At 41.6% G+C, this 72089-nt stretch overlaps 3 protein-coding genes and 1 pseudogene across 4 annotated transcripts in view; 1 reads left to right on the top strand and 3 right to left on the bottom strand.

Moving 5' to 3' along the window:
* The window catches only part of PRDM4 (PR domain containing 4), a 26428-nt gene extending 19550 nt beyond the window's left edge, over positions 1-6878 (top strand). Inside the window, exons 10-11 of the mRNA XM_008586595.1 lie at positions 514-682; positions 5173-6878. Coding sequence (XP_008584817.1) covers positions 514-682; positions 5173-5485 — 482 coding nt within the window. The 3' untranslated portion in view covers positions 5486-6878. The remainder of the gene's footprint in view (positions 1-513; positions 683-5172) is intronic.
* A 17040-nt stretch (positions 6879-23918) lies between these two features.
* On the bottom strand, positions 23919-43138 carry PWP1 (PWP1 homolog (S. cerevisiae)). The gene is made up of 15 exons (XM_008586594.1): positions 42955-43138; positions 40665-40723; positions 40351-40535; positions 36875-36960; positions 36684-36780; positions 35481-35591; positions 34335-34465; positions 33341-33402; positions 31091-31187; positions 30070-30131; positions 28772-28883; positions 26959-27049; positions 26738-26859; positions 25192-25297; positions 23919-24134 (listed from the first exon to the last, which is right to left on the bottom strand). Exons 1-15 carry the CDS (start codon positions 43024-43026, stop codon positions 24025-24027), a joined length of 1503 nt encoding a protein of 500 aa, XP_008584816.1. The 5' UTR covers positions 43027-43138; the 3' UTR covers positions 23919-24024.
* Positions 43139-48683: 5545 nt separating this feature from the next.
* LOC103602175 lies at positions 48684-49756 on the bottom strand (annotated as a pseudogene).
* A 12103-nt stretch (positions 49757-61859) lies between these two features.
* Positions 61860-72089, bottom strand: part of BTBD11 (BTB (POZ) domain containing 11) — a 44035-nt gene continuing 33805 nt past the window's right edge. For both annotated transcript variants that reach the window (XM_008586592.1, XM_008586593.1), the window contains 3 exons: positions 71033-71101; positions 68805-68918; positions 61860-64013 (listed from right to left, as the gene is read on the bottom strand). In XM_008586592.1, coding sequence (XP_008584814.1) covers positions 63804-64013; positions 68805-68918; positions 71033-71101 — 393 coding nt within the window. In that variant the 3' untranslated portion in view covers positions 61860-63803. The remainder of the gene's footprint in view (positions 64014-68804; positions 68919-71032; positions 71102-72089) is intronic.

Here is a 72089-nt window from a genome sequence, read left to right as displayed (position 1 = left end):
GACCCTTGAACAACATAGGCTTGAAGTGTGTGGATCCACTTATATGCAGATTTTTTTCAATAAGTACAGCTGGCTCTCTGTACACATGGGTTCCACATCCCTGCATGTCCACATTCAACCAACTGTGGATCAGAATACTTGGGATATGGAACCTGTGTTTAAGGAGGGCCAACTTTTCATGTAGGCAGGTTCTGCAGGGCCAACTTTGGGACTTGAGCATCCGTGGATTTTGATATCCATGGAGAGTCTTGGAACCAATTCCCTGCATATTCTGAGGAACAACTGTATTTAGGTAGGAGGTCCTAAAGGAACTTTACTATCTTTAGTTGCAGAATATAAATTCAGTAGCTCTGAGTGGTTCTAGGTAGATAGCCCTAGAAAGTAAAGTTCCACTTACCAGTCAGCTCTGCTTTATTCCTGCTTCTGCTGCATACCCACTCATGCCTGTTTGTCTTGAGAATGAATGCCAGCAGTTGTTTTCTTCACAGTGTGATAATTTGGGTTAATTTGCAGGTCAGAAGAACTACAGATGTACTTTGTGTGACAAGTCTTTCACCCAGAAAGCTCACCTAGAGTCCCACATGGTTATCCACACAGGCGAGAAGAATCTTAAGTGTGATTACTGTGACAAGTTGTTTATGCGGAGACAGGACCTTAAGCAGCATGTGCTCATCCACACACAGTAAGTTACCCTTCAGCCATGCTGTTGTCGTTTGGATGGTGAGCCATTGTGTGGGCTTGCGAGTGCTGGCTCATCATCTGTTTCCTGCCTTGGTACCCTGGTAGATACCTCCTGTGTTCCATATAGCCCCAAACACTTAAGTTTTGGGTTTTATCCTGGAAGATTCCATTTGTTTGCTTTCTTTTTCTTTTCACATCTACTCTCTGTATTTACTTCTATTCATGTTTTCAAAACATAATCTCGTATATTTATTGATTTAACACTTTTTGTTAAGTACCTCTTTGTTCTCCAGCATTGTGCTAGGTGATAGAAATATAGAGAGAACAGACACTGTCCCTACCTTTAAAGAGCTCAAAGTCCAGTAGGAGAAACAGACAAGTAAATATTTATCATACTGTGTTGCAGTTGTTAGTAAGCTTTGGATACTGAAAGACCATAGAAAAAGGCACCTAACCCAGCCTAGGAGAGTCTGGGAGAGCTTCCTGGTAGTTTGACCTAAGTCTTAAAGAAGATAAATGAGAATTATTCAGGGAGGTAAAAAAGGGTAAGGAATGAGAATGGTATTCTAGACAGAACCCAACCATGCTGGTACCCTGATCTCCAACTTCCTGCCTCCAGAACTGTGGGAAAATAAATTTCTATTGTTTAAGCCACCCAGTTGGCAAGGGGAGCGGGGAGAGAGAATGAGAGCTCTGGTCTCTTCCTCTTCTTAAAGGACACTGATCCTGTCATGGAGTCCCACTCTCATGACCTCATCTTAAACCTAATTACCTGCCAAAGCGCCATCTTACATTGAGGGTTAGGCCTCAACATATGAGTTTGGGGAGGTGGGAGAGATATAATCACCTGGGCAATGTGAAAAACAGCAATTAGTGCCAGTACCCCACCCTTGGGGATTCTAATTTAATTGGTCAGGGCTAAAGCCGTGGCCTTGGTATTTGAAAGAGCTCCCCAAGTGACTCTGATGTCCAGCCAGGATTGAGAATAGGTTTATCCAAATGAAAGACTTTCTTCCACAATATCTGTGCCAAGTGGATATATTGTTTCTTCTTAAATACCATACAATTGATGTAGTTTTGAAGAAACGTTTTACTTGAATCAAATTGATATCGGCCTCTATCTTTCATTCTATATCTGCCCTTTGGAATGATACACATAAGTTAAATATTCCTCTAAATTGATAGCCTTTCATACAATTTATGGTCACTATTAAGTTCTCATTAAGCTCTCCTTTCATTGAGCCAAATGTCCCTAGGTTTTGCAACTTTTCCTCATTTCACCTAGTTTCAAATTTGATACCCAAAAATGAGCACAGTATTCCAGATACGTTCTGTTTAGTATATAAAATGGAGTTATTATCTTCTTTGACCTTAACTGTTTCCTCAAGTAATGCCTAAATTTGCACTTGCTCTTTTTGTAGCCACCTCACAGCATAATGCAATACAAATTATTTTGAGATTCGTTGTGTGGCTCTTTCCAGTTGGGTTGAGAATAGACCCTATCAGGTACTGACCAGTGAAAACACTTTCTTATCAAATGTGAATTTGGACTCTTTGTTAGGATGAGGAAATATCATAATCTTCTTTGCCAAACTTCAGTAGCACAGAAATTTTTGGACTGTCAGAACTAAGCTGGTATAAGTCATTCATATAAGAAACACTATTCACTCAAAATATATTTGGATGAGACTTTAGGCTTTCTGTAGAGATCATTAGTAAAATTCTCAGATGTTTGTATTTTTACTTTTGGGCATTTCACATGGATATAGGTAGGATATTGGCATTCTTTATTTATCCGCTTAAAAAGAAAACAGCCGCAGCCCTAAAACCAAATGCAAGAGGAGTTCCTCTCTTACAGTGTTCCCCTGAGAGTGGAAGGGCTGTGGCAGAAACTGGCTTTGCTCTTCCTCTAAGAGAGGAAGAGCAGTGATGCCTATTCTCAGGTCATCTCCTTAGTCTCTTGGCTTCATATATCATCGTTATGATTTATATCTCCAGCCTCATACATCTAACCATCACTCAGCAGCTCTGATGGTTTGGATGTCTACTAGGCAACTCAAACCAAACATGTCCAAAACTCAGCTCTTATTAATACCCTACAAACCTGATTTCCCCAGTGTTCAACAACTGGTAACTGGCATCTCCAGTTGCTCAAACCAAATACCTTGGAGTGATCTTTAACTCAGTCTTTCATTCCTTCCTTGACTCAACTGTCACCTTGTCCACACCACCCGCTTCTCTTGTGTGGACCAGTTCAGTAGTCTCTCAGTTGACCTCCCTGCTGCTGCTCTTTATCTCTCTTCATGTGTTCCCCAACACACAACTGCACATAGAAATAGTATATTCTATCCATGTTGCAGAGAAATCTATTTCACATACAAATGAAATAGTGCCCATCTCCACTCATAAGTCACCAGTGGTTTCCCATCATGTTTGTGTTAAAAGGTCTTTACCACAGCCTCGAAATCCCTTTATGATGTGGTAGTGGTACTTGGCTACCTCTCCCACTTCATCTTTTATTACGTTTTTCCTCATATTCCACTTTAGCCACACTGGCCCTTCTCTTGCTACTACTTGAATATGCGGAACATACTCCAGTCCCAAGGCCTTTGCTCTGTACTGCCTCTACCTAGAAACTTCTCCCCCCATATATCTGCATGTCTTCCTCCCTCGTTCCATTCAGTTTTCTGCTCAAATGTCATCTCCTTAGAATGGCCTTCCTTGACTGTCTTATCTAAAACAGGACCCCATCACTCTTACCTGGCTTCATTTACTTTCATAGTATTTCTTTCTTTCTGATATCATGTTCTATATTTTTTATTTGTGTATGGTGTAATATCTCCACTAGAATATAAGCTCCATGAAGATGGAGACCTAGTTTAACCACATCCTGCAGCCCTAGCATCTCAAATGCCTGGCATATATTAGACACATAGTAAATATGTGTTGAATGCACATGTAAAAATACCACTGTACTAGAGGATGAGAGGTTAGACTTCTAATTTGGGTTGTGTTATGGCCTTGGGCAAAGTTACTTAATTTTCATGCACATAATTTTTGCCCTCCACAGAATTAAAAGATTGGATCAGATTGTTGGTTTTATTATTTTTTTTAATTTTTATTTTTTTAAAAGATGACTGGTAAGGGGATCTTAACCCTTGACTTGGTGTTGTCAGCACCACGCTCTCCCAAGTGAGCTAACCAGCCATCTCTATATAGGGATCCAAACCTATGGCCTTGGTGTTATCAGCACCGCACTCTCCTGAGTGAGTCATGGGTCAGCCCAGATTGTTGGTTTTAAAACGGCTCTAGGGAATTCCACAGGTTCCACATAACTGTTCATTGCCTGCCATCTCTTGCAAGCAGAGGATGATAGAAATGCTAAGGACACCAGGCTTCAGAACTCCCCACTGCACCCTACCACTCTTTCAAGTATTTTAACTATTTCCTATCGGGGTTTCATTAAGACATCGGGTTCAGCTGCTCCAAAAGAGTTGAAAAATTCCTGGTCTGTATGTTCTTTAAGGTTCTTTTTAACTCTAAAATGGCCAGGGTTACTGAAACCTTGATGCTATTGACATTTTGAGCCAGTTAAGTTTTGTTGTGGGGCTTCCCTATGCATTTTAGTGTAATCTAGAAGTATCTTTGGCCTTTACCCACCAGATGCCAGTAGCACCGTCCTCCCCCCCCCCCAGTTATAACAATTAGAAATGCCTTCAGACATTGCCCAGTGCCTCCACAGAGGCTGTCACCCCTAGCTGAAAACCACCAGTTTAAGAGAAGGACAGAAAAGTGGCAATTTCATGAAAATAGAGTTCAGGGAAATACTGATTAACACCATAGTGAGATACTATTATGTACCGTCCAGTTGGCAAACATATTTCAAAATTGAGTCTCCCAATTGTTGGTGAGACTCTGGGGCAACAGGAACTCTCAAGTGGCTATTGATGGATGTGTATATTGATAGCGGAAAACAGTTCAGCATTATCTAGTAAAGTTGAAGTGTACATATCCTTTGAACCAACTGTGTTGCTCTGGGTTATATACCCTAGAGAAACTCATATATTTTGTAGAACAACATATTCAAGTGTAGAAATGTTTGTAGCAGTCTTGCCTGTGATAATAAAAAACATCCATTAGCAATAGACGAATCCAGTAGCATAAGTAGATAAGTTGTGGTATATTCATAAATAGTATATACAGCGAGGAAGGGAACAAACTACTGTTACTTGGCAGCAACTTGAATGAATTTCACAAGCGTCATATTGAGTGAAAGAATCAAAACACAAAATAATGGTCCCTTGGACATAGAATTCTAAAATAGAATCAGCCCATGATGTTAAAACTATACAAATATTTTATGACTTTTTTGTATGATTCTAGAAGGGCAGAGCTTCTCTGACAAAAATCTGAGGTTGTGAAGAATAAATGTGGGCCTTAGTTGTCATTTGTAACTCCAAATCAAATGTTTTTTTCTTGTGTTCCTCTTAGAGAACGCCAGATCAAGTGTCCCAAGTGTGATAAGCTGTTCCTTAGAACAAATCACTTAAAGAAGCATCTCAATTCTCATGAAGGAAAACGGGATTATGTCTGTGAAAAATGTTCAAAGGCTTATCTAACCAAATATCATCTCACCCGCCACCTGAAAACCTGCAAAGGGCCCACCTCCAGTTCACCTGCACAGGAGGAGGAAGAAGAGGATGACTCAGAGGAGGAAGATCTAGCAGACTCTGTAGGGACAGAAGACTGTAGGATTAACAGTGCTGTGTATTCAGCAGATGAGTCTCTCTCTGCACATAAATAAAAGAAAAAGAAGCGAACTATTTTGGATGGAAAATACAAAGGGGAAAACACACATAACCAGTTATTTAGTACAATGGTTTTTATATAGTGGTTTCTGATTTCTTTCCAACCAATAGTCAGACTGAGTGGGAATGGATAAAGCACTTCAAGAAGAGTAACCTAATGAAAACACTTTATAACATATTGGGAAAAGAGAGCATGTGCCCTATTTTTAAGTGATGGATGAGAAGGAAAGTGACAGCTTTTGAGGTCTGTTCTTTATTTACATGATAATCTGGGAGATGCATTTATGTCTGAATCAAAACTGCCTTCTGCCCAAACAAATCAGATTTATTTAAAATTCTTCCATTATTCCATTTTCGTCTCAGCCTTGTGACTTGGTAACACTTTAAACTTGGTCCCTGCCCCACAGTCATCCTGATTACTGATTGTGTTTTATGCAAACTGTTATGACTTAGACTCATCCCAAAATGGATTGGAACACAGTAGTGTGTTACTTAGACTGCAGCTAACAAGTTTAAAGCAGCACCTGCCTTAACCTCTCCTGGCTCCTTGGGAGTTTAGGGTAGATCTTGCTTCCCAAATTTTCAGCAGATGCTTAGAGCGCAAATAAAAAAGGAGCAATCAGTCAGTAGGCAGTGATGGAGAGAAGAAAAGAAGGAAAGATGCCTGGCTACTGTCGAAGAAACTGGATTTGATGAGAGCTAGGATGAGTCACGTGGTTATTGTTACATAGAGATCTTTGTAGGTTTAGACATGTCTTTCTCTGTCTCCAGTAAAGCCTCCAGCCATTCAGACAAAAAGGACCTGGAGGCGTGGAGAGCCCAAATAATGCCTGCTGGATTATTTCCTGACAATAAATACATGTGGATTCACCTGAAAAGTGGTACATCAGCCCATGAAAGGGAAGGCAGGGAATCTTTTTTGTTTGGTTTACCCTATGGAAAGTATCAAGACACCATTAAGATGTTGCCAACCCAAAGCAACAAGTGACTCCAAAGGCATTGGTGCATTTGCGAGGTTAGACCTTTCCAGTTGTCTCTGAACTGAAGGACCTCACTGGGTAAGCATGGAGAATGCCAAAGGATTCAGAAGGCAAAGGAGGCTTAATGGTTACCATGTGGCCTTTTTTCAGGGTCCCAGCTTGCGTTGTCCATCCACCCAGTCTTTGTGTCTCACTTGCATATCCAGCTTTTAGCAAGGAGCAGGCACATGCTTAAGTCAACAGGGTTGGTGGAACATGCTCTCTTCCTCAGAGGTACAACCTCTGGGCTGGAGTACAGGACCCTGGTGGGAAGGTTTTGCTGCTAATGTATTTATGGAATGAATATGTTTCATTCAAATCTGTATTCCTCTAGGAAGGATTAAAATAAAAACTTTTTTAAAATATGGGATTCCTCTTCTAATCTCGTTCTGTGGGGGAAGATGAATGAGTCTTTTAGGGGATAATCAAATATAACTTGAGTTTTTCTAAGGTTAGAAGGGTAAAAAGCGTTTTTTAAGTATTATGGCTTTGAGATCGTATTGTAATTGTTTCTGCTTAATAGTGCTTAGACAAACTATGCTTCCGGTGTTTCCAGCCCTCCTCTTCTGCCCTCTTCCTCCCTAAGGTATTGCCCTTACCCTGCTGCCTCCTTGGAGAGTTGTGGCAGGTCTATAGTTGAGAGCAGAGGTGATACATTGTGGGTAGTTAGGGGTGGCTGCTGACACTGGGTCACGAGGTGTCCTTCAGGGCAGCTCTGGTGCCTGGGCAGCTCCAAGCTCAGCCTGTTGCTAAAGGCATCCTAGTCGCAGGCTTCCCCTTTTCCCAGAAAACCACTGGCGATGGAACTACAAGTTCCCTTTCTTACTTTATCCCAGTAGCACATGCTGGGTTCAGTTCTTTCATTTTCCATCACTGAAATGCTGCCCGAGATAGTTAAGCCTAATGTCAAAAAAAGCAGAGGAAGTCTGGAAAACAGTTTAAGTGAGAATGTAGCTGTTATCGCTTATTATTTACAACCATCTCTTCCATTTCTTACCTCTTAGGTTTGAACGGCACATTTAAAGTCATTTCTACAAGATGAATAAATTAGTAACCGCCCTTTTGACAGGATTTTACTTTGAGCCTTCACTGCCCGTTGCAGGTTGCATCATCTACTGCTGCTGTGGGTAAACGGTTACATTGAGGGGCAGGATATGAGTGGTGTGAGCTCTGGAGCCCTGCTGAGTGTTCTCTGATGTGGGCTTTGCTGCATGATGGTGGTTTGTAACTTTGGCCAAATAATGTAAGCTCTGCCTCTTTACCTAACTGTAAATAGGGTAATGAGTTCCTGTTTCTTAATACTGTTTGGGTGTTAAGTTAGTTAATGTTAGTTAATACGTGTCAACAGCTGTCACAATGCTTGACATACGGTAAGCAACAGTAGCTAACATTCTTCAGTTTCATATCAGCCTCGATTTGCATGGATTTCTGTCCTAAAAAATGGCTGTAGATGAGACAAGAAGCCCTAGATTTTAGTAATGCAAGTAAAACTGGAATAATTCGAGTATTCAAGGCTAAAGTCTAGAAACTAGTTTGTAGTATTCTTGTAGATCAGTGTATGCTTGGTGTTTCTTTCCTTAATAGGCAAATTGCTCATATCCTTGCATATGTGTTGAGCTGAGGTTCTCAGCCACCTCAGAGGGCAGAAAGGTGACAGGAACTAGAGTCTCCACCAGCCTCTTCAGACCATTGGCCTATATGCACTCTTCCTAGTAAACACTCCTTTACGTGTGTCCTGAGAAGCATAAACATGGCAGAAACTGTCAGCCCCTCATCGAGTATTATCCAATCACTGTACCGAGTCTTGGAGGCAAACACTGAAGAACGACGTATCTTCATGTGCACAAGTGATTGCTGTCTTAGGGACTGAACAGTCTCCACCACGCCCCCCCCCCAAAAAAAATAATTCATATGTTGAAGTCCGAACCTCCAGTTATCTCAGACTGTGACCATATTTGGATATGGTCTTTGAAGAAATAAGTTAAAATGAGGTCCTTAAATTGGGCTTTAATCCAAGATGACTGGTGTCCTAAGAAGAGGAAGTTTGGACATGGACTCATACAGAGGGAAGACAATGTGAAGACACAGGGAAACAATGGCCAGCTGCAAGCCGAGGAGAGAGGCCTGGAATGGATGTTTGCCTCACATCCCTTGGAACGCTCTGGCTGATACGCTGATCTTGGATTTCCAGACTCTAGAACTGTGAGACAATAAATTTCCTTGTTGAGACCACTCAATTGTAATTTTGTGGCAGCCCTGGCAAACTAAACACTGCCTAGCCAAATATACCCTCCTTATAATGACTGCTTAAAGAGGAGCAGCTACCGAGGGCTGGCCGGCTAGCTCAGCTGGTTAGAGTGTAGCCTTGTAATACCAAGGTCAAGGTTTGGTTCCCCTTACCGGCTAGCTGCCAATAAAAAATAAATAAATAAAAATAAAGAGGAACATCTTCCAGAATAGTGATTACAATTTAACCTCAGTTTTACAGATTGTCATGAGCAGCATAAAAGACAGTAACAATTTGTAGTGGTATATATTACACCAGCAGATTTCTCTGCTAGCTACCAAGAGGGATGGAATCACTTCTCAACTATTTTTTCGTTCCTTAGTTTTTCTTTCATATACACACTTGAGGGGCATCAGGCCCTTAGGCCTGTGTAGTACTCAGACAACGACAGCGTTCTTCTCAAAAACCATTTATTGAGTGCCAGCACAATTGACGGCATTGTAGGGGGAACTGAAAAGTGACTAGGACTCTGCTGTTACCTGTGGATACTAAAAATCTTACGGTAGCTCCAAGACCTGGCCTAACATCGGATTACCCAAGGCAATGAAAATGTCAGGTGTCCAGGTCAGCTCCAGTGCTACTGATGAGATTCCCGGGCTCTGCAGGTGATTCTGAAGCAGTCCACAGGAGCTTTATGTTGGGAACCATGTAAGATATAGATGTAGACATCAATATCTAATGCATGTCAAACTATGGCTAGCATCATAATATAGGAATAAAGTATTAAAATCTAGAAGCAGGAGTGAAAAAGTCACTGTTAAAAAGAGAAGTCTAAGAGAAGAATAGTAAAGAAAAGTGAGCAAGACAAATCTGGCTGTGTTAATGAAAGAAGGCTGGGCTTTTCGAAAAGAATAAGAGATCGTGTCTAGAAAACCAGGTCATTTGAGATACAGGAGTGAAAATGTTAGAATGCCTAGTTTAGCAAATCAGTAACAGTTTTTTATTTTAATTACAAGGTAGTGTTTATTTGTGATAGGCATTGTTCTAATTCTTTATAAATAACATATTTAATCTGCACAGAAGACCAGCAGTCATCCCTAGTTTACTGAGGTGCAGAGAGATTACGTAATTGTCCCAAATTTACACAGCTAATTAGAGGTAGAACCAAGATTTAAATAGTCTGTGCCTAACCACTGAGCTTTGTTGATTCTTCAATAGTGGCCTGATTAAAATTGGGATCTCACCATGGCATATATCCAGGCTACAAGTCTTTTAAAGAAAGAAACACAAAATCTAAACTATTCTGTATAGACAAAGCATATTTATATCCATGAATTAGGGAGCTCGTAGAAAGCATGCTTTGTTCTTTGTATTTTCTGCTTCCCTGCAGTTTCCCTCCACATCCCCCAGCACAACTTTTATACTGCTACATACTTGCTGAAGCTCAGGCTGGACATGGGCTCTGGAGTAGGACAAACATCAGGATCAGTTCATGGCCAGATTGAGGGGAGAAAATCAGTCAAGGTGAAGGTACTTCAGGGAAATTTATTTCTTGAAGCACTGGTCAATAGACACAAGTTGGCCCTTCTCAGCCAGTACTGCCTAGGCACTCGTGACACATTTGTTTGCAAATATAGTGCGTAATAGTAGTAAGTACATTTAACTTTATCATCAGTCCTCATAGAGCATTATAAAAGTGGTTTTACACTGATTTTCCAGATGTTGAAGTTGAGAAAAATTATGACTTTCTGTATTTTATATTCAATGATTTGCTGCCCTGGAGCACTTTTCAGAATGTGTATATTTCTCCTCCAGGGGTCTTTTCCATGTTAATCTAAATGAAGCATAAGTTATTTTGACTCTCTGTTCCGGGGCATGGAGAAGAAGACCAGACCACCCTCCCACAACCAGGCACACCACGCCAGCACCCTGGGGCCTGCCCGGGGACCCAAGGCAAGGAGAAGGGGACTGGACCTCTCTCCCACAACCAGGCACACTGAGCCCACGCCTTGGGGCCCACCCAGGGACCCAGGATATGGAGTCAGGAACCGGACCACCCCCCACAACCAGGCACAACATACCAGCGCCTCGGGGCCTACCCAAGGACCTGGGCTTTGAAGTTGGGGACTGGACTTCTGTCCCACAACCAGGCACAACATGCCAGCTACTCGGAGCCCACCTAGGGAACCGGGGCAAGGAGAAGGGGAATGGTCCTCTCTCCCACAACCAGGCACACGAAGCCAGTACCTCAGGGCCCACCCACAGTCCCGGGACATGGAGAAGGGGACCAGACCAGCCTCCCACAACCAGGCACACTACGCCAGCACCTTGGGCCCTGCCCAGGGACCCAGGGCATGGAGAAGGGGACCGGACCACCCTCCCGCAACCAGGCACACTGAGCCTGCACCTTGGGACCCACCTAGGGACCCAGGGTATGGAGTCAGGAACCGGACCACCCACCCACAGCCAGGCACAACATGCCAGCACCTCAGAGCCCACCTGGGGGCCTGGGGCATGGATAAGGGGACTGGCCCTCTCTCCCACAACCAGGCACAACATGCCAGTACCTTGGGGCCTGCCAGGGGACCCAAGGCAAGGAGAAGGGGACCAAACACACCCCACAGCCAGGCATACCGCCAGTGCCAAGGAGCATGCCAAAAACAGCACCCCCACGTGGGTGGCCCACCACAGTCACCACGATAACCATGGCTGCTGCAAAAGCAGCTAGATGGCACAGCCACCACGCAGATGGTCCGCCAACCACTGGAGTGCATTCACACAAGAAGAGTCACCAGCAGAGACAAAGAAAAGAAGAGGATGTCTCTTTCCACAAAACCCATTTCAGAGTGACGGTAGAAGCATCTGCTCTATGATAATATTGGGGGACCTGATCACATCTCTCAGCGTTGGACAGATCATCTAGGTAACAAGTTAACAGAGTAACCATTACCCTTTCAGAAGGAGAGAAGAAATCTAGGCAATTAGAGGGCGGAGGGGGAGTGAATGGCGGAAAGGGAGAGTTTGGACAAGGGGCATAAAGAATAATTATGGGGCCGGCCCGGTGGCGCACTGCTACAGTGCGCCGCTTGGGAGCGCGGTGGCGCTCCCGCCAAGGGTTCGGATCCCACATACAGACTGGCCGCTCACTGGCTGAGCGAGGTGCGGACGCAACACCGAGGGTTGTGATCCCGTTGCCGGTCCCAGTCCGGTACGGGCGCGACACTGAGGGTTGCGATCCGTTGCCGGTCACAAAATAAATAAATAAATAAATAAATAAATAAAAAAGGAATAATTATGATTTGTAACAATATATATGCTAGTAATACTGATTTAATCGACATATCTCAATGTTCAACCCCAAAAATATGTATAATCGATTTTAATTTAATAAATAAATTAATAATAATAATAAAGCATTGAAAAAAAAGTTATTTTGACTCTGCTGCTGTTCTGCACATCACTCTGATACCTATACTAGTTAAATATTTGAACTGGGGTTGTGAAATATATTTTTTTATAAGCAGAGAACACCTTTGTGGGCCATTGCTCTTAATTGGTTAGGGACAACTGGCACTCAGCTATAAAAAATGAATTATTCAGAAGCGTGGGAGATAGCATAATATTCTGTTAGGGGCTTTTTCAGGATGTCTGACCCAGATATTCTGTAGCAAAAAGAAAGGCAGTCAGGCTACTTTGCATCTGAAATTCCCAGCATGCAAATAGTGTGTGTCATGGCAAGAGAAAAGCAGGATGGTCCATTTATTCTGCATATATTTATTTTCTTTGGGAAAGGAACATGTTAGGCTTTAAGGGGGTGGGGGGTGGGGGGTGGGTACGCATATGTAAAGAAAAACAATGTCCTCTAACCAGGAAATCCAATTTCAAGACCAGAAGCAGCCATTAGAAAAAAGGGAAAGGAAATCAAGTTATATTAAGCCACTATACCATGTGTTAAGTATTTTGTCTTCACAATAAACTAACCTTATAAGGAAGGTTTTATCTATTTATCTGGTGGCTGGAGAGGGTGAAAGAGTAATTTTTTGAGGGGGGTTGGGCAGATGGCCAGTACGGGGATCTGAACCCTTGACCTTTGTGTTATAACACTGCTCTCTAACCAATTGAGCTAAACAGCCAGCCCATAAAGTAGGTTTTTTTTTGTTGTTGTTTGTTTGTTTTTTTAATAAAAGATGACTGGTAAGGGGATCTTAACCCTTAGCTTGGTGTTGTCAGCACCACACTCAGCCAGGAAGCTAACTGGCCATCCCTATATAGGATCCAAACCTGCTGCCTTGGTGTTATCAGCACTGCACTCTCCCGAGTGAGCCACGGGCCGGCCCTAATAAAGTAGTTTTAATATCCTCATTTTATGAAGGCCATAAAGGGTCACAGAGGTTAATGCAGTTATCAGGGTGTAGATTGGCATTCAAAGTTAGGTCTCCTAGTTCTGCATTCTGTTAGACATACCAGTTATTAGGTTGATTATGAGAAAGTCACTTAACTTGGGTGACTCATTACTCTTATTTTGGTAGTTTATAATAATCACTCAAGTTCTTCTGATTGATCAATAAGACTTGAGAAATGCCCTGAGATGAGGAATATACTTGCTATGAATGCTGGGAAGAGACATTCTGAAAATACCAAGTGGTGGACCCTAGGTATTTTTGCTGAATTTTTATAACACAAAATAAAGCAAAATCATATTACTTTATACTAAGTCTAATGAGGGAGACTATTAAACAAGCATTACAAAATTAAAAGATGAAATATAAATTACATTGGAACACACAGCATAGACATCTCATGTAGGCTGGGGAGATAAGGAAAGGTTTCTCATAGGAAATGACATTTAAGCTGGACATTGAAGGATGAATGCAAGTTAGCTGGGTCCATATAGAAGGGAAAGCATGATAATTTGAATGTTAATAGTTTCTATTAGAAACAGCAAATAGTGGTAAACTACCAGACATGTTTCTAAAAAAGGAACATGATAATGTTGTCCTCTCTCATAATTGCTATTTCACATTGTACTAGAGCTCCTAATCAACGAAATGAGACATATAAACTTCCCCTTACTTCAGACAAGTTATTTTGCATCAAGAAAATCAACTGATGGGCCGGCCCGGTGGCGCACTGCTACAGTGCGCTGCTTGGGAGTGTGGAGGCGCTCCCGCCGAGGGTTCGGATCCCACATACAGACCGGTTCCCGCTCACTGGCTGAGTGAGGTGCGGACGCGACACCGAGGGTTGCGATCCCGTTGCCGGTCCCGGTCCGGTACGGGCGCGACACTGAGGGTTGCGATCCGTTGCCGGACATGAAAAAAGACAAAAAGGAAAAAAAAAAAAAAAAGAAAATCAACTGAAAAACTACAGGAACTGAAAGAGTTTAATGAGGTGCCCAGTACAAAGAGAATAAAATTTTAATAGCTCTTTTATAGGTTAGGAATAACCAACTGTGACATATGAGAAAAGTGTCCTATTCACTTTAGTATCAAAATCATAAAAACTTGGGAATAAATCCAACTGGCAAAGACTATATAAAAAGAGAGTAAACTTCTCTGAAAGATATAAAAGAACAGAGTAAATTGAAAGGTGTCCTGTGAACCTAAATGGAAAGAGTCAATAGTGTAAAATTGGTAACTTTCTCCATAACTGTAAATTCAATAACAAACCATTAAATATCCTAAGGGACTTTTACGGAGCTTTCAAGTTCATTTGAGAAATAAAGCATAAGAGAATAGCCAGGATTTTTTTTTTTTGAAATGATGAACTATGGGGGCTGAGCCCGTGGCACACTCGGGAGAGTGCGGCGCTGGGAGTGCAGCCGCGCTCCCGCCGCGGGTTCGGATCCTATATGGGGATGGCTGGTCACCGCTCACTGGCTGAGCGTGGTGCGGCCGGTCTCAAAAAAAAAAAAAAAAAAAAGAAAGAAATGATGAACTATGAAGGGAACTTGTCCTATTGGGAAGCAAACTTTACTAAAGCTATAATAATTAAAATAATTGTTATTGACACATGAAATAGATAAAACACTCGAAAGTCCAGAATAAGATACAGCTATAAATATGTTGTTTTAATCCGTTTGTGTTGCTGTAACAGAAATACCTGAGACTGGGTAATTTATAAAGGAAAGAGGTTTATTTGGCTTACGATTCTGGGACAGCTGCATCTGGCATGGGCCTCAGGCTGCTTCTACTCATGGCGGAAAAGCGGCAGGGAGCTGGCCGGTACAAGCAGATCACATGGTGAGAGGAAGCAAGAGAGAGGAGGTGCGAGGGTCCTATAAACAACCAGCTCTCACAGGAACTAATAGATTAAGAACTCACTCAGCACCCGTCCTCCCCCAGGGAGAGCAGTAATCCATTCATGAGGGATCCATGACTCAATCAGTTTCCAACACTGCCACATTGGGGATCAAATTTCCACATGAGTTTTGGAGGGGACAACACATCCAAACTCCATCATATGTCCTATAGTATAAAGCTGGCATTTCAACCAGTGGGGAAGGAATGGACTATTCACATACCGGTTTGGCGATAATTCACTATTTATTTGGTAAAAATGTTATATATTTTTTTACCCCAGACTATACACAGAAATAAATTTCAGATGGTTTAAAGAGCCAAATATAGATATATATTTTAAAAGCCACCAGTATTTTTAAAACGTTGGAGTGGTGAAGGCTTTCCTAAACAAGACCTAAAGTCATAACCAAAATTAACAGACAAGTGACATACTGGAGAAAAACATGATTAACATACAGATAAACAAAACAAAACCCTACAAATCAATTTTTTTTAAAAGCACAAAGCAATTAGCAAAAGATATAAAGACAAGCCATAAAAAAATACAAATAGAATATGAAAACATGCTCAACTTCACCAGTAATTAAGAAAGTACAATTACATTGTTTTTGCCCCAAAAGTGGCGAGGATTTAAAAGATCAATAATATCCATTCTTTTTTTTTTTTTCCTTTTTGTCTTTTTTCATGACCAGTAATGGGATCACAACCCTCGGTGTCGTGCCCGTACCGCGCTCAACCAGTGAGCGGACCGGTCTCTACATGGGATCCGAACCCTTGGTGGGAGCGCCGCCCTCTACTGAGTGCGCCACTGGGCCGGCCCCAATAATATCCATTCTTAACCTACGTTTCAGGAAAAGGACAGTCTTTGGTTGGGAGTGTAATTGGTAAAAGCTCTTTAGAAGGTAATTTGGCAATATAAAAAAGTTAGAAAATATATACACTTTGATTCAATAATTCCACTTCTAGAAATTTATCCTATGGAAATACTTGCACATATGCAAAAAAAAAAAAAAGTATGTACAGGATCCTTGTCCTTTTTATGGGTGTGTGGTGAAGACAGAAGAATACACCAGTATTTTTAACAGTGAAAATGGAAAAAACCTAAGTGTTCTCCAGAAAGGAAATGTTGAACAAACTGTGGCATATTTATATTAAGCAATACAGTGCTGCCATTAAAAAGGACGAGGTAGATCCACATGTACTAACATAGAAGTATTTCCAAGACATTGTTAAAGGAAAAGGCATGTTGTCTGATCGTTCTCTCATTTCTTTTTGTTTTTGTTTCAGTGTGCAAAGAGCTTGGAATGATCATCTACTATCTATCCCTATCTATATATGAATATTAACACAAAATATACAAAGAGGATATTGTAGATGTGAGTCCCCTTTTATCACTCTTTGCTGTACTGTAGTGTCTGGAAAGCTAAAAACTGTTTCCCAGACTCCTTTAGAACTACGATTCCAAACAAAACTAAAATTCCTCTAATCAGATGCACTCATGTGAGACTTTGATTCAGAACTGAATTATGTGGGCCTGAGAAGCAGGGCCTGAGGCATTTACTATGCAGTCTTGGATATTACCAGGGTGGTGTGGTTTTAGTGCTGGTGGTGATGGTGGATGGAGGCTTTCTGATGTGGTAGGTAGCTGCTTCCTGATCATAGAAGCAGCAGCTGCACTGTGCAAGCTCCTTTCTGTGGAATGGGAACTAAGCTTAGACTCCGTTTCTTCTGACTTTTCAATAATCTGTGAGCTTTCTATGTTGCTTAATAAATTCCTTTTGCTTACACTAGCTAGAGGAGACTCTGTTGTCTGAACATAAGAATACTGATCAAGTAAATCCTTCAAGGTTTAAGAAATATCGCAGGAAACATACTCAAGGAAATGGCATCTTGGACTAGTTATTTGACATGGCTTGAGGATCCAATTACTGTTACAGGATAGGAGACAGAATTATATGTGGTACCCATGGCTGGGACATGGGTTAGATTATCACTTGTGGTTACCTGCAATGAAATGTACCCATATCAATAAATTGAAGTTAATCTAAACTATGTTTCTTTTCCCCTGGACTAGCATCCTTAGAATCTTTTTGACATATTCCTCCAGATTTTGCTGATATGTTAGAAAATTCTTGCCATTCTGTTAATATGTACACTTTCTTTTTCAAGGTTTGACTTTGGGATTATCTCATTGGGAATTTGAATATTTCTTCTAGTCACAGGTCAGAGGGAATAAGAGGTGGTAGAAATGGTAAATGAGGAGTATTGGAATTATTTTTGGAAGATAACTACCTTAGATATGGCCATAGCAAGATATTCAAGACAGACCCATTCTCATTAGATAGGGGAGGAGGAGCTGCTTCTGTTCTTGACATTAGTGGAATCCTCTAAAATATCATTCCACTTTTTGAGTTTGGACTCTTTCCTCCCAAATAATTCAATTTTCATTTAAGAAACCTGCTGAAGCTGTGAATTCAACCTATGTTGTAAATCAGTAACCTGCAGGATCAGACTCTTTCTGGTTTATCACAGTGCTAAATCTCTCTTACAAGAGAGAAGAAATTATTTCAGGGCAATGACAAGTGATCCCTGGGTTCTCTGCCTAGCTGATATGTCTGTTAGGCAGTTGAACATAAATATGAAGCATGCTTTAAAATATTCAAATTTTCTATTCCTTACATTAGTTTTGGTAAGTTATGTTTTTCTATGAATTTGTTCATTTTATATCCATTTTCATAATATCTTTTTCTTAACTATTTAGTGTCTATAGTGTCTGTAGTGATGTCCCCTTTTCACTTGTTGAATGAACAATGATTTTTTGTGTGTTTTATGGTCACTATTGCTGTAGGTTTATCAATTTTTTCAGAATTCTAATGAATCAACCTTTTTGATGATTTTCTGTATTGTGCTTGTTTTCTAGGACATTAATTTCTATTCTGGTATTTCCTTCATCCACATTTTTGGCTTTAAATTGCTATTTTTTTCCTAACTTAAGATGGCTACTTGAATACTGCTTTTCAGTTTTTCTAATGTATTTATGGCTATAAATCATCTGAACACAACTTTAGTTACACCCTACTAGATTTTATATGCTATACTTTCATAGTCATTCAGTTAAAATATTTTCTAATTTCTTTTGTGTCTTCTCCTTTGACTCATGGATTATTTAGAAATTAATTGCATAATTTCTAAATATTTGGGAATTTTCTACTTGATGTTCTCAGATAGATTTCTAGTTTAATTTCACAATAGAGAACATAACCTGAATATTTTTCTTAATTTTAAAATGTACTGATACTTCCTCTATAAACCTACATGTGGTCAACTTTGGAAAATGTTCCATGTGCACTTAAAAAGAATGTATATTTTGTTTTTCTTGGATAGTGCTCTATGCATTGCAGTTAGATCAATTTGATAATGATGTTGTTTTCGCCTCTATCCCAAATTTTTTGTTTGCTTGTTCCATCAGTTACTGAGAAAGGTATGTTAAAATCTGCCACTCTGATCGTAGATTTGTCTATTTCTTTTAGTTTTGTCATTTTTGCTTTATATATTTTGAAGTTAAGTTACTGGATGCTTAACAAGTTTTAAATGTATCTTTCATGATGAATTGATACTTTTATCCTTATAAAAAAGACACTATTTTTAATGTCTTTCCTTAAAGTCCATTTTGATATTAGAATAGTTTTATCACCCTAATTTTGGTATTTGAGTAGTATATAACTTTCTACTCTCTTATATTCAACCTTTCTTTGTTCTTATATTTAAGTGTGGCATATGTGAGCAACGTATAGATATTACTTGTTTTCTATATATTTGAATAAGCTCCCTTTTAATTACTTAGGTAATTTATATATAATTATATTTGGGTTTAAAATTTCTATCTTACTCTTCATTTTCTACTAACTTCCACTCATTCTAAATTCCTTTTTCTCTCCATGCTGCTTTTAGATGAGCACAGCTCTCAGGATCGCGCTGTCTCCTGGCATGGCCGCTCCAGACCCGTCGCCATCTTAATCCCCTACTTAGGTAATTTATATATTATTATATTTGGGTTTAAAATTTCTATCTTACTCTTCATTTTCTACTAACTTCCACTCATTCTAAATTCCTTTTTCTCTCCATGCTGCTTTTAGATGTTTCATTATTCATTTTTCCCCTTTTTGGCTTGTATGTTCTTTCAGTATCCTTTTAGTAGTTAGCCTAGAGGTTACAACATGTGTCCTTGACTTAATACTTGACTTAATCCTAGAGTGTAACATCAATAGTTTTATCCCTTCCCCCAAAAAGTTGAGATCTTAAAATACCTTATTTGTCTTCTTCCACTCTTTCATATTGTCAGGTATTTTAATTTTATAGACATTTTAAGCCCTATACATTATTATTATTGCTTTATACAGTAATATTTATTTAAATTTACCCATGTTGATCATTATTCCTTCTTGCATTTCCATGTTCCCATCTGGGATCACTTTCATTCTGCCTAAGTTTAATGTAGGTTTTTATCTGTCTTAAAATGTCTTTATTTCATCTTTTTATTCCTTCTTGCATTTCCATGTTCCCATCTGGGATCACTTTCATTCTGCCTAAGTTTAATGTGGGTTTTTATCTGTCTTAAAATGTCTTTATTTCATCTTTTTAAAAAAAACAGCTTTATTGAGGTATAATTTACTTACCATAAAACTCACCCATTTTAAGTGTACAGTTCAATGGTTTTTAGTATATTAGGTTGTATAACCATCACCAATCATAATTTAAAATATTCCCATCACCCAAATAAGGTCCCTTGTGCCATTTGTCACCCATTTTAAGTGTACAGTTCAATGGTTTTTAGTATATTAGGTTGTATAACCATCACCAGTCATAATTTAAAATATTCCCATCACCCAAATAAGGTCCCTTGTGCCATTTGTAGTTTCTCTCTCTTCTCACCCCCAGTCCCTGGAAGTCATTAATCTGCTGTCTCTATAGATTTGTATTTTCTGAAAATTTTATATAAATGTAATCATACATTATGTGACCTCTTGCATCTGGTTTCTTTCATTTAGCATGTTGCAAAGATTCATACATGTTGCAGTATCAGTAGTTCATTCTCATTTATCATAGACTGTAAGTCCACATTTTGTTTACTCATTCACCTGTTGATAAAGGTTTGGATTGTTTCCATTCTTTGGCTGTTATGAGTAATTTGCATACAAGTCTTTGTGTGGACATGTTCTTGTTTCTCTTGGGTATATATATACACCTGGGAGTGGAAATGCAGGTTTATATAGTCAATTCTTATGTTTAACTTTTTAAGAAACTGATGAACCATTTTCCAAAGTTGCTGCACCACTTTCCATTTCTACTTGTATTGTATGAGGGTTCCAGCTTTTCCACATCCTCACCAAGTGTTCATTTGTGTCTTTTTGATTACAGCCTTTCTAGTGGGTGTGAAGAGGTGTCTCATTGTGGCTTTAGTTTGCATTTCCCTATGTTTAACATCTTTCCAAGTGTTTTTTATTTTGGCAGCTGGCTGATACAGGATTCCAAACCCTTGACCTTGGTGTTACAAGGTGGGTGCTCTAACCAACTAAGCTAACCAGCCAGCCCCTCCAAGTGCTTCTTGACGTGATGTCTTTCATCAGTTTTGGAAAAATTCTGAGTCATAATCACTATGAATATTGCTCTCCCTCAACCTATTCTTGGATTCCAATTACATGTATGTGAGACTTTCGTACCATGTCTGATATGCACCTTAAGCTTCTTAATATACATATTTCTCTTTGTACGTTAGTGTGGACATTTTCTATTTATCTACCCTCAAATTCACTAATCCTTCTTCAGCTGTGTGTAATTTGTCATTAACCCCATACAAAAAATTCTCTATTTTTTGGTTCTATAATTCCCATTTGATTCTTTATAGACTCCAGTTCTTTGCTAATATATTCAATTCCATTTTTTCTTTTCTTGCATGTATTTATCCTATTTTGAAGTTCATGTCCAATGTAAACCAAGTGTGTGGATTCCTTATAGGTCTGTTTCTCTCTTGGTCCTATTTCATAGTATGCTTGGTAATTTTTGAAAGCACGCCAGATTGTGTGTAGAAGCTGTGAATGAAATTATACTCTTCCAGTGAGGACTCACCCTATCCTCTGGCAAATTAGAGCAGGGATACCTCAATCCATTCCAAAATTGAGCTTACTCAAGGCTGGGCTTCAGATTTTATAAAGCTCGCTCTACCTCTGGTTTACCTCGACTCCAAGGTGTAGCCTTCCAGAGGTCACAATGAGATAGCCCAGAGTGTTTTTGGAGACCTTCCTTAAGTCCTTAATTTCAAATTTTGTTTTTCTAGTATTTTCTGACTGTTGAATGTTCTGCTTCACTGATTAGCTTTTTTATTTTTTAAAGTTTCTCATATCATACAATAAAAATTGGTAAATGCCTGAGAAGAAAACCAGCATAGTGTAAAAGGTCTCTTCTCTACACGTCCCTTCTCCCAGGGTCTCTGCCCCTCAAATCCTGGCTACTGTAGAAGCTGTCCAATGACTTGAAGCAGATGTTGCATGCATTCTGTTCAGTTTTTTGTTTTCATTGGCAAAGCAGTACATGCTAATCTGTCACAACTCAAAGTGGAAGTATTATAACAAGTTATTTTTGAACCCAAATTCTAAATACTAGCTCTGACAGTATATTTTTATTGATTAACTTGTCTTGAAAAGAACCCAACAGTATATAATGCATTTAATACATCACCTTTATTGAAAAGAGCTTCATAACATGTAGTTGAGGTTGTGCTGAAAAATTGAGGCCTTCTGGTTACACCTGTGTAATTCTCCACCTACCCATACAAGTTGTTATTTCTACTTTATAAAACAATTGGTCTTAGTGAATTGGAATTCCAGGATATAATTGGCTGGGGCCTATGTACATCTGGGTAGAATTTTTAAAGTTAATATTGGTTTTTCACTTTGACAGATACGATTGACTCCGTAGCATTTCAATGAAAACACCAAACACCAACAAACTGTCAGTGAAGAAAATAATATTGCATCTTGTTCCCCCACTTTCCATGCCAGGCATTCTCTCTAGGCCACAAATCTTTGGGCTCAGACCTACCCACACTTAAGTGCTGTACATTCTCATGGTAGGAAGTGATGGGGAACTCTTTCCTCAGTTTGTATGGCACAACTGAACCTTTAAAATCTATAATCCTGGCTTGGATGTGAATCTTTATGTTACTCAGTCCCCAGGGACTGACTACTACTGTTGTCTGCCTACTCAGATGTCTTAGCCACCGCCTGCGCTGGCTTGCCACAGCAACTGCAAGTGCAGGCCAGCATTCTTCTGGTCCCAGGCCTTCTGTTCTACTCTAAACCTTAACTTCAGAGGCACGTTCTTTTAGCTCTGAACATACCCCTGCTTAGCATTCATCAGGCCTCATTCTTTAAAGTTGGAAATAGAAGTGTCAACCCCATTTTACCATTTAAAAGGTTTGGTATGTATTAAATATGAATTATTATTTGTTATATATTTAGGAAGAACCATATGACTACATAAACAGTGAAAGTTCTTTACTTTTTACACATAACTGAGTCTTTTCCTCAGAATTCAAAGTCCAAGAAGAATGCACTTTGTTAGACCTATTCTTTAAAGGAGAAGACATCAAATTAGAGAGAAAATTAACTATTGAGTTTAAACCTATGAGAGGTCTTCCTCTACCTGTCATTCATTTTTAGTGACCTGGGGCTTGTTTTGATATCTAAAAGCCAAATCAAAACAAAGAAGCAATAGTTACTCCATCCTTCAATCTACTGTCCTTTCTAGAGAGAGGGACTTTGGTGAACCCAGGTTGCTACACCAATGACATTCTGCTATATTAACACCAAAATGATTGAAGTCACATTCATGAATTACACAAGAAATAATAGTTCATGAACTGATAGCTCCTCCACTCTACCAAGTTAGGGTTGGGTGTCATAAACCAAACTAATTTTTATTTCATTTTATTTTATTTAGGGCCCTCAATTCTTTCTTTTTTTAAATTAGCATATTCATTGTTACAAATCATACACATTCTTTATGCTCCTTATCCAATCTCTTCCCTTCCTCCTCCCCCTCTCTCCTTACCCCACCTCTTCCCCTCAAACTAATTTTTACTTCCTGGTAAAGGTCACACTTAATAGGAAGACAATCTATAATTAGAATTCTCCCATTAGGTAGAGAGCAAAGACTTTTCTTACACTGAATCTCCCCATACCTTGTACAGCACTAGGCATAGAACAGGCACTCAGTGTTTGAGAATGAATGAACTAACAGTCTGCCTCTTCTTTTATAACACTGAATATCATGCTAGGAAAACAAGAATGTCACTTTTAATTTACTTACCAAACTGTAAGAGTGGCATTGAGAACACTTCTAAATCATGAGCATTAATTTGAGAACAGTCAGGAAAGTGCACTCTCTGGGACGCCTGCCTCTTTTTGTGTCCTCCTGTGCAATCAGAGCCAAGTTACAACTTTTCCAGGCCTAGGTTTACCCATCTCTTAAGCTTACGGAATTTACCCCTTTTAAAATTGTATAAATGAGGGCTGGCTGGTTAGCTCAGTCAGAGAGCGGTATTATAATACCAAGGTCTAAGGGTTCAGATCCCCATACCAGCCAGCCACCAAAAAAAGAAAGGCAAAATAAAATTCTGTAAATTACCACCTATCTTACAAACCTAGATTACCTGTGGCAGATGGCATATTTAAGGAATTTACCTTTAAAAAACCTTTTTATAATCCTTTTAAAGAAATGCAACAAGAGCCCTACACAACGTCCATTTGAAATGGAATCACAAAGACTGGCTCTGTCTGTGTTGCAGCCACAGTTGCAGAAAGGAATGTCAGGCAGCAGGAAATGGATTTTGTTTCCATCACTCTGCATGGCTACACATGAAACATTTTTATTCCAACTTTAAAAACTCTGAGTTAAGGTAAACAAAACAGGAAATTATATAATCTTCATTAAGTTTCCATTGGTGTTTCTGAGCTCCTGCTCCCAAAAGGGCCCCTGATAGATGAATTTCTTGTATTGCCGAGAACAAGCCTCTCTCGTCTTCCAAATGCTTCATTTACTAAAACACAAATAGTTAAGAAACTATCAGATTAGGAAATTAAGAGTCTATAATATAAAAGGAGACTAAAATGTAGAAATGAGCAGTGAAGTTCTCTAGGGTGGAAATTTTGTTCATGAAAATATGTAACAGTTTGTAAATGGGAAAGTAACAACTCAGAAGTCCAAGATAATGTTCTGAATGAACTGAATCATTTTTAAAATGGTCCACTTTTTTTTTTTAACTTTCTTCGTCTTGTCCTGTACTTATCTAATCCACCTTGATGACAGATGTCCCATTACTTATAACAGTGACTCTATCCTTCTCTTATTCTACTTCTGATTGTTTCCTATTTTCTTTCTTTCATCTTTCTCTGTATCATGACCAGCACAGAACTTTTTGGATTTAGGACACACACACGACACACACACACACACGAGACACACGCACACACACGACACACGCACACACACACACACACGACACGCACACACACACACACACACGCACACACACACTCAGAATAACCCAGAGAGAAATCTCAGGATCCTTCCTCTGCATGGGAGGAAGGATTCAGGAATCATATAGTGGGGATATATGAAGGTACTTGAAAAAGTTCTTAGATAAACAGAATGGAAAGATAATATAAATCTTTCCATGAACTTTTTGAAGTACCCTCATATTATGTCTGTTTACAGGACACACCATACTACTTCAAAGTAATAAATAAGCAGGCAGGATCCCAAAGCTGGATTTTGTAGAAATTAGTTGAGAAATGGGCAGATTTATTCACACTGGTAACTGAGAAGGGGACGGTTGTACTTTCAGGCCATGCTACATTTACTTCAGGTTTCCCAGAAGATTTTTCAATCTTAAGATATTTTTAAAATGATGCACACTTAAAGTGTGAAGACAAACTTACTAGTGAACATGAACGTTTCCAAATTACATTTGATTCTGTTTATCTGCTACACAGACTACTGTATCTTTGCTATCTCTACCTAATGTATTCAAGTCACATATTCTGTTAGTCCTTATAGAACTCATTCACAAAGAGCAGGAAACTAAAGATGCTTACCTGAAGAGACTGTGCTTATATCCCAGACCCGAAGCCCTTCCTTCTGACCTCCAAAGGCATAAATAAATGGCAAATCAGGGCAACATGCAGAACAGAAGAGAACTCCCTGGGGAGAAAAGAACAGAAAGTCAGTGATTTCGATCTTTCCAGAGAGCCCTATTGTCTGGATCTCTACTCTTGTCTCTAAGAACCTATGGTTTCTGACCACTTGGGTCTTTCACCTTCATTATCATTCTGTCTTCTAGAGGTTTCCTAATAAATCTAATCTGCTGTGTATTCCCAGAAACTTAGTCTTTCTTTTTAAACAATGATACCAGAGGTCACTGTTAAGTTATTTTTAAGCTTTTAATGGTTTTTTTTTTTACATTTTTATTACTAGATAATACATATGCATTATAGAAAATATGAACAAGAAAAAATATAAAATTCTCTTGGTGAGATAACTAATGTTCATGTTTTGGAATATAATCCACTGGATTTAAATATAAGCATTTAAGCAATTATGCGTTTAAACATAAGCATGGGATAGTACCATAAAAACTGCTTCTGTAACCTGTCTTTCCAAAAGTAAATACACATACACAATTTTGAACAGCTGTGTGGTGTTCTACTATAACTCAGTCCCTGGCATACAGTAGGTGCTCAAAAATATTTGCAGAATGAATTCCAGTAATTTCTAAATTTTTTGCTACTATACAGTAATCAGTTTCAGTGTAGTCGGAAATAGTTATGCAAAGAGGTAGTGATAGATAAACTGACCTCAAAAGCTACAGTGCCCTGAGGTTTAAGATTTCCTGGTAGTGGTCCTGATTTTAGGGTAAAAAAATGTGGCCACTTTACTTGTGTCCTAGAAAACCCTCTCCTCATCTTGGTCTTACCAAGCAACTGTCAATCCTGTGAGCTGGAAAAGGAACCAGGTAGTCACCAAATTCCTCCCAAATTGTTCTAAGTTATAAAACTCCCACCAAATTTGAATAAGCTCAAAATTAACTCCCCCAACGCATCCGTATTTTTTTTTTCCTTTTTGTCTTTTTTCGTGTCCAGCAACGGATCGCATCCCTCAGTGTCGTGTCCGTACCGGACCGGGACCGGCAACGGGATCGCAACCCTTGGCGCTGCGCCCGCACCTCGCTCAGCCAGTGAGCGGGAACCGGTCTGTATGTGGGATCCGAACCCTCGGCGGGAGTGCCACCGCGCTCCCAAGCGGAGCACTGTAGCAGTGCGCCACTGGGCCGGCCCCATCCGTATTTTTTAATGCAATGATTCCAAAAGAAAGACAAGCAATAAAGGTCAGAAACAGAATAAACAGTGGGCCGGCCCGTGGCTCACTTGGGAGAGTGTGGTGCTGATGACACCAGGGCCACGGGTTCGGATCCCATATAAGGATGGCCGGTTAGCTCACTGGGTGAGCGTGGTGCTGACAACACCAAGTCAAGGGTTAAGATCCCCTTACCTGTCATCTTTAAAAAAAAAAAAAAAAAAAAAGAAAGAAAGAAAGAAAAAAACAGAATAAACAGAAAACAAAGACATTCATGGACATTCTTACCATCTTCATGTCCCTAGAATGAACTAAACTTGGCCTATCTCCTAATATGTCCCAGATCTTCACATATTTGTCTGCTGAAGCGGTCACAAGACAGCCTTTGATTTGACTGCTTAGATCAAGACCTAAAGGAAGATGAGATTAGTTCAGAGACTCTCACTTTGAGATATAGGTTTTCTTCATCATAAATTTATAGAAATGAAAGAAACATTATTCTTGCTCACCAGAGATTTCATCATTGTGTGCATTAAGTGTAAAAATTGGCTTATCTAAACGTGCATCCAAATTATATACAAAGCCGTCATCCGTACTGGCCTGGAAAGAGTAAAAGATGGGAAAGATCATACTACATGACAATAAAATTTAGCAATGAGTAAATAGTATAAATCATAGTAAAAACATCTATATTATCTGACTTACCTCCAGAGCTTATTAAAAATTATCATGGACATAAAGAATTTACTTTTGGATGGGTTGAGTTTGCACTCACACGGACTAATTCAGCTGACAGGTCCACTAGGCAGTTGGACATGTGTATGAAGTGGTGGTGAGTGGTATGAAAGCAGTTAGAGATGAGAAGCACAGAGGTGGTAGTTACATCCACGACAGCAGAGGCCTGGGGGGCACAGGTACTCAAGGCACAGGTGAGGAGGGGCCCCCTACAGAGGACAGAGTCACAGAAGGAGGAGGACATAAGGAAGAATGTCAGGGAAGCCAAGGGAACAGCTTCTGGAGAATGGCAGAGAAATGGAATCAGACACAGATGGAAAGCCAGACAACAGTGTGTTGTTAAACTTTCAAGAAAGGGAGAAGAGGGGCTGCCCAGTTAGCTCAGTTGGTTAGTGTGGTGCTGATAACACCAAGGTGCAGCAAAAACCAAACAAACAAACAAACAAAAAACAAGAAAGGGAGAGGAAATGAAGGAATTAAGAGACAGACATGTCAAGGATGGGAGAGAGAGACCTAAGCCTATATACGGGTGGAGGGGAAGAGCTAGCACAGGAACACAGGAGAAGGAAAGGACAACTGAGGCAGTGTGGAAAGCTGGCATGGGGCCAGAACATAAGAGGAGGGAGGGAAGGAGGGGAGCCCTTTTATCACCTCCCACTTCCCTAAATATTTGTGATTTTTATATCCATGCCACATATTTGTTAGTAAATAACCTCAGGAAATATATGTGCCTGACTATTGAGAGCCCAAGTACAATACAACATTCAAATGCGACTGGGACTTCACTCCTCATAACTGTAAAATGGAATCTGGCTTTCAGCGGCTTGGCTGGGAATATAGCATGTGGAACTACTAAGGGCGCAGAGAGTTGAGAGTAGGTGTTTCAGAACCATTCCCTCAGGAACCTTATAAAATTGTCTACATCTTTTAAGAAAGCTGTTTTTAAGAAACTCTCTCCTTTGCATAGCACTACATATTTACTTTAGGAAAACTGGGAAATACATGGACATATCATAATTTCTTTAATCCTTCTGGATGAAAGCTAAGACTTTATTTCTCTATGTATTGAAATGTCAGTGGAATCTTTGTTGCTATGTGGAAAATTGTCATCCTACAGACAATAAGAGTATTCACTTTTTTCCTACTTGGAATACAGTGCTATTAATTAAATAGGCTAGGATTCTCTTCACTAGAGCTCCATTCAATAAAGAGGATTTAAATAAAGAATTTCTTCTTGGACTGATTTAGCCATTAAAAAAACATTAAAAAGAATCTTAACTATGTTTAATATTTCAAAAACACACTATAATAAAATGATCAAAATCAGTAAGTGAAAGAAAATGTGGCACACTTTGGAATGGTTGGCAATTAAAATTGTTTAAATGTTCACTAATTTTTGATGGCTGAGCCATTTGCTTGTTAAAAGCAAACAAACAAATAAAACCCCTTATTTTGCAACCCTAAAATCCAAATACTTCACACTGTTAATATAGGAAAAGCTTTCCCAAAATTCTTTCTAGAATGGAATTAAAAAAAAAAAGTTATTAGTAACCTGGAAAAGCAAAACAGTAACATGTATACTCTTACCAAAAAATGACAAGGTGAAAAGTGATTCCAAGTCACTCTCTCAATCTGCCCACTGAACCGCCAGATTCGATGGCTTTCATCTGGACTTCGGCAGTCATACAAAGCCACCGACCTGGAAACATTCAGGCAAAGTTAGGGTTTTAAGAGTTCAATTCTCTATATTTATTTATAATGAAATGGTAATAAAACAACATTATGCAGTCGAGATTCAATTATTGAAAAGCTACTTTAAGTTTCTAAAACAACATAAAAAAATGAGTTGAGTTTCACTAATTGGTGGATTCTGGTCCTGTCACTTCAAGGCACTGGTGGCTTGACTTTCTCCAAGTCAAGTCCTCCATTTACAAGACAAATCCTCTCTATTTCTGAAGTCTGGGACAATTTCTAATTTCCCCTTTCCTGGTAGAGTTCAGAGCCAAATAACTCATGGCTTAGCCATACTTGCTCTCCACAGGCAGGTTACTGTGTGGGAGAATCAAGGGCTACACTTCATCTGCATGAATCACAACTAAAAAAGGTAAACATATTACTCTTTGAAAGGATAAGGAACCAAAGTAAGGACTGCAGGTTCGTTTCTGCTTCTACTAGCTGTCTCTCCCACCTACAGACCCAATCTGTAAAAACGGAGCCCAGTTATGACTAGAAACCCCCAGCTGACTGTAGTGGCCTCAGTTCTTCACCTCTCCTATATCTATGCCCTCTGTCATGTGACATGGGAATTCTTCCCATGAAGACAGAGTATATCTCCCCACTCCATGTGACCTGTCTTGGCCAAAGAGAACAAGGCCAAGTGTACTAGTTCTGAGCCTACATTCAAGAGGCCACAGTATCTCTGCTTGGGCTTCTGACCTCGCCTGCTGGTCTCAGGAGGATGTGAAACACAAGGAGGTGAGCCAAACCTCCCTGGCACAGCTGAAATAAGCCAGTATGAGCACAGCTGCCAGATGAATCCAGCCAATGTTAGCCCAACCTCACAGAGGTGTAAGAAATAAATGCTTTTTGTTTCAAGCCACTGGTATTTTGGGATGGTTTGTTTCACAGCAACAGCTAACTCATAAACACTCTATAAATCCAAGAAGTTGCTACTTCCTATAGTTACATTATTATTATAGAGCCACATTTCCTTGCAGACTGAATGAACCAGAGTTGAAAAGAAAAAATCAATAATGTTAACAATTTAAAAATGTAGGTGATATATTCTCAGTAATACATTCTGTCTGGGCATCAAGTGATACTTTCTGAATTAGTTTAAGAGGATAAAAACAGAGCAGCAATAATTCTTAAAAGTGTTTTCTTACTTATCATATGATCCAGAAATCAGAGTCTGTGCTTCAAATGGATGAAACTGCAGAGTCTGGACCTAAAGAAAGGAAACATAAATGAAAAGACCTATGTTTGTTTGCTTTTGGTAAAATTACTTAGTATGTGGCAAGAACCGATTTGGCAGTGTTCTATAAATTCTTCCCTTTGAAATTCAGTATTATTTAAAGAATCACAAATGTATCACATAATCAGAATGGCAAACCATATTCCCAAATAAAGGCTGGCACTTAAAGACATAATGCAGCACACTCCTCCAACTGTGTTCAGCAGAATACTTATGTTCCTCAAATGTCAAAAGATATTCAGAAAATAGGTGAGTGTTCAAACATACCTGGGCAACTCCACATGCTCCCACAATGTGCATTAGCACATTAGATCCCTGAGGAGTTCTACAGTAATGGCTCTGTCAAATTCTTTAACATTATTGTGACTGACACCTCCCATCCCTTTTAGCAGCCTCTGTAAATATGACACCAACGTTCCTAGTGACTAAAGGTGGTCCCCGACTTAATGATGGTTTGATTTACAATTTTCCGAATTTATGATAGTGCAAAACCATCACAATTTCGACATAATGTACAATATATTCAATAAATTACATGAGACATTCAACGCTTTGAAGGAGGCTTTGTGCCCAACTGGTGGCTAATGTTAAGTGCTCTGAGCACATTTAAGGTAGGCTAGGCTAAGCTGTGGTGTTCGGTACATGAGGTGTATTAAATGCACTTTCACTTAGGATACTTTCAACTTATGATGGGTTTATCAGGACTACCCTGGGGTGAGTCGAGGACTATCTGTACACCTTTATGCACCCATTTCTGCATCTCTAAGATGGGTGCTGTGCCTATCACACAGAGCTTTGTGAAAATCCAATGAGATAACATGTGAAAGTACTTTGTAAAACACAAAAAAACCATATGTAAATGTTTGTGATTATCTTTAGCCAATATCTTCCCAGATTTTTTAGAATCCCTTTTATTCACCAAATCACCATACCTTGTCTGTGTGTACAGCAAGGTTAACTGCTGGTTTCCCTAAGCACATGTCCCACAGAATCACAGTGTGGTCAGCTGATGCACTTGCCAGCACACTTCTGAGAAATGAAAGAAACGTCAGGTAATCTTTTATTAAAAGTCAAGAGCATTAAATATTAAAAAAGGATTCTATTTACAGTAACATCAAAAAGAACAAAATACTTAGAAATTAAAGAGTATCTAAATAAGTGGAAAGACACCTCATATTCGTGTATTGGAAGACTTAATATTGCTCAGATGAAAACACTGCATCTACAAACTGAACTACAAAATGATTTACATGTTCAACCAATTGCTTTCAAAATCCCAGCTGACTTTTTTTTGGCAGAAACTGACAAGCTGATTCTAAAATTCATATGAAAATGCAAGGGACACAGAATAGCCAAAATAATCTTAAAAAAGAAGAACAAGACTGGAAAGCTCACACTTCCTCATATCAAAACTACTGAGAAGCTACAGTAATCACGATATTGTGGTAATAGCATAAGGACAGACATACAGATTAATGGAAGAGAATTAAGAGTCCAGAAATAAACCCTTATATTTATGGTCATTGATTTTTGACAAGGATGACAAGACAATAGCTTGTTTAATGGGGGAAAGAACAGTCATTTCAACAAATGGGTCAGGAACAACTAAATATCCTTAAGCAAAAGAATGAAGTTGAACCCCTATCTCATACCATACACAAAAAACCCCCCTCAAAATTGATCAAAGATTTAAATGTAAGAGCTAATACTATAAAACTGTCAGAATAAAACAGGTATAAATATTCATGACCTTAGGGTTAGCTGTGGTTTCACAGATACAACACCAAAAGCAAAAACAACAAAAGAAATAAAGTATACATCATCGACAAGAAAAACTTGTCCTGCAAATGATACCATGAAGAAAGTGAAGACAACCCACAGAATGGGAGAAAATATTTGCAAATCATGTATCTGATAAGGGGTTAATATCCAGAATATAGAAAGAACTCCTACACTCAACATCAAACACAATTAAAAATTGGGCAAACAACTTGAAGACATTTCTCTCAAAGAAGATACACAAATGGCCAATAAGCACAAAGATGCTCAACATCACTAATCATTAAGAAATGTAAATCAAAGCCACAATGAGATACCATTTCACACCCATTAGGATGGCTATTAAAAAAATATAGAAAATAACAAATGTTGGGCGGATATGGAGAAACTGGAAATCTTGGGTGCACTGCTCATGGGAATGTAATTTTGCAGACGATGTGGAAAGCAGTACGGTGGTTCCACAAAAAATTAAACGTAGAATTATCAAAAGATCCAGCAATAACACTTCTGGGTACATACCCAAAAGAAGTGAAAGCAGGGACCTGAACAGATATTTGTACACCCATGTTCATAGCAGCATTATTCACAATAGCCAAAAGGTGGAAGCAACCCAAGTGTCAATCGATGGATCGATGGATAAACAAAATGTGGTACATACACACAATGGAATATTATTCAGCCTTAAAAAGAAAGAAAACTATGATGCATATTGCACCATGGATAAACCTTGAAAACATGCTTAGTGAAATAAGCCAGTCACAAAGAGACAAATACTGTATGATTCTACTCATATGAAGTACAGAACAGTCAAACTGGAGTGAAAATGGAATGGTGGTTGCTGGGGAGGGGCTATGGGGAGTTGGTTTACCTTCTGTAAAGGGTACAGAGTTTTAGTTTGAGTAGATGAAAAAGTTCTGGAGATGGAAGGTAGTGATGATTGCACATCAATGTGAATGTACTGAAAGCCACTGAATGTATACTTGAAAACAGTTAAAGTGGTAAATTTTATGTTATATGTATTTTACCATAATTGAAAGAAAAAAGAATAAAAGAGTATGTGGATGAGATGTGAAAACTAAATAAAGTACGAAAAACGTCTTCTGGGAAGAAACACAATGCCACCACAACACTGGCACTGCAGTACACACTGTTTTTTTCTAGTGGTGGTGACAAGGAGGGCACGTGGTGCACCTACAGTGAGAAGCTGGCAGGTGCTGTGGGGGATGCAAATATGCAGCCAGCAGAGCTCCTGCTTTCACACAGCATATACTGCAGGAAAGGAAGATAAGATGAACATGAAGGCCAGGCCCACAACACATGAGGCATAGAGAATGGAGTAGGCACGAGGTAAAATCACAATGGTTACAGTCTTTCACAATCATCCAAATGTTATTTCTTTTTACCTGATTAACTTATTCCACGAGAGGTCAAGGACAGCATCGGTATGCCCTTCTGCTGAGGAACTCTGTAATAATTGCTTTAATTACTTTTTGTATTAAAGATCTCCCATCATAAAACTGATGTTAATTTGTAAGATTCTTTAAACCTTAAGATTATTGTTTTGACACTATGCAGACTTGCTTGAAGAACTAAAGGAAAAAAACTGTCTACTCTAGATTTTTAATTTTTAGTGGCTGGCCAGTATGGGGGATCTGAATCCTTGACTTTGGTGTTACCAGTGCCATATTCTCCCAAGTGAGCTAATCAGCCAGCCCCCAAACTTTGTCTCCTTTAGATACCCATGATAAACAAAAAACCTAACAGTTTAAAAAGCTACGGGAATTAATACATAGATATTTAGAATTCAACACACTAATAAAGGCTAAATAGAAATTTTTTAAAAGTTCAAAACTAGCATGTTAGTATGAATAGCTACTATATCCTCGTATGGGGGAGGATCATAACCTGACAGTCATTTGTTTGTTTGTTTGTTTTTTTGTCTTTTTCCGTGTCCGGCAACGGATCGCAACCCTCAGTGTTGCCCCCGTACCGGACCGGGGACCGGCAACGGGATTGCAACCCTCGGTGTTGCTCCCGCGCCTCGCTCAGCCAGTGAGCGGGAACCGGTCTGTATGTGGGATCCGAACCCTCGGGCGGGAGCGCCGCCACGCTTCCCAAGCGGCGCACTAGTGCAGTGCACCACCGGGCCGGCCCAACAGTCATTTGTTTTATGTGAGAAAGAATAACATGACAATGGAGGTTTCATGTAATCAGAAATAAGTTTCCCCTGGACAGCTTTTTCAAAACTAGAAATTACAACAACTTCCTAACTACTTATTCTGTCCCACCAAGAATATCTGATTGGAGAAGTGCATGTTCTTATCTCACCCCTTATTTACTCCAAGTAAACTTGTTTCCATTTGTCATTAGAGTTTGAGTATCTATTAATTTCCTTACCTTCTTTCCTTTCTTTTTCTTCTTTTTTGAAAGTTTACTTCCAAGTGTGAAGACTGGCTCTAAAGAGTCCACTATATCAAGGTCCCATACTTCAATAACGGGGGTCATGTTTCCCACAGCAATATAACTTCCTACAGAAGGAAACGATGCACATGATTAAAAAGAAAATACATAAATAACCTCTCACCAAATATACTGCATTGTAGATTAACTGAGGAATGGCAGAGAGAAGTGCTTCGGAAACTTATATATGCATATGCATCATCTGAATGTTGTTAAAATGCAGACTGTATTTCAGGTGGCCTTGGGCGGGCCCCAAGCCTGCATTCTAACCAGCCCATCGGTGATGGCAATGCTGTGCTATGGGTCTTTGGACCACAATTTGAGTAACAAAGGCTCAATCTCTTGGCCCCAGTATCCTCACTTATATAATGAGTAGCCCCCACCCACCTCCCTCCTTCACAGGCTGTTGTGAGGATAATGATCAAATCATGAGTGTGAACAAGCTTTGCAAACAAGATGTAGCTGTCATTATTATCAGCGTTTATCTTTATTAAGAAGTACAAATGGGCTGGCCATTTGCTCACTTGGTTAGAGCATGGTGATGGTAACACCAAGGTCAAGGGTTCAGATCCCCTTACCAGCCAGCCTCAAAAAAAAAAAAAAAAAGAAAGAAGAAAAGAACAAACAGGGGCAACCAATACTGTGTAAGATGTGGCTAAAAAGACTAACATGACAATTTAATTATGTGTGACAAGCCTCTTCATTTCAGTTTCCTCTGATGTTTTCTGAAACAGGTTATGCCATTAAAATCCAGCTGGTAACATTGGACACATAATGCCATTTTATACTGGTTTTTTATGTGATCTTAACAGTTCTACAGCCCAAAGGGCTTTCAGGCCATGTCCTTCAGCCTACAGCGGAGCAGCTACCTCCTTAGCCTATCTAAAGTCTGGAGATACACAGACTCCAAATGATAAAGTGATGGTGTATTAAGAACTATATAAGTATCACTTCATAAAATACCAGTAACTTCATAAAATACTAACAATTCTGAAAATATCCATACAGAATACATAATTTACATAGCTAGGAAAAACCACACAAGACTAGGAATCATTGTGTAATCTTAAGTTTTCCAATTACCAGTAGAATCATCTGGGCTGGGATCAAAACTCAGCCATTCCACACTCAGAGGATATGCAGACAAAAGTATATCATGGTGTACATAAAAAGAATCTTCTTCTTGATTATAAACTGAAAAGATTGGAAAAAGAGACTTTATTACATTAGAATAAGAGTCATCAGTAACAACATCTCACTCAAAACAACAGACTCTCCTTATTAAAGCAATGGGAACCATAATGCTTACAGTGAATGCACTTGATGACATTAAAAGGAGATTCTAAAGTCATTACTACTAGGCAAAAATTCTTAATGTCTAATATATTCCCATTGTCTGGCATGCCCCAGAGGGGAACATGAGTACTGACAGATACTCCATCTGCATGCTTACTAGAGAAATGGTCCTGCCATCTAGTTCACTCATTAGAAAAAGCAAACAGTCATAAAGTGTCCACAAACAGTACTTATAATTTTATGTTCTACAGGTCTGATTATAAGTCAAAAAGAATAAAAAACAGCATTGAAGAGAAATAATTCATATTTAGAAATCTAAATGCTTGTCAAAAATTACTCTTTAAATTAATATTTCAAGAAAGTTTATAAAGACCAACAATGTAAACAAAGCTTTTAAAGACACCCTTTTGGAATACAGCAACTAACAGAATTAGCTAACATTCACAGTTATAATGTTAAGAAGCAAAAATCAATGACTAAGAAATCTTTTAAAAATTATACAGTGAAACACTGATAAAATAAAGCCCAATAATCAGAATCTGCCTCCCATATGTTTTTTGTTAAGAAAAAAAAAAAAAAATTGATGGGGGATGGCTTGTTAGATCACTGGGTGAGCATGGTGCTGACAACCTCAAGTCAAGGGTTAAGATCCCCTTACCAGTCATCTGGGAAAAAAAAAAAAAAAGATAAAATAAACTAAGGATTTTTGTAATCCCTCAGACCTCTGCTCCTGGGATATATCCTGGGATTAGCAGATTCCGTGTAATGTTCTATCCCATCAGTCTACGATGAGAATGCATGTTCAAAATGCTTAGACTGTGATCCTGTAAAACCTCAGCCAGGAAACTGATAGGCTGTAGAATTTAACTATGTAACCAGCTTAAATGAGGTACAGCAAGATATGGCACCTAAAAATTCGTAACAGTAACTTACAGTTTTTATTTTAATATCACTTAGAAAACCTTTTAGTAAGGGATTTATTTCACTTACCATGCACCTCTAAATTGCACTGGTCCTTTTCAGCTCGGCCACAAACAATGAGATTGTCACTGGGCTTAATCAAGAAATCATCACGTTCATACTGTTCCTAAGTGCAGAGAAAGTCATTGGCTAGAAGCTGATATCCAGTAAGGCTTTCCAGACACTTAAGACTATAATTAGAAAGTGATGTAAATATTTACCGTATCTTTCAGAGTAACATAAGGATCTTGATCATTACTCCCATACACTGTAAGACCCAACAGAGATTCACCAAGAGTCTCAGCATCTGCAATAAGAATTCATAAACTGAAATGAGTACAACCATACCTTGTTTTATTGTGCTTCATTTAATTGTGCTCTGCAGATACTGTATTTCCAACAAATTGAAGATCTGCGGAAACCCTACATTGAGCAAGTCTATTGTCACCATTTTCCCAACAGCATGTGCTCTCTTCTTGTCTGTGTCACATTTTGATAATTCTTACAATATTTCAGACTTTCTCATTATTATTATACCTGTTACGGTGATCTGTTATCAGTGATCTTTCATGTTACTATTGTAACTATTTTGGGGTGCCATGAACCACACCTATATTATAACCACAAACTTAAATATTATATGTGCTCTGACTGCTCCTCTGATGGGCTGTTCCCCAGTCTCTCTCCCTCTCCTGGGACCTCCCTATTCCCTGAGACACAACAATACTGAAATTAAGCTAATTAATAACCCTACAATGGCCTTGTAGTGTTCAAGTGGAAGAAAAAGTTGCATGTCTCTCATTTTAAACCAAAAGCTAGAAATGATTAAGCTTAGTGAGGAAGGCATGTTGAAAGCCAAGATAAGCCAAAAGCTAGGTCTCTTGCACCCAACAGTTTGCCGAGTTGTGAATGCACAGGAAAAGTTTTTGAAGGAAATTACAAGTGCTAATCCAGTGAACACATGAATGATAAGAAAGAAAAACAACCTTATTACTGATATGGAGAAAGTTTTACTGATCAGGATAGAAGATCAAACCAGTCATCATATTCCCTTAAGACAAAGCCTAACCCAGAGCAAGGCCTTAATGCTCTTCAATTCTGTGAAGGCTGACAGGTGAGGAAGCTGCAGAAAAAAAGTCTGAAGCTAGCAGAGGGTTGGTTCATGAGGTTTAAGGAAAGAAGCTGTCTCCATAACATAAAGTGCATGGGGAAGCAGAAAGTGTTAATGTAGAAGCTGAAGCAAGTTATTAAGAAGATCTAGCTAAGATCATTGATGAAGGTGGCTACACTAAACAACGGACTTTCAATGTAGACAAAACCTTCTATTAGAAGACTCCATCTAGGATTTTCATAGCTAGAGAGAAAAAGTCAATTCCTAACTTCAAAGCTTCAAAGAACAGGCTGGCTCTCTTGCTAGGAACTAATGCAGCTGGTGACTTCATGTTGAACCCAATGCTCATTTACCATTTGAAAAATCCTATGGCCCTTAAGAATTATGCTAAATCTACTCTACTCTGTAAATGGAACAACAAAGGCTGATGACAGCATATCTGTTCACGGCATGGTTGACTGAATATTTTAAGCCCACTTATGAGACCTACTGCTCAAAAAGATTATTTTCAAAATATTATTGCTTAGTGACAACACGTGGTCACCATGAGCTCTGATGGACAGGTACAAAGAGATTATTGTTTTCATGCTAACACAACTTCCATTCTGCAACCCATGGATGAAGGAGACACTGATTTTCAAGTCTTATTATTTAAGAAATACATTTTGTAAGGCTACAGCTACCATAGATAGTGATTCTTCTGATGGATCTGGGCAATGTAAATTGGAAACCTTCTGAAAAGGATTCACCATTTAGATGCAATTAAGAACATACATGACTCACGGGAGGAGGCCAAAATATCTACACTAACACGAGTTTGGAAGAAGCTGATTCCAAACCCTCACGGATGACTTTAAGGAGTTCAAGACTTCAGCAGAGGAAGTACAGATGTGGTAGGAATAGCAGAAGAACCAGAATTAGAAGTGGAGCCTGAAGATGTAACTGAATTGCTGCAATCCCATGATAAAACTTGAACAGATGAGTTGTTTTTAACGGATGAATAAAGAATGTCGTTTCTTGAGATGGAATCTATTCCTGCTGAAGATGCTGTGAACATTGTTGAAATGAGAACAAAGGAGTTAGAATATTACATAAACTTAATTGATAAAGCAGCAGCAAGGTTTGAGAAGATTAACTCCAATTCTGAAATGAGTTCTACTGTGGGTAAAATGCTATCAAACAGTATTGCATGCTACAGAGAAATCTGTCATGAAAAGAAGAAAGAATATGGCAAATTTCACTGTTACCTTATTTATAAGAAATTGCCACAGCCATCTCAAACTTCACTAACCACCACACTGATCAGGCAATAGCCATCAACATCAAGACAAGACCCTCCACTAGCAAAGATTATAACTCGTTGAGGGCTCAGATGATCATTAGCATTTTTTAGCAATATGGTATTTTTGTTTTCTGGGGTTTTGTTTTGGTGGCTGGCAGGTACAGGGATTAAACCCTGGACCTGGGTGTTATCAGCACCATACTCTAACCAACTGAGCAAACCGGCCAGCCCTTGCAATATGGTATTTTAAAATTAAGGTATGTTCACTGTTTTTTTAGACACAATGCTATTGCGCATTTAACAGACTACATTATAGTATAAACATAACTGTTATACGCACTGGGAAACCAAAAACTTTGTGTGACTCACTTTATTGCAGTGGTCGGGAACCAATCCTGCAGTATCTCCAAGGTATGCCTGTATGTGGAGTATACTAACATTTATAAAGCAAATGTATTTCACAGGGCCTAGTTTCCAAAGTCCTGTAGTTTTAGGTTTAACCTAACTTTTTAGAATTATGTATAGAAACGTTAACCTTGCAAAAGACAGGAAAATTTCCCCAGGCTAAAGTCTCTGTTGTGGATATAAAATTGTAACACAGCAAAATTGCTGGCTGTCAAGGACCGATGCCCTTGAGAGCAGGTTAACCTACCAATTGTTATGTAAAAATACCGAGGAAACTGCTGCAGGAAACCACAGTATTTGCTAAGAACAAGCTTTTGTTGGTGGATCAACTTAACCTTTTGCAAATTGCATTACGGAATGTCACTTTGCTTGTTTCAAGGATGCTACTAGTTTTCCATTTGTTAGCCATAATTCTGCTGATATCCTTGTGTTTTTGTAATGGTTAAATCAACTGAATTTTGTAAAACTTCCTTGTCTTTACAATAAAAGGGAGAGGCTAACTTTGGAGGTGGCTGACACATTCAGTTTTGCCCCTCCTAATGGACAAATTACTGAAGTGCAGTCCGTCCGGGCCTCAATGCATACATAGTGCTTGAATATTCCTGTAACTCTTTTCTTCGTATCCATTACACAGGGAAAAGAGGTGTAACAACTGTACATGCAATAAAATACACAATACTATTTTTTTTAGATATTAGATTTATACCTTAGATTAGTGGGTTAGAACTTATCTTATAAACTAATTTAGGAGATATGCTCTCTGTCCAAGTCTTGAAACAGCTTATTTGACTGATGTCAGAGACAACAAAATCTCAGAGTAAAGCTTTGGAACAGCATAGGCACGATCAAATGCATTGAGCTCATGATTACAAACCAGTAGAAGTGAAATGAATTCTAACCTGGGTTACCCTCCTCATCGTATTTATCTAAGTCGTACTCGGCCAGCTCATCATCATCTAGTGTCCTGTCATCCTCTGGGTCGCCATCCTCCAGGGGCTCCCTTGGTCGCGCCTGTGTGCGTGCACTCTGCATGCCATCTTCTGAAGGACTGCCTGTCTCTTCTTCGTCACTGCCACCTTCTCCTCTATGAGAATGAAAACAAAAAGGAAAAAAGGAAATCACCCAAATAGCACCTTCCAATAACAAGACTACCTAGTCATCACTATTTAAGATAATACATTTCATCTACAGATATCAACATTCCTAAACTTACTGTAATTTTTCTTTTGCTTCAGCAATGAGACGTTTTACTTCTTCTTTACTCAGCTCTACCTATAAGAGAGCAAATATTTCATTACAATATATTTAAGGAAATCACTAGAAGTCTTTGAATTAAAAAGAAGTTTGCAAACAAATGTAAAATAACTTCAAGAAACGTTATCAAGATAAGAATCAAACATTAATCCAGACTCTCTAAATTTAACGTAAATGGGAGTTTTTACAGGTCCTTACATTTAAGAGCCCATCCAACTTGAAAATGTTCAAAAATCATGCTCATTCTACTCTAACTCTTGGTCTTTAAAAAAGACTAATTTTTAAAAACTGGTTCTGTTGTAGTCCATTTGGTTTTCTTCCAACTATCTGTGACTCCTTCTAGAGCACCTCTCCCTCTCTTCTCTGTGGGCATTTCTTAACAAACCACCTTTGCATAGGTCCTCTGCTCTTTTCCCTATTATCACTGCCAAGTATTCACTCATCAGGTTCATCTCCAGGCAAAGCTCATTCATTCTCAAGACTAAAACCACCACCTCTGAACTGATTACTCCAATTTTCCCCTCACTAATCTTATACTCCAGTTCTAGTTTTCCAAGCGCCTATAAGACTTCCCACTTGGACAACTTTTATCCCAATATTCAAGTTCAAAACTGAAGTCTCTCTCTTTACTTCAAGACTGGCATTCCACCACTTAATCGATGCTTCAGTACCTTTAAAACACCCCTATTAATACTAAACTGTAAGCTCCTTGAAGACTAAAACTTACTTGTCACTGTATACCTAAGCACTCAATTCAGTTCTTGGGCCAATGTAGTGAGGCTTAATGATTGATAATGAATGAATCAATCAATCACCCAGTTTCTAATAAAATGCCTCTAGTAATATGGAAATCCTCTTGAGAATGACATTCCATTGTGGGACAGCTGCAGAAAGCAAAAGTTATTTCTTAAGTTTACTTAAAGGATATTTATTTGTCTAATTTCTCTTATTAGTTGGTGTTCTCCTTTCTGGGATTTCATAGAATAAATTCAATCTCTTCTTATAAACTCTTCAAACAGTGGCTTCCAAACTTGTGTGCACATTAGAATCACCTGAGGGATCTTTTAAAAATTTCAGGCTACACTCCAGACTAATTAAATCACAATACTGTACTTGGGAGCGGGGTACAGGCATCAGTATTTTCTGAAGCTCCCCCAAGTGTTTTCAGTGCATAGACCCTTCATTTGGAAATCACTGTCTTTAAGTATTTCTAAAGCTATATATTCCTTTTTAATAACAACTGTTTCCTTCTTCAATAATTTTTAATATAAGATAATTTTCTGTCCCCATTCTACAAATACTCACTGAGTGCCTATTGTAAGCCAAACGTTGGAGAAACAGTGGTGAATAAAACACAGTATGTGCCCTGGTGGAATTTACACCATCTGGGACTACTCTAATCTCTCATTCTTGTTGACTCCACATCCAAGCCACTCACATTCCTTATCTCTGTCATTTCTGGCCCAATTACATTGAAATCAAACCTCTCACTTCTTTTATAGCACTTCTTCCCACTGACATACTATATATGGACATGTCAAATCCATAATGGCAGAGAGTTTTTGTTTTGTTAATGCCTATCCCAGGACCCTAAACGATGCTTGGCCTGCATAAAGGACTTAGTACTTGATGAATAAATCACCTAAGTAATCTTCACCTCTACTACAGACTCAGTTTCCAACTCCTGTAGGTTTTTCCTTCATAATATATTACATTTACCTCTCATCCCCACTACCACCATCAACATCTCATCAACTCCCTGCCTCACGACATCGAAGTCTCCACACCAGTCTTTCTATACCACAGCTTTCAACCTTACTTTTCCTAACACGGAGCACAAGAGTGGAAAGAAGAGTTTTCACATATGTGCTCTCTTCCCAGTTATGCCTGAAAACGCACTGATTGGGCTGTGGTGTTGCCAAGAAGCCTTTTAGGGTATTTCCCATCCAAAGCAGCACCCCGCCCCCTTCCAGCCCGCGAGGTGCACGTGCGTGCGAATTGGGGGATGGGGTTGGACTAGGGGGGAGGGGCGGTGGCGATTCGCGGCCCCTGCTGCCCACGCCCAGGAGACCCAGAACCTTGGAGCCGCAGCTCCAGTCACAACAACCAGGCCAAAGCCGGCCTCATCGCGACCAGTCACACCAGCCTGGCCAAGGCCCCGTGTCCCGGGTCCAGGTTCGGCCAGGAAGGGCTGACCCGGCATGCCATAAAGAGGCCGCTACCCCCGTCTCCAAGCGACTAGGCCTCACCTTGTCTGGAGTCGCTTTGGCCACACCGCAGCGGACCCAGGCCACGCACGTCACTTGGCGGCTGCGATTCATGCTTCTCCGCTCAAGGACGTCTCAGGGCAGAGATTCGGTCGCAGTTGCAGGACCACGGCCGCACCGCCGCCCGCACGCTCGGGGATCCGCACGTTCGGGGATCCGCACGGAGCGGCTGTCCGGGCAAAGCGCAGGCGCGAGCGGTTGGTGCTGCAGCGGCGGCGCTCGCTTCTGACGTCACGCGGAGGCGCCGAGGGGGAGGGGGAGGGGAAGGGTTGGAGTGGGTGTGTCGGGGTGGGCCGTGTGGCGTCGAGGGAGGAAGAGGCTTTGGGGATTGTCCCGGTGCCTGCGGGCTTCGTGGAGGCATGAGTGAATGAATGAATGCATAAATAAATAAACCAATAGTAAGTAAATAATAAGTAAAACGGAACTGTGGGGTCAGTCCGAGGCAGAGTTCCACGAATCTTTATTTTGCTTGCAGTTCCATAGACTTCAAGCTGACAGATGGTAGAGGTTTGTGGGTTTATTTTTGTTTTGTTTTAAAGCTTTCTCCTAAATGAATCTGTCGTTTCAAGGAGATTCTGCCGTTATATTTCATTACATTCTTTTTTTTTTTTTTTTTTTTTTAAAGATGACTGGTAAGGGGATCTTAATCCTTGACTTGGTGTTGTCAGCACCACGCTCAACCTTTGAGCTAACCGGTCATCCCTATGTAGGGATGCGAACCCGTGGCCTTGGTGTTCTCAGCACCGCACTCTCCCGAGTGAGCAACAGGCCGGCCCCTTCATTACATTCTTGAATGTGACTTTCTCATCTTAAAGCATTTCACACCTATTAAATACTAAGTATATGGTAATGATTTGTAGCATTACCGAAGTGCTTGTTATGTTGGAGGCACCGTTTTTTTTTTTAAGTGGCTTATGTGAACTTGGTTACTGGAGGTATTATCTCTGTTTTACACGTGGGGAAACATCAGTGATCTTTCCCAAGGCCACACCGCTGGTAAGTGGTGTAGCTAGCGTATGAACCCAGGCGGTGTAACTCCAGATTCCTGGCTATTATCTATGTTATGCTTCTCAGCTAAGGTCACAGTCATCTATTAGAAACCGTCAGTGGCAGGGGGACTTTAGAATGGAATGTCTTAAACAAGCATCCCAGAAAGATCTGGGGTTTGATCTCTTTCTTGGTCGAGTGACCCTGTCTGGGTCATTTGCCCTCTCTGATCTTCGATGTGTCTATCCTGCTTCTGAGACAAGCAAGCAAAAGGAACAGGAGAGTGGCTGCTCTGGAGGAAAAGTGGTGGCAAAGGTAATCTGGCAGTATATAGTCCTCCCCAGTTTCCTTGTGAAAAAGGGGATGTTCGCCTATGGGATCAATTTGTGGGCTTTTTTCGACAATTTTATTTTCACGTACAGTATTTTACTTGGTTCTCACAACACTTATAAAACACGATCAAGAACTACCTCCATTTTAAAGATGAGCAAGTTAGAGGTCCCAGTGATGAAATGCCTTACCACCCTGAGATTGTAGACATATTAGAAGTTGATAGAACTACTACTAGTTCTGTCATCAACTCTCTATACCCAGCCTAATGCCCTTGGCACCCTACCAGCCCGAGGAGGGATCCTCTCAAGAGTAATTGCTCATTGGTTGGGTAGGCAGATTATACATTCAGTAAATCCTCTCCCAGTGCTCTCTTTCTCTAAATTGATTCTTCTGTGGTTTCTTTGCTTTTGGTCCATTTAGAAAGGTAGTATGGCAGACTGTGTATTTCAAAGATGACTGCAACAATATCTTCCTGTACATATGTTTTTCTACAACGTGGTCCTGCTACTCCTCTATTAAAACATGGAGTCTCATTCTACCCACCCCCAACCGTGAATCTGGGTAGGCTTGTGACTGCTTTGACCAGTAGAGTATTACAGAAGTGACGTTTCCAAGGTTAGGTCATAAATGGGAAGCAGGTTTTGCTTTCTTCTTTCTTTCTCTCTCTTTTTTTCCCTCTGGAACATTCATGTTTGGAGCCCTGAGCTACCATAAAAAGTTTGACTGCCCTGAGGCCACCCTGCTATGAGGAAGCCAAACCACATGGAGAGGCCACTTGCGAGTGTTCCAGTAGACAGTCCTAGTTTTCGAGTTAATCCAGATGTGTAAATGAAAGAGCCTTCAGATCCCAGACATTGATTACCCCCCGGTCTTTGAGTTTTCCCAGCTGAGACCCAGGCACTGTGGAGCAGAGACAAGACATCCCCACTGTGTACTGCCCAAAGTTCCGACCCCATGAGCTTAGTAAAATGGTTGTTTTAAAATCAGTAGGTTTCTTTTTTATCTTTCCATTTTTTTATTATGGTAAAATATATAGGACATAAAATTTACCATTTTACCATAAATTTTGAGGTCATTTTTTAATGCAGCAATACTAATAAGCAGGGGAGAACTTGTGTCATGTTTAGAATAGAGCACATGAACTGATTTATTATTAGACACTCATTTATTAACATCTGGCTAGGCTTGGTCAGGTGGGCTCACCTGTTATACAGTAGTGGGCTTGTGTTTGAGTATTTGACTCTGGGTCTGTTTCCTCTGGGGTTGTCCTCTTATGAGCCAGCTACTGCTCCCTTATGGCCCAGTTCCTGTCTGATTTGCTGCTGCACCCAACACAGTGCCTGGTACAGAGTGGGAGTTTGATAAATATGAGAGTACTTTAAGAAGTTCGTGGAAAAATAGAATTAAAAGACAATACAAATCTTTCCCTGAACTTTTTGAAGTACCTTTGTATTTGTTAAATGAATGAATAAATTAAAGAATAGAAGGTGGGCTAGGACTCTGGTTATTTGGGGCCTGCTAAACTTACCTTCTTTTGCTGAAATTATTTCTGACATTCTGCCATTTCAGCCCAAGCTGTGAATTGACTTTAAAAATGAAAACCCAACTGCAGCTGGCATTATTAGTTCCTTATAACAAGAACTGAAAGAGATAGAGCTTAAGTAGTTCTGTTTCTAAGCTCGATTCTTAGGAACTGATGAGCATTTTAATTCAGAAAAGTCTCTTTGCTAGAGGCCAGAAAAAAATGTACTTGGTGGCATGTTGGCTATTCTTAGAGTTAAAGGTCCCAGAGGATTGAACCCAGGCCTGTGCCAGGCTCTTGTTACACCCTCTAGCTCAGTGCCGTATGTATTTAGGCTCATAGACATTATTTCTAATTGGCCTTGAGTGCTGGGAAGGAAGTGAAGTCTGTTGTATCCTCCTCCCCTGTAATACTAGGTTGTTTCTTGCCCCTCCTCTAACTAACTCTACAATATTAGCCAATAAGGAGGTGAAGGAATAATAATAGCTACTAGTTACTAAGTGCTTATACCAGGAACAGATTTTCCAGTTACAAAATTAGGTGAACAAAAACGAAACTTTATTTTTCACTTCAGTGTTTATCTTAAAGTGAAGTTTCAATCTCATACTTTCCAACTCAACTTCTACATTGGTTTTCTGCTCCAGTCTTTCTCCAGATGACCAGGTGTGTGGTACCAGGGTTACAATCCCATATGCAGGGCTGTAGCAATGTGAACAAGAAGGAAGGAGGGCAGAGGGGTGACTGGGAACCAGATAGGTGCAGTCTTGCTGTTGGTGGTAAGGAAGGCATGGGGCTGTGAGCAGGAGCACAGGATGATCAATGACATGATCTGACTTACGTTTCAGGACATTCGAGTACCTGTGTGTAGAATGTATGGCTGCCAGGAGGGGAATGAATGTGGGGAGAACTATGAGGAGGCCACTGCAGTAATCTAGGGAGAGATGATGTTGACTTGGACTAACATGTTGGCTGGCTGTGGGATCGAGGAAAGTGGGGAAAGATGCCATCCCCTGATGGGAAGGTCTGTAACAAATTTGTGGCTATATTTAATCTACCATAGATGAGAAGTCTGAGGCCCAGAAAAAGGAAGTGACTGATCTAAGACCACTCATAAATACCAAGATGGGGGATGGAGCCTGGGTTTTCCAACTTCAGTCCTGCATGGTTCCTTCCCCACCCATGCAGCCTCTTTTGGAAGGAAGATAGGAATGCATGCCCAGGGAAGGGTGAAGGTTTTCACCAAAGCCCCAGATACAATGACATCCTTGCCTTCCCAAACCCCACCTTGACGGCGTTAACAGAGCTTTCTGAAAGGACAGGGAAATGAACCAAGTTGTTCACAAGAAGCAGAGGAAGGATGGGTTGGGCAAGGTTTTTAATCCCCACCCCCCCTTCATGATGCCAGAGGAGAAAGGACTGGAATTTAATTCAAAGGATCCTGAGCATGGTTTCTGGGCTCCTCCAGCCATGCATTGGCAAATGTCAATCACCACACAGGTCAGGCTGAGTGGACACCGGCCACATGTTTGTCTTCTCCACTACATAGACTGTGTCTTATCCATCTTAGCATTCCCAGGGTCTAGCAGAGAGTTCATGCCACATAAACATTTGCAGAAGGAATGGAGGAATGACGACATCTCTGGACTCCTCTTAAGGATAGAACCAGGTAGCTGTTGCATGGCTATGAGATTCATTACAGAAGCAGATAATAATTACTGTATTCATAAGTACAGGGTATGTTGTCGTATCTCCATGCCTGGCACAAAGTAGGTTCTCAGTAAATACTTACTGAATGAATGGATGGGTGAGTGAATGAGTGAAACTTCTCAATCCATCACTTATGAGCCAGACTCATGCTCTTCACTAGGAAAAACTTGGGAACCTCTGAATGCAGAAATGTCGCTCCACCTAGTGGACAATCCAGTATTATGCCTGAATCTTGAACATTTTCCCCAACTTCTTTTGTTCTGTGACTTCTCCAATTGCTATTCCTCCTGTTACCCACTTTGACACAGACCACCGAGGATGGCAGCATGGTCTTGCAGGTGAGCAGAAGCCTACCTGGATCCCTGAAATGGGCAATTTGAGAAAGATGTTAGGGGACAAAGAAGACTACATAAGATGAATTGGCTTTGAGCTGCTGCTGTTGTGCCTGTGTTTCCCTGGGCTGGTTCTCAGATCCAAACATAGCCTCTCTTAAAGAGGACCAGTAAGGGGATCTTAACTCTTGGCTTGGTGTTGTCAGCACCACGCTCAGCCAGTGAGCCAACTGCCAACATAGCCTCTCTTGACATGTGGGGACCACCATGGCCATGTTACAGCCGAGAAAACTAGCTTTAGATTGAATAAGGAGCCCAAGGCCTCCCAGCTAATAAGGGTCAAGACCAGGATTTGAACTCACATCCGTCTGATACTCCAGATCCTGTACTGTCGGCATTGCTCTGTACCACTCTTCAGATGCTTCTCTTCTCGAGCCTGGCGCTCTCCTTTTGAGAGACTGTATATCAAAATGGTAAAGGCTGTGGCTCTGGAGCCAAACTCCCTCAGTTTGAATCCTGATTTTACTTACATACCTACTTGTGAGATGTGTGACCTTGGGCAAGTCCCTTAATCTCTCTCCATTTCAGTTTCCCCCATCTGTAAAATGGGACGGCAACAACAAAGCATTGCTATAAAATTTTGCACATGCGCGTGCACACGTACACACACACAGTCTTTATGTTTTAACTATAAATACATAGTTATATACATATATATTTACATGTTTATGTGTTTTAACTATTATTTTCTTTTTTATAGGTTTTATAGTTTATTAATCCTCTTGTGAGAAATCTGCCTAGTCACCAAAGATAAAGTCACTGCAAAATCTTTACTCCTGCTTTTTACCAGCACTGACATTGGCCTTCGCAGTCACCTGCCTTTCTTCATTCTCTTCTTGCGTCCCTTTCTCTGCTCTCTCTTTTTTAAAAAAAATTTTTATTGAATCATAATTGGTTATACAAATTTTTGGAGTTTAACGTTGACATGTTGATCAAATCATATTGAATCATAATTGATTATACATATTTTGGGGGTTTAATGTTGACATATGTTGATCAATAATTCTAGGATATATATTGTTACAAATTATACTTATTCTTTATCCTCCTTGTCCAATCTCTCCCCATCCCCCTCTCCCTCCCCCCCTCTAATTACCCTAGATTTCTTCTCTCCTTCTGAAAGAGTAATGGTTACTCTGTTGATTTGTTGCCTAGATGATCTGTCCAATGCTGAGAGGTGTGTTCAGTTCCCCCAATATAATTGTAGAGCAGATGCTTCTTCTATCACTCTGGAGTGAGCTTTGTGGAGAGAGACATCCTTTTCTTTGGTCTCTGCTGGTGACTCTCCTTGTGTCAATGCACTCCAGAGGCTGGCAGACCATCTGCCCAGTGGTTGTGGCGTCTAGCTGCTTTCATGGCAGCCATGGTTCTTGTGGTGGCTGTGGCGGGCCACCCACATGGAGGTGATGTTTTTGGCATGCTCCTTACCTAGTTGATGTTGGCGATGGTGGTGTGCCTGGTTGTGGGAGGAGGTCTGCTCCCTGGCTCCATGCCTTAGGTCCCCAGGCAGGCCCTGTGGCACCTTTCGCTGCTTTCTTGAGGTCTTTTTCTCATTCAGGCCATGTCTTGCACATCTGTGTGTGGGTTCATTTTTCTTTGCATAATGCAGTGAATTGTAAATCATGCCAAAGCCAGTTGCCTTGCCACCACCAAAATGGGTTCTGAATTCAAATACAAAGATGACATCTGGTGTGGGCTTGTACATTTTGGCTAGTTTTTCCTGAATTTCTGTCTTAGGTACTATTGCCTTCCCAGAGTGAAGGACATTAATGACCATTTGTTTCCTCTGAATTAGCCAATTGGTCATGAACTTCCTGGTCCGGATAGTTACTGTGTCACTCATGATGATGGATGATCCTCAGACAGCCAGGAAGGAAAAAGCTTAACTCATATTTTCTGCCTCTGAACTTTTGCTGTTCCTTGTAACAGCCTCAAAAAGCTGTAAATTTAAACCTTTAATAATTATTTATAGTTACAGACACACATTGATAAGATTAAAGAGAAGAAAACTTTCTCCACTCATCTTTAAGGTTGTATCCCATTACGGGGCAACCCTGCCTGTAGGGCACTATGAATTAATATACAAATTTTATAAATATTGCAATTATATTGTGAATGGTACAAGTATATTGCATTCCATTAGGGGGAGGAGAAATATTATTTCTTATATGCAAATATTTAAAATAAATTGAAATTTTTATAATCTTGGTTTGGCTTTTCTTCATTTTTATAGCTGGAGTCTCCAAAGTGGAGTGACCTGGGTTTCTCTCGACCTTCCAGAAGCCCCAGTCTTTGCCAAGGTACCAGGATTGGAAGAAACTAAGTGCCAGAACTCCCTTTGGAGGACTAAAATGTAACTAGGCCTTGCTCTTGTGGGATGCCCCATGATGACACAGCTGACTTAAACAACAAACATTTATTCCTCAATATTCTGGAGGCTGGGAAATCCAAGATCAGGGTGCCAGCAGATTGTGCCTGGTGACAGCCCACTTCCTGGTTCATAGCGGGCGGTCTTCTTACTGTATCCTCACATGGCCGAAGGGGCAAAGGAGCTCTCTGGGGCCTCCTTATCAGGGCACTAATCCTGTTCATGAGGGCTCTGCCCTTATGACCTAGCCACCTCTCCAATGTCCTACCTTCTAATGCCATCACATTGGGGGTTAGGATTTCAACAAATGAATTTTTGAGGGATATAGACTTTCAGTCTATACACAAACCTTTCAAAACTTCCTTCTCTTAAATCTCCTTCTCTCCCTTTTCCCCTTTGTTGTCCTCTTTGTCCCACTGTAGACACAAGCTGGTTTTGGCAAACCTCCTGCATGTGTACGTGGTTTTATAAAAAGCCCTTAACTTTCTGTGTCATCTTTCCCCAGAATGGAATGATTTTTATGTAATGCTTGGCAAGGAAGCTAATTCATAAAGTTGTCAGCAGAAACAGGTGGCTGGAAAGGATGATTGCATATACAGTGTTCCACAGCTTTTCACAACGTCCCCCTGGTGAGCGGCAGCAGGAGAAAAGCCAGCTAGCGGGTGAGGTAATTTAACAGACATTCACAGCGGGCTTGAAAAACATCTCACACCTCTAGTCGGGGGGGAAATCACTGCAATAGAGGGAAGAACAAATGACTATCAGAAAACACCTCAGAGGGCAGGTGGTTAGCTCACTTGGGAGAGCTCCGTGTTGATAACACAAGGTCAAGTGTTCGGGTCCCTGTACTGGCCAGTCATCCCTCCCCGCTCCCCCACACCCCAAAAGTCTCAGAGAACATGGAATTCTTCAAATGACTTATTGCAGATGAATAAAACATCTTAAGGATCTTCTCCCACATCTCACTCCTGCCCTTTCCCCAAGTGCTGACCATGTATAAATGGTCTCTTCAGACACGCTTTGAAGTATACTCCAACAGAGAGGCTCAGAAGAGCCTGATATAGTCACTGCGACCAGGCAGAACAGAGCAGCACCTCTCCCACCTCAATGCGCTCAGCTAGCACCTGGGCCGCTGGATGAAATGCAGATTCCACGGTAGTATGTCCCAGGTCAGGACTGAGATTCTGCATCCCCAACAAACTCCCAATGATGCTGATGCTACTGTCTGTGGACCCCACTTTGAGAAGGAAGAGAGTAGAGCACTTATTTTGGAAAAAGGTACAAATGCTTACACAGATGGGAAAACAGTGGTAGAGCAGAGAAGTGCTCTGACTTGCCCAAGTTGCAAACAATAATAATGGTTGTTTAACAGCGAGGCGGGGGGCTGGCACTCCTGGTTCCTGCGCCAGTGTTCAGGATCCCCTTATGCTGCTTCCCTCATTCCAAGTAGAAAGAGCAGAAACTGGACTGTAACTTCCCCATCGGATGATTAAAGGATTTGACCCAATGGGAAAGATCCTCACTTCTTGCTGCATCCTACCTAAATCTACCTAATGAGCCATTACACTCCTTTAAAACAACCATGCGACACTGAGTAGAGACAACCCCCATGCAATAAGCCAGAAACAAAGGCCAGCACCCTCTAACTCAAGGCTGGCATCTCTGAAAGCTTGCACTTTGAGGACTTCTTGCAGCTCAGGCTGGTTGTTCAATGTCCTGACCGCCTCTGCCTCAACATCACAGCTATTTACCTGTTTCCTGGTTTTGCTGGAAAAAAAAAAAAAAGAACCCTCATGTACTACACTTTCTCAATCTGCCTTTGAACTCTTGTTCCCCAAGAATAAGGCATCTTGAACATGAAAATGCTGTATATGCAGTAGAAAATGGGAGAAAACTGAACCATGTTTCAGCTCCAACAGCCCCATTAAAAAAAAACCCCAAACACAATAAACCAAAAAACCAGCAACTGTGAAAAAACTAGAATGCCTAGATAAGCTTGAGGATTTGGGGGCAGTTTATTTTCAGGAGGCTTTTGAAAGGTTGCAGCTAAAAGCAAACTCTGTTTTTACAGCAGTTTCAGCAACAGAAAGCAAATGCATCTCTCATCTTCCCCATGGAAATAAAAATAAGAAGCCGGTGCTGTTCTGCAGGGACTGGCCACCGAATGTGCTTTCGTCATCTTTAGGGAATAAAGGCAGGCTTTTGCAGGCTTTGGGGGACTTCTCTTATTTAAAAAGCTTTAGAAGCAGTTGAGTCTTTGAAGTCTTTCTCAGCTCTGACAGGACACTAAAAGCCAAACTTCCCAAACTCAGATTGCTCCCTGTGCCTGGAAAGAGGAGTAAAATCCAGCTTTGTGGTAACGGAGTGAGACCAGGACGCACATCACTGAGTCGCTGTTTGGGGTGAAATCAGCCTTTAGGTTACTTTCCCCAGACACTTTATTTACCAACAAGGCTGAGCATCCACATTGGTAAGACCTTGGCACCCACATTGGTGGGAACTTGACCCAATAAAAGCCAAAAATCTGAGCTGGGAAAGGCGTGGGCTCTGATGAGAGAAGCTAATGGGCCAGCCACATCTCCTGTTTGACCCAGTGCCGCACTGAGCATGACCATGACAATCAGTAATGTTGGGCCCATCTGCCAGAGGTGGCTCTAGGGGCAGTGGGCCCTCAGTGGCTGTCTGCCCACCTCCTGCTACCTCACTTTATACCAAGAGTTGGCTTGGCAGCAGCTCAGTACTCCAGGCCATGTCCGTGTGTCAGGGGCATCTTAAGGGACCCCATCTTCTGCTTTGTGGCTCACCTGTAATAATCAATACCTATTAAATATTTGGCATCTGAACTGAATCCTTATACCACTCAAGACCTCTTTCTCCCTCAAACAACACAACAAAAAAACCACATCCAGAGGAAGCAGACCTCGTCATAATAGCTCATCACAGATATATATGTCTAACGTTTGTCTTAGCCCATTAGGCTTTTTGTCCCTCCTCCAAATAGCTGTCTGAATGGTCATATTTTTGAAAGCAGTGGAGAGGAGGGAAGTATCTTATTCTCTCCCATCGCCCTCTAAGAGAGACATTATAAATGAAGAGGCATGGTAAAGAGGAAGGGCTTAGAAGTCAGATCGACGTGGGTCCACATTCCAGTCCTGCCACTTACTTCCTAACCTTGCTGTCTGCACTTTGGTTTCCCTAACTGTAAAATGGGAATAAAAATTCAAACCACATAGGATTTATTGTGAGGATGGAGATAAATGCATATAATGGGGAACACAAAATATAAAGGAACAGAAAACACTCAAGCCTCCTGTGCACTGAAAATAGACCATGTTATTTCAGTCACATAGAAGTGTCTTGGATGCAGCGCGTAGAGGCATGGGTACTCAGGCATTGTTTCTGTCGCCTCTGGGATGAAATGTGACAATGAGATGACAGTTTCATAGTCAAATTCCCTACCTAAGAGCTCAGAGCAGGAGATGAACAGTACGCTGGGGTCCCCGGGGCCTCCAGGGAATGAGGCTGTCAAGAGTGTCATGAATCAATCTGGAACCTAGACAATGACACCTTCTACTCCACAGTGTAGGAAGAGTGGAGCAGTTAGGCTGCCCCAGCCCGGGTGGCTTACAGAGCCACTGCTGGCCTTTGGGGACCTGAGGCTGCCGGGAAGGTAAATTTAACCATCCGTGATAAGACTGGAGTAGCCAGCTCCGGGGCATAAACAGTCCCTAGCTTCCGTCTTGCTTTGCTTCCCCCTGCTTGCATGGCCCTTGGTGAATACCACTGGATGCAATGCTTTCTGCATCTTGACAGAGCTCCGCCTCCCACCATTGCTGCAAGAGTGCTTCTCCGTCACCTATTGTGTCGACACAGTGACATTCCCATTCTGTGGGTGGGAAGACTGAGGCTGGCAGGGGAATTCGCTCACCAGGCACTGTGCCAAACTAATGTATGACTCAGTTTTTCTCTGTTAAGTCCAGTTTTAAAAAATGCCTAACAGATGTGGTTGACATCTGTACAAGTTTACACACCTGGATTTCACTCTACTCTCGAAAATGGCCCTTCCTGAACTTGGTTGCTTTAGCTGAAATTCTTCTTTCTTTTACGAAAAGAAGTCCCATTTTTCAGTGACAAAATTGCTTCTAGCTACTTTTCCTCTTCCCAGGTGGTGAGGTTTTGTGGATCATTTCTTTTCCTTCTGTATTAGATAAGTAAGAATAATGAATTGATCTGCTGCCTCACTAAGTTGATGAGGATAAATGGAACAGCAGGCTTTAATCAAATGTAGCACTGGCAAAAAAAAAAAAAAGAGAAAGAAAGGCTGGGAGGTCATTACAAATTCCACATAAGATACATCAAGATTGATACCGTTTTGTAAGGCCACACAGATGATTCCTATAAGAAGGACAGAACTAATAACGACAACATCACTGAATTGTAAGGGACCTTTAAATTCTAGGCCCCTTCATTGTGTGAATCTCTGTCAAGGGGCTGCCCAGCATTTTCTTGAATGCTTCCTGTCATGGGGAACTCACTACCCATTCATTTTGTCTTTGGAAAGCTTTGCTCTGACTGTTAAAAATTCTTATTTATACTTAGGTGAAATCTGAATCCTTGAAGAGTCTGCCATTGGGACAGTTCTAATCTCTGTGGCCATGCTGAATGGAGGTAATTCCTCTTATCTGTGAAAACTCTTCTGCTATTAGAAGACAACCATGATGATCACCGAGTCTCCTACAGGCCAAACATCCCAGTTCCCTTAGCTGATCTTTCACCTTCTGGTTACTTCCCTCTGATGAGGCTGCAGTTTTCCTGTGATCTTCATCTTCGTCATGTTCGTGGCTACACATCACTTTTCTGTGTTTGTACAAATCCCACAGTCCATGGCCTGTCTCCCTAACGTGGCAGTGGGAACTGAAACTGCCAGCCTCCCCTGTCAGTGACCTGGGTTCCGCCAGTCAGATGCACCCAGTCAAACTTTGATTCTGAAGGAAACAATGGGTGCAAGTGAGAGCTTCTGTTAGAGAGCGCAAGTGGAGGCAGAAGCATTGGTCTGTCCTTCCGGGGTGGCTCGAGTTTCTGATGCAGGCACAGCATTGGTGCTTGCAGCGGCAGCACTCACTGAAGTCAGGTTCCTGGTAACTGCAGAACTGCCACTATTAATTCCGTACTATTTGATGGCAGCAGTGGCAGCAATGACTTTTATCAGGCAAGTTCTGTGTCATGGTTTGTAAGTTATTCATAAAGGCTGTGCCTTTAATGGTTTCCCTAGCCCTCTAAACAATTGTACAAATCCTCTAATATCTTTGAGTAAGTCTCCTTTATTCTTAAAGTAGCCAGCGTTGCTTGCTGCCAGGAACTTTGACTCACACAGGCCCTAAACTGAGTGTCGAACTCCAGCAGAGAGCACTTCAGGACACAGAGGAGAACCATGACCTCCCTCGTTCTAGCTGTCATCCTTCTTTTAATCTAGCCCATGGCTAAATTAATTCTTCTAAGCCACCACATCGCACAGCTGACTTACATTAAACTCACTGGTTAAGTGAAACCCTTTAGGAATTTTAGGAATAGGGAATCACCCCCTGGCCCAAGGAATGTCTAGAAAAACAGACTTTCTGTACTTTCTTATTAGTTGTTGAACAGAAAACAGTATCTGAGCTTTCCCCCCTCCTCAAACAATATTTAATGTATGAGAGCAATTGCTTTGAAGTTCTGAAAGTGCAGTCAGTCCCTTGACAAGGAAAGAAAATAATGAGTTATTATGGATACAGCCGTGCCACTTTTTCTTCTTCCCACCCGCTCATTCCCCGTAGCATGAAACCGACAAGTCTCAAGGTCACCCAGCCGCCACTTTGAAACTCATGCTTGTCTTTTTCCACTATCAGTGTGTTGAAGGGACAGCTGTCTTTGATTTTGATTCTTCTCTTCTTTTTTTGGCAGCTGGCCGGTACAGGGATCAAGCCCTGGACCTTGGTGTTACCGGCACCACGCTCTAACCACCTGAGCAACTGGCCAGCCTGATTCTTCCCTTCTTGATCCTCCCGAGTATCTCTCCCACTTCCAGGGGGCCTCAGTGAGGGCAGAAAGAAGCCTCATAACACAGTTTAAACAAGAATATTCTCCTTTCTTCTACCGCCAACCCTGAAAGAAAAAGGACAAATAAAAAGAAGGGAGGTTGGTGCTTAGTGCAATAGCACAGAGGTGGGTCCCTGATGTATGTTAGGGCATCAGTAAATACCTGTGAAATGAATAATTTTGATTTAGAACAGTGGAAGACCAGGAAAAAGTGAGGGTAGAATGAAGTTATGAGTGAGTAAATCTGTAGGCTTGATTCACTGTTTGAACCCTCCACCTAGGAAAATATAATTTCAAATGATTTTCTCAGATGCATTGCTAATATGTCTTTACTGCCTGGGTCAGAAAGAAAGCTCATAATAACCCTCAAGGTTGAGATTCCAGAAAGGCAGGTGACAGGACAAAGGTCACAGGTTGGTCTGGCAGCAGAAGGGTTAGAGATGAATCTCTGACTTCCATACTCTATATCTCTGCTACTCAAAGTGTGGCCTCTGGACTGACAGCAGCTTTACCTGGACATTTGTTGGAAATACTGAATCAGAACCTGCATTTTAACAAGATCTGCAGGGGTTTGCACATAGTAAGTTTGAGGAGCGCTGCCCTACATCATCAGGGAGATATCTGGAAGTCAGTCAATTGTAGAAGGACCTTACTGCAGAGCTGGAAGACCATTTAGCCCAGGTGGGAGTGTGGCCCTCAGAGATGCATAATTAACCCAGAATTATGGGACTAACATCAGGGAAGTCTTACCTCGATGCTGCAGCTCCTTCCTTTTGACATACGCTGCAGGTCAAAGAACTCACATCTAGCTCTCAGGAGTCATAATTGTTTTCTGAGAGCAATGACCAGAGAATGAGCTGCCAGAGCCAAGCTGTCTTCCTGTCATACCTCCTTACATGCTTGTATATTTGGTTAAAAAGAGACAGGACACAAGGGAATATTACTGAGCAATAAAAAGGAACAAACACTTGACACATGCAGCATCCTTGGATGGATCTAAAGGGTATTATGCTGAGTGAAAAAAGCCAGTCTCCAAAGGCCATTTACCATATGGTTCCATTTAGATAACATTCTTGAAATGATGAAACTATAGAGCTGGAAAAGCAATTAGTGGTTGGAAGAAGGGGTAGCACAAGGGAGATCTTTGTGGTGACAGAAGAGTGATTGTGATGGTGGCTGCACAAATCTACATGTCATAAGATGACATAGAACTATACACACGCATTGAACCAATGTCAATTTCCCTGTTTTTATATTGCACTAGAGTTACATAAGATGTCACCATTGGGGGAAACTGGGTGGCAGGTACACAGGACCTCTCTGTACTATCTTTGCAACTTCCTGTGAATCTATAATTGTTTTGGAATAAAAAGTGAGAAAACCAAAAATACAAAATGAAGATGGTAGTCGTGTGGCCATGATCTAGAGAGATGCATTCTTCATAATAAAATAGCCTTGGAAGCTTGTTCTAAGGCTTCTATTTGGTTTCCTGCTGAGAGTCTGTTTTACTAAAGGCATTATTGTACACTGAGGTCCCTTTTTTCTAAGTCCTCGTGGATGCAACCCAGGATGTCCTATTACACTAAATGGTGTGACTGCAAGGTTCTAATATACAAATGTAGTAAGGGGAGTGTGACGCATCCCAGTCTAGGCCCACAGGACATCAGCTCAGAAGGAACCTCATTTTGGAATTCAGGAAACAGGTCCAGAATGGAGAAAAAGCCTGGCCGAGACCACCCAAGTAGCAGCTGGCAGAAACAGGAACATAGTGAGGTCTGGTGCCCAGCACAGAGCCCCTTCATTATACCAACCAGCCTCCTCTCTTTGCAGCTCTTGGTCCCAGAGGTTTGGGATGGCATTAACATTCAGAACTCATCCAAGGTTAACTCTGAAAAGCAACATCCAAGGACTGTATCAATGACATCAGGGCATCTCTTTTAATTGCCTATTCACGCAGACAGATTGTCTTTTCATATTCAGAGCTAAACTTGGAGATGTGTCCTTTTGCAGGGCACTCGTTATCTGACTGCCTCATCAGTAATGGGAACTAACGTGCAATGTGATTGCTGAGTATGAGTTCTATTTTTTTTCTGTGAAGCAGGAAGTTCACAATCTGCTGGGTTATTTTTAAGGAGAGTGAAAAATAGGCATCACACCAGTTTCTGCAATGGCCCCGTCCAAAGGCACGTGCTGCTTTATTCAAGGCATTGGCCAGGCTGGAGGAACAGAGGTGATGTGAGGTTTCACCAGGGAGATTTCTCAGTGGATGGATGGGGGATGAGTGTCCGCACAATCAAGGGACAGCAAAGGATGTATGACTTAGCTGCTGACTTGATGAGGACAGCGGTCCCAGCTTTTTCTGGAGCTGGCATCCAGCAGTTTGTTTCACTGGGGGCTTTGTGACTACCCTTTCCCTCTCCACAGAGCCATGTCCTCAAGCCCTGTGCACTGAGAGTTGGCTCTGGTGAGTCTGGGCCCTGATCGGTCACTTGTGGGGCATTGTACCTTAGACACACACCATGGGCATCTCATGTCATGAGTCATGAATGTGAGTCTCACATTCCACAGTAGTCAAGGAAAATGGAATAGCTAATCCCTGCAACTCTCATATTTAGAAAACATTGTATTTATATAAAAGAAAATTGAGTTGAGCTTGTCTTGCATTGATTTAAACATTTCTTGATTACTGTCTCTGTGCGAGGCACTGTGCTAGGAACTAGAATTGGAAAAGAGCTCAGTTTTGGGGGAATTTCCCCATATCCCTTGGAATAAGTAGTAAAACTGTAGAGAATCACAAACCACCATGGAAATCATTATAGTAGGAAGTTCAAGAAATTGTAGGAGAAGAAATATAATTTCTCCTCAACCCTCATAAGTTTGTAACTGGGACAGACCCCTGTAACAACAGACAGATTAATAAGAGAAAAACAAGCAAGGTTATTAATGCATGCAGTGTGTATCATGCAGGGGAAGCCTCCGTGAAAGGTAACTCAAAAGTAGTGGCTTAAAACTCTGGCTTATGTAACATCTTCAGTGAAGCACAATGCATTTTTGAGAAGTGACAGGACAAAGGAAAGTGGTGGTTTTAGGCTTCCAGAGGTGGAAAACTGTGGGAAGGTAAATGTATAAGAAGAAACTAATGGATTAAAGTTTTTTTGGCAGAGTCCTCTGAGGCTGTCCCTGAGCTGATCAGGGTTGTCTCCAGTAAAGGAGAATTTATATCCTGTCTTTAGGTGGAAACAGGGGAGGACAGAAAGAGCTCTCCTTCCATTTGCTGTATACTTGCCTTTAGTTCAAAAATATTTATGTTAAAGAGGCATATTTTGGGGTGACACATTCATGCTGGTTTCTTTCAAAAGAAGGGCAAAATCATCAACCTTCCTTTCCTTGTATGAATTGCCAATTTCTCCTTTCCTTTGCTCAGTCTTAGAAGTTTGGAAATGCCTTTTCTCTGCTAGCAACAGTGTGGGACCCATACAAAATATCTTTTAATCCTCCCATCAACCCTATTAACTACCATTAAGCCCAATTTTTCAAAAGAGGGAATGAAAACTACATAGAGTAAGTAACTTTTCTAATGTCTCCAAGCTAGTCAGGGGCTGGATCCAGTTGGAAGGGAAGGTTTTTGGGTCTGTGCTGGAGTCTGGAGCTCAGCAATCAGTGCTGCACAGAATTTGCTCAATAAATGTCTCTCTGAATGGAACTCTCAAGTTGAGAAACCCGGGAAACTGACTGAGCCTTGGAAGGCATCTCAGAGATAGCATTAGAAGTAGCAGGATGTGAATACTCTGCAACCATTCATCTGTGACTCTAGGAGTCAAGTGCAAGGTGGGGCAGGGGTAGAGGGAGGTGAGCACTGAATTCTGAAGACAGAGAACCTAAGATAGGTGAAACAGGAGATTTTCTCAGAGAACCTTCATCCACCCAGCCCGCGGTTGGTAAAACACTCTGTGATGAAAGTCTTGATCAGACAATATCCAGTTGGAGAAATGCTTTTTGCCTGGGGCTTTGCAGGAAAAAAAACACTGGGAGATCCCAAAGCAGAATCACAGAACACAGTACAAAAACTGTCCCAGAAGCCCAGGGGTGGAGAAGCTCTCCGAGGTCCCTCTCCAACCCCATCCTGATGTGGGACTGCACTTTCTTCCGGTTTCTGCTTGGGCTCCTCAGTGATGGGAGCACACACCCTGATCTCCATTTTGGGTGGAGGATTGTCGTTCTTTTGAGTAGAAGGGATGGCATTCACATATGGTATATATGAGAACGTGGGGGTGGACACAGAAGCTGAATCAGGGGGAATGGCACCTCATATTTGCCAAGACCCTTTCAGTTGACTACATTTATATCATTCATTGATTGATCTTAGGCTTTCATTATGATTATGATGCTACTACAGAGAGAGAGCAGCACAGGTTAAGAAGGTATATGGACTGGGGGTGGACACAAGCTGAGTCAGGGTCTTCATGTTTATTGGGTGGCTGCCTGTACACACCTCTTCTGGTGTCCCATTGTAAATGCAAGGGCGGAGGAGAGCTTGTGGCAGGCAGGTAGGTTTCCTTCCCCCTTTCCCCACCCCCTCAGATGCTAAGGGGACCTTGTACAGGCTCTGCTGAGGCCTGAATGACAAAGCCACCTGTCATCCAAGCAAAAGGCCAGCGCAGTAGCATACACTTCATCTTTCTAAAAGAAATAAATCAAATGGCTCACTCGCCCTGAGGCTACACAGAGGGTGATGCACAGTCAACAGTAAATTGACCTTCTGTTCTCCTGGCCTGACTCAGAATTCTGGCCCCTGGCACTTGGTTGCTTTGGCTGCTTCTTAAAGAAGAAGCAGACCCGGATTGCTAAGCTGGGGTGAGCAGTCTTGCTTGGGAAGTGGGTGATGTTAGCTCTTTACCGGGCCTCGCTGGCCCAGGTCTCCTGGCACTGACTTCTCCTAGGCCTTTATGGATCAGCCAGGGGTATTCACCTCCACACAGGCCTGGGGTGGGCCCAGGCTGGTCAGGAGTCAGAGCAGACCAATTGGGGACTCAGTATGACCTTGGTGATGATGACGCCCAAGAAGAGAGCTGCCTGTGCCTGCATGAAGTCCCCGTCCCAGAATGCTGGCACCATCCACTAGCATTAACTCATGCTGGCCTGGGTGGGGCACACCATGTGAGACAATTTGTCTTTCTCCATCCTCCCAGCCCCACAAAGCGTCATTAAGGCACACGAGTGACAGCCAGAACTCCGTCCTGTGCAGGCGAGTTACAGCAGTAGGCAACAGGTACCATGTCAGCAGCCCAAGTGGCAGCACCTGCAGTTCCTCTGCCTGATGGGAAGGAAATCCGAGGGCACCACCCAGGAGTGTATGCAGACCCTGGGAACTAGAGCTTGGTCAGCCCCTGCCCACCGCCAGCAACAGGGGTACCCATCTTTTCTCTAGTGTCCTCATTTCCCTTGACTTTTTCTGCGGAGCCACATTTTCCGATCTTTTAACTGAGTGAAGTTCTCACGCGGCTTGGGAAAATCATTTCTTTAATGACAGAGAAAGCACACCAAACTATAACAGAAGCCCCGTCGGGAGTTGCCGCTGTACAAATCAATGCCTGCAGGCCCTGAACTAGCATTAGACATTCACAGGGAAGCCAGCTTTAACGAAAGATCCAAGCAGCATCTCTGAGGACACAGAGGAGGAGGAGGAGGCAGCCCCGACACACGTGCCATGTGTATCTGTTACTTGGACTCCTCCACAGGAAGGTTTTTTTTTTTTTTCCTTCCTAATTTATGGTAGGGATTCGGGGAGGTTTGCAAAGGACCACGTGGAAGAGAGGCCTGTGTATCAGCATCACAGAAGAGCCAATATGGTAGACAGACGTGGCCTGGGTGCTCCACGGGCCACACCCACAGAATAGAACTTGACATCAGTCCTCTGAACAATGGCTCAGGGAGCAAGGACCACAGAAGAACAGCAAGACCTTTAGAATCTAGGGTCTGGCACGACTTCCCAAAGGCATGCTAGGAAATAGGTTTATCAACAAAACTTCGCCATCCTAGAGGGTAAAATTCATTCTCCTAGTTTTTACTACATGTATCTAGGTTTCAAATTAAAGGACGAGATAAAAGGCTGCAACTGAAAAATTATTTGGAGTACTGTGGCACTTCACCAATCTCTTTTGCTTTTAGCATATGGCAGAGCAAATAGAACCTTGTTGATATAAACTTTCATTATAGATAACCTTATACTGTACACTCTCCAAATACAGAAAGAATCCATCCTATCATACATGTTTTATCTTTAAAAATAATCTAACATAGTCATATTCTCTGGCTAGTAACAAACTATTAACATCTTCTGAGAATACAGAGAAAACTCTGGGATTAATAGTAAATTCTCGGACGTGCTCCCCCCACCCCCTATTCAGCATCATCTATGAATACATTTCTGCAAAAGCATCCTAGAATCATTCATAATTAGGAATTGAAATGGTTATGTTAGTTTCACCAAATGGACTTCTAGCAAGAAGTAATGAACATTTTTACCTTGGCAAAAATGAAGCACAAACGTAACATTTCACAGGTTTGGGCCCATGCAAATGCGTGTTTTGTTATGTGGGGGTGTGTTTCTCTCACCCCGAAACCACGATTAGCATGCAGGTTGTTTTCAACTATTGAAATAGTGATAATTTTTGGCAGTGCACCTCTTTTGTGTAACCATGATCACTAAGGCAAGATTATTTCACCTTGTATAGATTATCAGCAATATCTTATCAGATGCATGTTTACACAGTGTGGACCTGTGACTTACTGTTTAAAAAAAAACAAACAGAAAAAAACCCCTCAAAACACAGATCCCTAAACACAATTCAGTTGAAAATGAACTGTTAAGCTTTTAGAAATATATTTTAAACTACAAGACTGCCCTTTTTTTTTTTTATGAACATTTTAAAAAGTTCCCACCCCTAAAAATTTGCCAAATTATTTCCTCATTATGGGTAACAGCCTCACCAATTTGCTACGGTGGCTGCTTGCTGTACTGCAGCTACCAAGGTCCTTAATGTGTAATACAATGCTTTTCAGGGTTGGTACGTTTGAGTTCTCCAGCTGTCAACCTGGAACCCCAACAACCTTTAGATCTTGATCGATCCATTGGACAGTGGTCCCAGCAGTGGGTGTTCAAGGGCCCCAGGGGTGCTCTTGGTTAAGGTTAGCTTGGCTGCCCTATGTTGACCTCCAGGCTCTGGACTCAGCTGTGATCTGATCTGCAGACCAGTGGAATGTCTTTTGTTTCTCAACAGGAACACATGGGAGCTGAATTTGCTTATTCAATAGAAGCTGAGGCAGTAGAGCAGCTCCTTGTCCCAGCCAAAAACAGACTCCAGGTGGAATTTGTATGTGTTTGTGTAAAGCTAATGCAGCAGGAGAACTGGAAAGTTCCCAGGAAGCATTTGCTGCACTGGAGGTTTCATACAACAGAACCTTTGGAAGATGACAAGTGGATAGACTGAATCCTGATGGCCAACGTCCTCTGTAAGTCCTGGAGCACATCCTGGCCCGTCCCTTCACCATTTTTGTCATATAGCAGCTGCTTGAAAGCTTCGTTTTCGATGAGGACCATCATGTTTTTGAGAAAGTAGCCTTCACAATATGCTGAGAGCTCTGTGACTCCAAGAAACTGTGGAGTGGAGAGGAAGCAGGAGATGTTATGCTTCTGGAAGGCCTTTAGATATAATAATGGCAAACACCCTTTGCTATATCCATACCCTTGGGGTGTGACTTTGCAGCTCCTCCCAGCAAAGGGCCAGAGTCCATTCCTCCACTCCAGGACCTTGTGCAAGTCAAATCACTTCTCTGGGTCTCAGTTTCCCCAGCTACAAAATGAAGGGGGTGAACTAGAGAGGTACCATGCTCTGCTGTGCCGTTTACGACATGGACATACGTGGTCATTCTGTGGTCTCCAAGAGGCTTATAAAGCTTGATGAAGTTTATCAGTGAGCAGGCTTGTTACCACACAAATGTTCACATACATGCACAGAATCCTGGAGCTGGGAGAGATCTTAGGAATAATTTCATTCTTTCAACATGAACCCTGCTCTTATAGTCAGAGTACAAGGCTTCATTGTACAGGTGGGGAAACCAAGGCTCAGAGTTGCCTATCTCTGATTCTGTGGACACAGTGCTCCCCCAGCTCCCTTGGCACTTGCTTTGTAGATGTTTGTCACTTAGCACAAGGTAGTGTAAGTGGAGAATAACAAGCATATAGTATTTGATAATATTTATTGAATGATGACTCCATACCAGCCAATTGCCTATCTCCACATAACTAATTACTGACAGAACTGAGATTGGAGCTCTCATCTCCTAGACCAGTGTTTGGCAAACTACAGACCTGTGGGACAAATGTGGCCCACCATCTGTTTTGTAAATAAAGTTTTATTGGAAAACAGCCACACCATTTATTTGCAAATTGTCTATGTCTGCTTTTGCACTATAATGGCAAAGTTGAGCAGGTACCAAAGCAACTATATGGTCTGCAAAGTTGGAAATGTTTATCTGGTCCTTTCCAGAACATGTTTGCTAACTTGTCCTAGACTATAGTTTTTTCAAGTGCAGAGACCGTGTCTTACTAATTTCTCATTATATTCTGATGAATACAGTTCCTGGTAAATAGTGGGAGCTCAAGAAACACTAATGAATGAGTTCCCTAGTTTCCAAACCTGTGTTCTTTCCATCATGGTGCACTGTTGAGCTTACTACATTAGCTGAGATTCAATTTGATGAGCTAGCTTGTTCTTTTTCTCAAATTGAGAGCTATCAGAAGCTCTAGGGCCTCTTTTTCATGACTAGTTCGGGACAGCTTTGCTAGGGAAAAAGATGGCTAAGCTGTGCATTTATGGGATGGGCTTCTCATCTGTGTAATCTTCCACAGCTGTCTCAAACAGCTAGCTGTAGTATAGAGGTAATGTTGCCGAGGTCCTTGTTGACATTTAGAATATGGCTGTTAGTGTCTAAATGCCTGTGTTTCCTGGGGTTCCAAAGCAAGTGTTAGTTTCTTTTCCACTCTTTTAGTAAACTAGCCTAAATTTGCAGCACAATCTGCCAGTAACAGAATCCACATGGCATGTGATCATTATTGGGGGCTGCAGCATCTGTAGCACAGGGAAAGTGGTGCATAGAAAGGGCAGCAGTTGCTGGCATTGCTGGGCCCTCCACGCAAATGTTGTGAAGGGCAGATATTTGTGTTGGAAACTATTGTGGACTGAATTGTGTCCCCCCAAAGTTTAATGTGTTGGAGGCTTGGTCTCTACTGTGAAAGCGTTAAGAGGGTGGGAAATCCTACTATGGTAATTGAAGGGTGCGGACTTGAAGAGGTGATTAGATCATGAGGAGCAAGCCCTAATGAATGGATTAATAATAGTGGTCATGAGGTTCTGAGGGCTCTTTAAAAGGAGAGCACATGACAATCTCTCTCTCTGCTCTGCCAGTCTCCCCATGTGAGACCAGGTGTCACCAAAGTCACCAAAGAAGGTCCTCACCGTCAGTGTTTCCTGCACTTTGGACTTACCAGTCTCAGAAACTGTAAGCAATAAATTTTATTTTCTTACACAGTACTGGGTATTGTGTTATAAGCAACAGAAACACTCTAGAATGTGGCCAAGAAGGCCAAGGCGGAGGCTGGTGCCTGTAAAAGCCAAAGTCCAAGCTGCAGAGCGACATAAGTGGAAGAGACAACTGAGATCAAGGGTTTGGATCCCTGTACCGGCCAGCTGCCAGAAATAAACAAAGAAATCAGTCACAGAATAATAGGATTGATTGGCTTAACATTAAAAAAAAAGTGTGGGAGGCTGTCCTGTTGCTCACTTGGTAGAGCGTGGGGCTAGTAACACCAACGTCACTCCCCTCGCTGGCCAGCCACCAAGAAAGAAAGGAAATGATAGAGATGGTTTCTCTGCCACAGGTGTGGTGTTCTGCGCCAGTATTTCCAGCCTGGGTTCACGTTGCCTCGGGCTGCGTTATTAAGTAAGGAGAGGAGCTACAGCAGCTGCCTGCCAAGGAGTTTGAAGAGATTAAAATGGGATCATGGAACACAGGCCTCCCTGCTACGATGACAGGCCACAGAAGAGCCACTTGTGGGTGTCAGGTTCATGGGGCAATTTGAGTGACCATGGCCAGGGGACCACGAAAGTGGTCAGGCTCTCTTCCTGGGTAGGGAAGGGGTCTCTCTGGATTCTCTTATGCAAAGTAATCAGTTTAATATTAAAAAACAAAAAACAGAAAGAAAAAAAACAAAACAAAACACTGGTGTCCTGAGAAACCACATTTTGATATAATCCTCAATTCACCGTGTGTGTACAAAGTAGACTAAGTGTGCTTTTTGATTTACTAATGGCTAATCAGAAAACCTTTCTCGAATATCACGGATTATTAAAAATATTTCAAATATTTATTAGGCCAGACAGTTAACACAGGGTTAAGAACCTGTGCTTTGGAGTGAGACAAGTCTGTGTTCAAATCTCAGTACTACACTTCTGGGTACACACCCAAAAGAAGTGAAAGCAGGGACTTGAACAGATATCTGCACACCTAGGTTCACAGCAGCCTTATTTACAGTAACCAAAAGGTGGAAGCGACCCAAGTGTCCATCAACCAATGAATGGATAAGCAAAATGTGGTGTATAATACAATGGAATATTACTCAGCCTTAGAAAGGAAGGAAATCTGATACATGCTACTACATGGATGTCTTGAAAACATTATGCTAAGTGAAATAGGCCAGACACAAAAGGGCAAATATTGTATGATTCCACTTATACAGGGTACCTAGAGTAGTCAAATTCACAGAGACAGAAAGAAGGGTGGTTGCCAGGGGAATGGGGAGTTAGTGTTTAGTGGGGATGGCGTTTCAGTTTGGGAAGGTGAAAAAATTCTGGAGATGGATGGTAGTGATGACTGAACAACAGTGTGAAGGTACTTAATGCCACTGAACTGTACACTTAAAAATGGTTAAAGTATAAGTTCTATGTATGCATATTTTACTATAATAAAAAAATTTCAGTACTAGCTGTGTGACCTTAAGGTAGTTACTTTACCTCTCTGTGCCTCAGTCTCCTTATGACACGGGACTAATGATAGCATTTACCTAAAAGGGTGGCAGTGGGGATTAAAAAAGATGAAGCAACAAGGCCCTTAGCACAGGTGCCTGCATGATAAAAGGGATCATTGAATATTGGCTTAAAACAAGCAAACAACATCGCAAACGTAATCTGATTTTTCACGAGCAAGGAGATCATTATTCACATCAGTTCTCACTCATAGCTGTAGATATGGGAGATGTGGGTACTGAGCTCCAGTTATAGAAAGGAAGAAAATTTTGCTATAAACTAATACCTCATTTTAACAGGTTTCATCATTTCTTCCCAGCAGTCATTAATCTCCCTGTGCTCAGCACATGAAATAAAATGAAGGGGCACCTGGACAAATTATTTTACTTCCCCTGGGCCCAGTCTCCCTACTTGTGAAATGAATGGGATGAAATCAGTGGTTTCTGAAATCCGGCATGAAGATTGGCCTTAAGGCTGATGTCACCCTGGGAGCTTGTTAAAAATACAGATTCCTGGGACTCTGCAGGGATAGTACTGTGGTCATCGGGGGTAGGAGGACTAAAGAGACATTTAGAAAGCACCCCAGGTGATTTTGATCATGAGCCAGGTGCTGAGTCTGCCTGACTAGGTGGACTCCAAGGTCCCCTCCAGTGCTGACAACCTGTTCTCAACCTCGGCCACATCTGAGAATCATCTGGGAAGCTTTGAAAATGCCTTTTCCGAGGCTCTACCCCCAGAAGTTAATTTAATTGGTCTGTGATAGGTCCCAGGCATTGGGACTGGAAGAGAGTGCCCAGCTGACCGTAATGTGAGAACAATTCTAGAACAGTGGTTCTCACCCTTGGGCAGATAAACTGGGGGCTTGCGAAGCCACAGATGTCTGGGCCCCACCCCACAGTTTCTGATTCAGTAGGTCTGGAGTGGGGCTCAAAAATGTACTCTTCTGACAAGCTTCCTGATGCTGCTGGCTTGGAGACCACACTTCTAGAACCACTGTTGTAGAACCTCGCTACTCAAAGTGTCACTCAGACCAGCAGCAGAGACATCACATGGGAGCTTGTTAGAAAAGCAGGGCCCAGCCCAGGCCTGTGGAGCCTGCCATGTGCAGACTCATATGTGCAGGAGAGTTTCAGAAGCACTGTCTGAGAACAATTCTGCTTTTGAAACTTCTGGGTTCCCACTTTCCTTATCTTCTAGAGAGGAGGGATTAGGAGAAGAAAGGCAAGAAATCCAGTGGCTCAGCCCTGAGCGAGCAGGCTCAGCATCCACTCTGCCCCGATCCAGAGTGTTTGCAAAGGAAAAGCCTCCCCCCAGCCCCCTAGCACCCCATGTGTAGACGGGGCAGTGAGAATGGCGTTGATTACCTTGGCATGGTTGTAAATATCCACACAGTTGTCAGTATTGATGCTTTTTGCACAGATAATCTCACAGTGTCGCTGCAAAGCCTCCAGCTGGAAAAACTTAGCAGCAGAGAGAAGCTAAAAACATAAGAAGAGCCTGTTAGAGGTTGGGAGGCAGAAGGAAAGGGTGTAACAGTGAGGATGTACATGGTGAGAAAAATCCTCTTCCACAGGGCTGTCACAGACGAGGGAACGGGAGATACAACACCAGGGTCACACTAGAGGAACAAGACTGTGATTGTACTCCATTGTGGGGTGAGATGGCAGAGGGGAAGGAGTGGGGCATAGTGAACCAAATTCACACCTATGATAGCAGGAGGTCCAACCAAAATGCCAGAAATTGTCATGTCCCCAAATAAGGGTGAGCAGAATTACTTAGCAAGTTGTCCAGGTCTCCACTCAAATGTCACCTCCTCAGAGGAGCCTCCCAGACCACCCCACCTCAGGTGGCCTCCCTCCATCCCCACCTGTCCCCTTCGCCCTGTCTTTTCCTTATACCACTTCCCACTCTGGACGTGACACCATGTCTCCCTCCCTCACCAGTGGCCAGGAGGACAGGATCTTTGCTATATCCTGGCCCTGAGCACGGTGCCAGCATGGGAAGATGCTCAACAGATGTGTGCTGAGAGAATGACAGGTTTTGGTGAAGGGAAGAAAGAACTAAAAGCACAGTTCAAAGGTTGGCCTTTGGGGAAAAGGACCGAGGGAGGGCAGGGTGGGGCTGGGCCTGGGGCAGGTGCTTTTTATTCCAAGACCTTCTGTGTGATTTACATCACTTAAATATATAGTCATTGTTTTGATTTTAAAATCATTTAAAAAAAATGTTTTCAAAAGAGCCTCTGCCTTCAGACAGTGACCATCAGGAGAGTGGTCCAGACAGGACAGTAACTCTGTGTGTGTGTGTGTGTGTGTGTGTGTGTGTGTGTTGGGGGGTTGGGGGAAGATGACCACGGAAGGTTTCACAGAGTAAGAAAATGATAAATGGGCCATGCAGTGAACACAAAGCCCTAATGGTACTCACTGTGTGCCAGGCACTGTTCTAAGCACCTTATAAAAACTTTTTAAATCCTCTTGAAAACCCAGTGAGGCAGATATGGTTATCCCTATTTTACAGGTGAGAAAACTGAGGATCAGAGAGGATCAGAGATAACTTGTTCAAGATCACACAGCTCAGAAGTGGCAGAGCCTGGATTTAAACCCGGTCTGGTCCAGAGTCCATGCTTTAACCGCTGTGTGGGGTCTCTTGAACAACTGATAGTGTTCTGACATCTCTCATTAGCCAGGCACCCTGGACTTTAGACATCAACAGGATCTCGGCTCTTTTGAAACTGAGGGTTATCAGAGTGATTTTTGTTTCTGGTTCAAAACTCCCAGCTTTGATTACGAAAGCTGTCAAGAGTTCCACTTCTGGGAAGGAACAGGGGGAAATCTTGGCCTTGGACAGAAGGCAGCAGAAACAAGTTTCTGGACAAGGAAGGCTAGAGCAGGTTGAATTATGAGAGGGGACAAGGGACAGAAGGACGGTCAAGGAGGCAGGTGTGCAGGAGTGTGCTGTGTGAGTAAGGGACAGTCAACCCAAGTAAAGCCGAGGAGAGATCTGTAATCCACTCTTGGCTTCTGCAGCTTGGGAAAATGGACAACGTTGTGATTTAAGGAATATTTATAGGGGATATACTTTTATAAATGACAGGGGAGAAAGCAGCAGCCAGCTAGGATACTTCCTGATGACGATATGAGAGCCCCAGCTGTGCCCAGAGCTAGTGCTAGCCTCGGACATTTTAGTAAATTTCCTTCATCTCCTCCCTGCCAGCCAGTTAAAATGGGGTTTCACTCAGTGGCTCCAGAGAGGGTTTGGGCTAGCAAACTCTAGTGCTAGCCTCGGACATTTTAGTAAATTTCCTTCATCTCCTCCCTGCCAGCCAGTTAAAGTGGGGTTTCACTCAGTGGCTCCAGAGAGGGTTTGGGCTAGCAAACGAGCACCCCCAGCCTTCCAGCGAAGGGCTGTGATAAGAAGCCCTTCCTGTTTGGAAGGACTAAGACAGGAAGGAACAAGAGCCCAAAGCCTTCACCAGATGAAAATCCAACACAGGTCCCTCCAGACACTGCTGATGCATGCCAGTGACCTGAGTACACGGAGGTGCCACTTGCCCAAGGGCAGCCAAGACAGGCCGACGACACGATGGACTCCTTACCTCCATAATCTCGTTGTTTTTGATGAGAAGGGACTCTGGGCCACCACAGTAGAGATACTGCATGACCAGCTGGAAGACAGGACACAGTGAGCAAAGTGTCAATCGTGCACAGTCATGTCACCTTAAAGCCATCCAGCCAACGTCTTTTTTTTGAGGGGGCAGTGGCTGGCCGATACAAGGATCTGAACCCTTGCCCTTGACACCGTGCTCTCACCAACTGAGCTAACTGGCCAGTACAATCCAGGCTAGTTCTTGAGGCCTCTAGAACATCTGTTCCAAATGGGCACTCATTTCTATGTGACCTCTGCCAATGACCGATAGCCAACTACCTTAGGGGAGAAGTTCCACTTTAAAGAGTTGTATCAGTTGGATAGTTTTTCTTGATAGCACACTGAAATTTGTCTCCCTGTGGTTTCCAGCCCCTGGTTCCATGCCCACCCCCAGGACCAAATCAGACAGTCCTAGACTCTGCTCCTCATGACATTTCCCCATCTATGGATGACAATCATGGGTTGCCTTCCCACCTCAGTCATGCTGCCCAGAACTGCTGCACATGTGGCATGGCTTAAAGAGCCTGCCCCAGTGGGCCATTCCCTTGGGAATATGGCCAAGTTTGACTTGAAACCTCTTGTTGAAGTCCTAGATAATGACTCTGGGATACCATGGGACCACCTGTTCCTAATTACAACTTGACAAGATCCCAGATGAAGCCATCACGGGCCCAGGGTTTCTGTGTTTTCTGTGTTCCATATATTTTATGGTATGAATAGTGCAAGCCAGGCTGTTCTTTGTTCATGTGGCTCACAATGCCCGAATGGTGTGCAATGTTCCAGAGCTGTTCAACTGGTGTCCCTTCAATGGAATGAGGCCCACGGATGCATCTGAATCTGCTGTCACCTCCCACAACAACTGAGTGTTAGTTTTTAGGTGGTGCATACTCTCTCCATTTTGCCCCAGTCTCCTCTGCTCCCTATTGTCCTCTATCTGCCTGCCTGACAAGCTGGCTTTACCTCCCTGGCTCTAAGGCAGCTGTTGGCACAACCTGTAAACTGTTTAC

This window comes from Galeopterus variegatus, unplaced genomic scaffold (assembly GCF_000696425.1).
Source record: "Galeopterus variegatus unplaced genomic scaffold, G_variegatus-3.0.2 Scaffold4039, whole genome shotgun sequence".
Taxonomy (NCBI): domain Eukaryota; kingdom Metazoa; phylum Chordata; class Mammalia; order Dermoptera; family Cynocephalidae; genus Galeopterus; species Galeopterus variegatus.
Note: the sequence above shows the minus strand (reverse complement) of the source record. Positions and strands in the feature narration are given on the sequence as shown.

Bases quoted from the DNA above. Each gene is read 5' to 3' on its own strand.
- PWP1 (XM_008586594.1), bottom strand. From the start codon at position 43,026: ATGAATCGCAGCCGCCAAGTGACGTGCGTGGCCTGGGTCCGCTGCGGT. The intron at 36,781-36,874 runs GTAAATATTTAC...CTCTGCACTTAG, and splicing joins ATGTTACTCTGAAAGATACG to GAACAGTATGAACGTGATGA. The intron at 25,298-26,737 runs GTAAGAATGTCC...TTTTCTCCCCAG, and splicing joins ATTCTAGGGACATGAAGATG to GGAGTTCTCTTCTGTTCTGC.